We start from the raw sequence: 72,089 nt of genomic DNA on the forward strand, positions 1-72,089 counted from the left end.
ACCTAGGGGTACGAAAAAAATACTCAAACTATTTTTACAGATGGTAGAAAATTGAAGATTTTGACGTATCATAAATAAAAATCGGATGAATAGAACTGGAGTTATTGAAAAAAAAACGAAAAAACTAAGAAAAAAATCATATCTCCGAAATGGGTTGTTGAAAAAATCCGAAAAAAATTTAGAGACAATTTTTCTAGTACCCCCTCCCCGCCCCCCTCATTTACCGTGAATAGCTCACATGTTTCAGGTGAGAATATTTGATGGAGTGGAACAGCTTTACTTGAGGGAACTTAACCAACTCGATGGACGAAATTTAATATCTTTACAGAAATTAAATTGTTGTCGTGATCATCAGAAATTCACTTGACAAAAGCGGAGGTTCATATAATTCCCTGTAGAGCGAGTGTATTTACCGGAAAGACATATAAATGTCTATGCGAACAATTACGACTACGAAAATTATTATGTTTTGGTGGAAACTTTTTTGTTGTCTACAAGTAAATTGATTCAATATGATGAAATTCTCTTGAGGGAAACATATAATTTTTCGGCAGAACTAATTTTTTCTCTCAGTGTGGGTCCCTGAAAATCACTAACATCGCTGATGACTGCACACAATTCCAGTGGAAATTAGTGATAATTCCAGGAAATCAGTGACATATTCCTGAAAATCAAAACTTTCTTTCTCTGTAGAATTTCGAATGCTTTTACAAACTCCAGCTAATAATGACATTCTAAATAATTTTTGAGGTATCTGACTAATTAATTTATTCATGAAATTAGAAAAGTGTTGATATCATTAGACTTTTTAATTTTCAAACTCTCGAGAATGGACTAATGATCCCACCATTAACTGATTATGTGAATGACATTATCCATATCGATAAAGCTTCATTCAAATTCTCCAAATTCATTCAGAATATCTCCTAAACGATTATAAAACAAAATTTCGGAAAATCTCTTCCATTTGAAATCTCCCCAGGCACTTCGGCGCTTTCACTCTTCCGATAATAATTCAACAGAAAAAACAAACCTTTTCAATTAAGAATTCACATCAGGAGACCTTTTGTTTTAACAAGTGGACAATTGCATTTCTTTAATAAATGAGTCTAGTTATTGTTGTTAATAAATTAGCAATTTGCTTCCCAATTGGTTCTCTTGTTTAAATTCTTATTCCGCTATTTTCTTTCTCTATTTTTTCATGTTACGAGATCGAAGGTGCGCTCCGCGCGCCCATCACTATGATTGATTTTATATGATTCATCACGTTATTATTGTAAGTTGATTTGAACGGATATGTTATTTCACATATATAAATTTCTATAATAATACTAAGGAGAAATTCGTGGGAAATGATGAAAACTTATTTTGAAAATCCATGATTTTTTTTTTATTGAAAAGGGATGGAAATTTTGTATTGAGAATCAGTCGGAGATACGTCGAAATCCATGAAAACTTCAATTGAGGACCAACACATGTTCTATTGGAAATGGTGTTGGTATCGAAGATCAGAAAATAATTCAATGTTAATTATACGGGCGTTATCGATAGAAAACCATGAATATCTCAGATACTAAACACGATCAAGTCGGTTGTCTTTATGCAGACATATAAATATATGCACCATTTACTCAAAGATATAACTCTTTGGCGACATAATTTTTGACTTTGGCGTTCTTTCGGTGTTGTCTTATGAAAAATTTCAATGGATCTCATGATCGAACTCTCGAAAAAGCTACATATAATTTTCCGCGATTGAAAACATCTCTCTTTTTTTTTATCGTTAGTTTACATCGCTTCGACCCGGTTAGGGTATACTGCGATGATGATCAAGACTTTAAATGATTAGATCGCACCATTCTACCCGGCCGGGATTTGAACTCGGAACCTTTCGCATGTGAGGCAACGAACTTACCCACTTTTTTTTTTGTTTAACCATGTTTTTATTCAACAACACATCTATATTTACAGTATTTACAGTTATTTACATTAAAAAAACAGGTATATAAAAAAATTAACGTGATATATCTGAATTTTTAGATTAAACTATGGTCACTTAGTGACTCTCGAGTTTTTAACATTTTATGCTTTCTAATTAAGTAAAACGTTTTTCAAAAAAAAAGAAAAAAAAAAGTTTGTAATTTTAATTGTGAAAAAAAAGCGCTCATGTAATTACGTGAAAGAAAGGGGAAGAGGGAAATTTCTTCGCAATAGGGAGAAGAACTACCCCTCTCTCCTTTTTTTATATGTATAAACTCAGTCCATACGGTGAACATTATTTTGTATGAGGTATCAATAGTTGATCTTAATTAAATATGTATAAGTTGAATACTGGCTTGTGAATGCAACGAACTTACCCACTGCGCCAAGCCACCGGGCGTGAAAACATCTCTCTGTAGATCTACAACAACATTACCAACATCAATATCATCAACCAAATTAGTATCACCATCACCATGCATGCGATTTCTCATTCAGACATTCAGGAATAAACATGTGACATCTCCTATTTATATCAGATAGTACTATCATCAACTGAAATGTCATCAAAATTTAGCGTATTATTTCGTTCTGTCAAATAATTCTCGCAAGACTCGAATTCGTAATAAAGTAACACTTGTTTGAGAACTCAGCTGTTTTTCTCTCAGTGTACAGTCGAGCACTAAAGTTCGTGAACCGCCGGACCTTGCATTCTATGTATTCTGTTCACGAACTTTAGTGCTCGACTGTACATACGCCCATACGAACACTATTTAAAAATCGCATATTTAGACCGATATTTAGTTACCGTAACACAAAAAATTGTAAACTTAAGGATGTTTAGTCAGTGTCGGTAAATGTGTTTTTTTTCATGGTCAAGGAAAATTCTGTAATTTTTTCAGCAGACAGCAGAATATATAAAACAAACTTTTTTAACGCTAAAAAAATTAATCGCAATAGTCTCGGCAGAAATGAAAAAACTAATTTTTTTATATGCGGGCTCTTATGAAATTTATGTTCAAACTGATAATTAACCTACTAGAAAACTCTAAAAATAAAAATAAAAATAGAAGGTAATGTATTAAATCATACTGAATCCAATGGCCAGAGAAAAATCTGGGGTGCCCGGTCAAAAAGAGGAAATATTTGAATGATTCTATTCCATATAAGCGCATGTTAGCGCATGTATTTAGTGCATTTTGTCGATTTCATTTCTAAATAATGAACATGGATTGGTGGATTGAAATTTGTATCAAAGTGAAGGGAATATCTTCATCTCTCAGTTGAAGAAAAATCAATTTTTTTCAAGTACTTGCGATTTTGGATAAACATCCTGAAATTTGATCGATTCCAAAGTTTCCATTCGGAAGCAAAAAACATATTAAAATTCATAAAAATTGTGAATTCATTTTCCTGTCTCGCCAATGCATTTCGAAATCTCAGATAAATACCTCCCATCGGCATGGAAAATCTACCCACCATGAAACAGTTTTTCCTTTCATTTTTCACATCGCGAAAATACCTATTTCATACCGTGTGAATTTTTACAGTGCACCACCACCGCACAACGTTGTGTTACAACTGTGCAGAAGGTAAAATAAAAACAGTTCCCTCTCGTCCACATGGCGACCGGATCACGACAATGAGAAAAAGATATACCCGATTGTTGTTGTTATGTAATTCACTGTGCGGTTATTATCGTGTCCGCAGAGTATGAGTAACGCCATCTCACTTTATGACGCTGGAGAAAGAGAGGAGATGGAGGCCCGTGTGATATGCTGGATCACATCAGGTGAGAGTGCGCTCCCTCCTTCCTCTCTCCCCCCGCCGCCCGTGGAGCCCGCTATTTCCTTTTGAGGTGCAACGGTTTTATGACGTTTTTATGAGCAGAGAGAGGTGGGAGAGCGAGATCATGTTTGAATGGGAGAATTGTGTCTCAAATGGGGCATTAAAAAAGCGCAATATATATCGCGTGTCTGAGAGCAGAAGGCGGCATGTGCCAAAAATGATCTTCTAAGGCCAAAGGTCGTTACTGCTGGCATATACGACCTTTTGCTTTTAGGGACCCCATGAAATGGATCCTGAACAAGTGGACAATTGCATTTTTGCTTCCGAATGGAAACATTGTAATCGATCAAATTCAAATTTTGGGTTTTTTGTGTTATATCGACCCGTTGTGATCCAAAAACTCAGAAAATTCAATTTTTAGACCGTATCCGTACGTATGTGTGTGGTAAAGTTTTTCTTCCATTGTTCGCTAATGAATGGATGGAATCGAATCTGTTTTTTTTTCCAAATGTAGGTATTGTTGAGCCCTATCGATCGCCATTAATTAAAATTTAATTCATCGATTCGCTTTTAAAATTTTTGCATTATTTCGAAAATCGGATGTCCCATGATAACTAAAAAAATTTTCTGAATTGATTGAATGATGACTTGAAAAATTTGTTTGGATGTCCCTTTGACCGAGTTAAAAAATGAAGGCGATAGCAATAATCGTTATTTTGATTTATTGGAAAATTTGCAAAAATTTTGTATTTTTTAAAAATTAGAATTGCGGGGATATCTTTGAATATCATGCTTCAAATGAATTCAATCGTTGCTTAAAATGTTTGTTTTAATGCCATTAAGTCGAAATTAAAAGATGATTACGATAGCTATATTGGCTGATTTGATTTTTATGATAATTTTTGAAAATTTCGAATTTTTCATGGATTTCCCTGAAAGTGAGCTTTCCGATGATTTCTTCAAATGTGATGGTTCAAATTCATTCAAGTATGTGTAAATAAAATTTTTCTATTAACACTCCATCGAAGGGCTGAGGGGAGAGATAGAACTGTAAAAAAGACAATCGGTTGTATACAAGAAAAGGAATAATAAGAAATTATCATCATTATTTAGTATTCTCCTCCCAAGAAAATCATTCTTTGACAAATTTTTTTTTCTCCTTGTAGCGATCAAGATTTTCCTGGCATCGCTCATCGATGCAACGGGTTAACAATAGTAATATGAGTCATGCCGTCGTAAATCCTCTTTCCACTTTATTACTGAAATTATCGACTCCCCGATTTATTTTGGAACGTACTCCACCCATTTTCACGTTGTAAATTTTAATGATAGGGTCCAATACAATGGATAAATAATAATTTCCATCCTCTCGTTTTTATTATTCCTGTTTATATGAATATTCTTCTAATGAGAATTTAATTACCAGATTCTGCACGTGAGGTGAAGTTTCATAAAATGTTTTCCGTAATTAATGTGACGAATACGAAATGTCAAGTAATTTTTAATAATACGGAAGATTTCTAGAGTTGCATTACATGAAAAACTATCATCATTATTATTTACAAAACCTTGACCGTTCTTGTTCAAGATTTTTCCCACGCAGTCTAATTACAAAATTCGATGATTACACTGGGAGAAAAAATAGCTCTGCCGAAAAACTATGTGTTCCACGTGAGAATATTTGACGGAATTGAATAGAATTACTTAAGGGAAATTAGCCAACTTGATAGAAGGAAATTTAATGTCTTTTACAAAAATTAAATTTTTATCGTGATCATCAGAAATATCTCGAGCAGAATTCGAACTGTTGGCAGGAAAAAATATAATCTATTGTACGTCAATCATTTGATCTGACGGAACTCCATAGATTTATACCACGGAAAGAATAGATTGATGAGAAAAACATGCAGTAGAGGCTTCGTATAACATACCTCTCTATAAGATACCTGGCGCTCCGAGCGCCCGAGGTCTACCCTCATTCTCGGAACTTTTATCGCCTTCCGAATGTTTATGTTCCGTGGGCTTCTTATAAGATAACTATGTCCCCGATCATTTTTCAACGGAAAGAGAGTAGTTGTAAGGATCAAACGGTGTTAAGGGTCAAACGCGAGGGACGAACCAAGTGATCATCAGGGTCTAATGACTTTAAAGGGGGTCACACCACTTTTTTCAAGTAAAGGAAATAGGGGAGGGTGTGCCTGTACCGCCCACCTAAGGGGAAATGCCANGGGTAATACCGCTCGGCACGATTCCAATGCCGCTCATAGGGTTTTGCGTGTATCGCTCGCGCCGCAACCTAACCTGTACTCGAGTGCTGTCGAGCAACTACGTGGCCGATCCTATGAGCGGTATTACCGGCTCCGCTCGGCGTCAACAAAATTGTTGATAATTATTGACATGAGTGGAGTTTTGAGTTCGAATTGGTCTCAAATTACGCACGAAAGTACCACGAATCGAATAACCACAGTTTAATATGAGAATTCAGCGTTTGAAACTATCGAAAACCTTAATTAAAAGTCCGATAATTTTGCACTGTAAAGACCTCAAAACTTCGTTACGTGTTTTTTCATATTTAAAGTGGTAAATAAAGTGAAATTTTTCCGACAATCACATCCTATCATCAAATTCTTCATGATCAGGAACAGTAAGAAATTTTCAAGTTGATGGTTGTGGGGAAAATCGGGTGAGCGGTATTACCCGCTGAGCGGTACAGGCACACCCTCCCCTATACATCGATTTTTTTTCACTTTTTCTATCGAAAAATCGTAATTTTTCGTCTGTGATTATTCTCGAATCCATACCAACAATCCTCCAACATCAGCTGCCATTCTATTACGCGGGGTTATGTTTAGAGAGAAAAGGGAACGCGGGTGATACAAATTCAAAATGTTAAATACATATAAGTTGATTCGCTATCGATATTCATTTCGTAAAAATGAAAATTTCATTGAATTCTGGCGCAACGAGCGAGGTATCTTATTTGAAATCCGTTGTCCATATTTTTCTCCTCTCTATGGGCGCGTGTAGTGCGATAGTGTGAATATCTGTGTGTACGTTCGTATGTGCGTGAAAAAATTCTGCGATTTTTAAAATAAAATTTTCACAAAAAAAAACTAAAGTGATGGATAAAAATCTAAAATTTTGGCTCATAATTGGTATTCTTTGCACAATCGGTCCGGTAATTTTTGAGGTACAGCGATTCCGAAAAAATTTTCTTTTCTCAATATCTCGAAAACTGCTGCATCAATGATAAATGCTGCGAAAACTGCTGCATTTGTGATCAAGTTCATGTGAACACGATAACGCTTGAAAAAATTGAGATAGGAAGTTGAAATTTGGTAGGATTCTAGCCCTTACCATTTACAGGCGGAGATTTCAGATGGGCGAAATCGACTGAGTGGTTTTAAAGATATTATCTCAAAAACTATTCATCCAATTTCATTTTTTTTTTCAAACTAAGTGGATTCCCGGCATAATTCAGTTCGACTTGATTCAAGCCGATAATTCGGTTTGATTCAGGACAATTTTTTTTTGGCGAATCATAGAATTTTCCGGCAGAACTAATTTTTCGTCTTACGGTAGTAATCTCCAAATTTATCGTGTGATCACCGCAAAACTTGTAAAGCTATCACAATAAATCATCAGGTAATTGATAGCTGACGCTCTCACAATTACTAAAAAAATCAGAATAATGTCTTCTACACGTGACAGCTAAAATAAACTACCTCTCGTATCTCTGAACGATCTCCAGGAAAAGTTTGAAGTGTCAAGCCTGATAATTGATCGTGTAGAACTCCATCATCCCAGCACTTTCCTAAAACTTCCAATTTATTCGTCATAAATACTTCAAAAAAGAAGTAACCAATGATGTTTGAAAAGCGAAAGCTCTGGTAAGTGGGTATCTCTCGAGTTTCGCCCAAGCGAATAATTCATCCCGTGTGTTGAACGATAGTGCCTACTGACTCGACCCGATAAACGAGGGATGGCCGTAATATACTACAAGTTTATCAGAGCGTAAAAAGCCGTCAAACTGCGTTTCCCAGATACCTCTCATCCAACGAGTGCCTTCTCAGTGTATCGGATAAATGCACTTGTTACATTTCATGTAGACATTTTAGCTTTTGAAATTTATTCGTTATAATATTGACGTCATCCGAGATTTGGGTTGAAATTTTTCAGAGATTGGGGGTAATTTATTCATAGTTAATTAACATTATAATTAAGGAATCCTCCTGTTTCGTCGTAGAACAGTATATTAAACTAATTATCCTTAAAGTATTCAGGAAATGTTCCAAATTGTTAATTTACAACAAATATGATGGATCTGACATTCCAAAACTATCCGAAAAGAAAAAAATTGAAAATTCTATTGAAATTCTCTAGAAGTTCTACGGGGATTCTATTAAACTTCTAGGGAATTATCGTAAAAACTCCATTTGTTTTTTGCGCAGATTCTATTAAATATTTGATAGGAAAAAGTCAATAGATTTCGATTTTTTTGTTTGAATTTTTCTCTTGAGAGTTTTTTTATTAAAATTATTGGGCACGGATTTTCTAAGTTTTTTCCGCTATATTTAACATCCTCAAAAGTCTTCAAGTTCTTGCACCTAAAAAACATCCTTGATCCCTTTTTGCATGATTACCACCGGATGCAATGAAGCATGTGATGCATCCAACAAGTTGAATTGTCTCGTGAATCTTCATCTTCTTCCCCAAGAATCGTGACTAACTCTTGGATTCATTCCAAATAGCACTGCAGGATATTCACGAGCCGATGCATCAGTCCGATATCAACAACACACTGTACGATTTATTCTTCACCCAATGTCTTAACACTTTCATTGGCTAACTTGTGTCTCCGCTCCCTCTCCCTCCGCCTGATTCGATCCAGCCGATGCGAGTGTAAGTATTGAAAACCATTTGATCATATTCTTAACGCGTAGGAGAGAACGTTAAGTGCGTTTATACTTTTATATATGGCGCATTGAAAGTCAAACGCGTCGTAATGTGATATCATATCGAATTAAACTACCTGGGGCATACCAGCACGACTTGAAGTTATAGATTTTTATTTACCCAGTTAATTCTGCATGTCTATTGCCTCTTGATTTCTGTGGGGAATAGTTTTTTAAACGTTTTTATTGACGATCAATTTTTTTGATTCAGTGGAACGCTAATACATTTTTTAAAATAATTATTCTTCTCTTGATATTAATGATTATCACTGAGTGAAAAGAATATTTTATTTACTAATATTCATTTAGGAATATCCAAGTATCACTTTCATCACTTATGCATAAAGTGAAATTTTACGCACGCTCCGCGTGCGCAAAATCCCACTTTTCCCACATTGTGATGGAAAATAGGGTTCGACACTCATGGGAAAAGTGTTCTTTGACCCTTGGGAGGATGGCGAGTGCCAAAGTCTTTGTTTCGAAATTTTAGAAAAAATGTGTAGACAATAAAAAAATTATTCTCAAAATATTTAAAATATATTGGCGATTCTTTCCAAAATATTTTTCATTTTACATGAATGGTGCAGTTTTTTAAATGAAAAACAACGAAATTAGCTGTGTAGGAGTTGAATTTCAAAAAACTAATTCGGAATTACTATTATACACGTGTTTTCAAAAATTCTGCAAAAAACCTCTCTAGCTCAAAAAATGGAGACCTTGGACTGACTTTAACACTTCAAACGTCTGCGGAGCAAACGAGCAATAAACAATTAATTTTTTTGCACTAATTATTCGTTTTCAGACACATATTATCCATCATCAATTCATGCTAAACCTCACTCCAATAGCCCATGAATTTTAAAACTCATAGTAGTCTCCCCTTGAAAAAATGTGCGCCGCACACCTCCCACGGACGAAAAAACACTTTTACGCACTCGTATCGAAATATTCTTTTAAGGATATCCAAGTATATTTCATCACAGAATTATTATTTTTTTAAACATTCTTTGTTTATTACTATCTTCAATCCTCACACTCGTCAGGAATTTTTTTTCCGTACTGACCTTCACTTTTCCTCGTCCGGGGATTGGTATTGACCCTTCCCCAAACTCGTAAAAGTGAAAATCACTACGGAAAAATATCGTTCACGACTAGTGCCATGGGCTTTTTTTACTCGTATAGTTGGCCAGTCCTCGCCTTCGGCTCGGACGCCAACACCACGCGAGTAAAAAACTCCATGGCACTCGTCCTGAAATATATTATTTCGGCCTTGTGACGAAAATAGCTATTTCGTACGTGATTAATTCCATTACATTTCCTTCTACCTCTCCATTTCTTCAATCTTCCCTAAAGTTTTCGTTTGTGCCGTGCCCAAAAACTGATATTTTCGAGCAATTGTTCATAAAGTTATATCTCACTCAGGGCTGATTTCACATAAAACGTCCATTTTCATATAATCGAAATCAAAACGGCCGAATATTCATCGCCACATAAGATCTAGCCCCGGCAAAAATCCTACAAAAAAGTTATAACCGGTGAAAGGCGAGAAAAATTAAGGCAAATAGTGAACATACAGCACTGCATTGAGTAATTTTTTGTATATATCTCAAATGTGTTTTTTTGCTCCAGCATTTTTTTGCCCCCGAGGTGTCCTGCCACGAAAAATGGATCAGTTTTACCGGAAACAGCGTTTCACGTTTGTTCTTGGTAAACGGACAACACACACACATGAGTGTTGGCTACTTTAATTGGAGAAACGATTACCTCCGTTCTGCCTAACTGGTCTTTTCTCATGTTTGTGCCACAACCAATGTTTTTAACAACCCAGGTGAAGCATACAAACGGCGAGGGGCTATTTAAATCGTGGCCCGTGGCTTATTTACCGGGCTTTACGATACTTTATTCTCCACAAATTTCAATTGCTTAAAAAAAAATGTTCGACTCTTCGGGTGTTGGCTTTCGGGTGGGTAATTGCGTACTAAAGTTCACTTTAATTATGGGGGAAAGGTGGTTAGGATTGTGGATGAGAAGATACATAAATTATTGTAATTCAATAGGATGTATTGCTAACTTAATTTTCATTTCATTTTTTATTGAAATATTGCTACTTGCTGGCGGTATCTCAAACGATTTGATTATTTAAAATAAAAATTATGGAATTGATGTAAATTGATTTTGACATAATTCTGTTTTTTAAAAATCATCAATAGATTGTGCAATTTGAACGCATCTTTAATGTAAAATCAAAGGAATTGTCGCATAATCAAATTACAATGTTTAACGGAATCTAAACGACGAGACTGCGATATATGTATCGTGTGATACCCCCGTGGGATTTGAACTCACAACCTTCAGATTACTCAGCTGACGCTCGTCCAATGGAGCTACTGGGAGTTCCACATTTACCATTGAATTTATCATTTTTATGAATTTAGGTCCATCCTTTAAATAACATTTTAAAAAAACGTTTCTTGATTCATTCCGGAGCGTCTACTTGATCTACTCCTCTTAAGAGTGCCAAGTAAATTTGGCGATGACCTTGAAAATTGACATTCACCAACAAAGTTGTAATTTTTTTAATTAATAGTATTAGACAGATGGTGAACATCGGTGACAACTTTAAAATTTTAGAACTTATGGATATCGAGAAATTAAATAAACAAAATCAGTCTTATACACGGCCTCTTATGGAGTTTTGATTAAATTGAACGTTTCAACCCCCTAGGAACTCAAGAAAAATTTGAAAAAATTTGAAGATATGGGGAATGATGTGTTCAATGTGATGGCGACAAAAAACAATGGGGTACCGGGGTGAATAGAGAGATATTTCAACCCGCCGTACCCATTTGATCCCATGCTTTCTCGAGGTTCGTCACGCGAAATAGAGGATTTTCCGCATTCATTTTCTCGATGTCTAGTTCCGGTTGCGGGTTTGAAATTTCGTTGGATGGATGAATACATATTTCTCCAATGATGGAGGGGAAGAAAAAAATTTTTGTGAATCTTTTTTCAAATTCACTTGGCACCCTTAAGTCGATTGCATCTACTTTGATTGAGTGTATCTAAAAAATTTCACGTCGAGGTGGCGACTTGATTTAAGTAGAGCTTGACTTATTTCTAGTTGACCTCTATTTGACTCAAGTCGTCATTTAACTTGAGCGAAGTCGGCGCTTTACTTGAATCAACAAATTATTCTGATGAGTTCATTCAAATGGAAGGTGACTTGATTCAAGTCGACCCCTACTTGACTCAAGTCGATCCCTACTTGACTCAAGTCGACGCGAATTTCTACAAAATAATCTTCGTGAGTCAAGTAGAAATAATATTCGATTCAACTCTACTACTGATATCTACTTGAATGAAGAAATCATTTTAGCGACTTGATTCAAGTATAGGTTTCATTCGGTTACAGAATGAATGAGCAATTGAAAAAAAAATCAATTTTAGATTCTCTCAGAAATAATTATTGGAGAATAAAAATAATAAGGATGTTCTTGCACTAAAAATAATTTTCACTTTTCCCAACAAAAATAATAAAAAATAAGATATTCTCAGAGTGGATTCGCTTGAGACTCTCCACATAAAATTTCTATTTCTATAACTTACAGCGGACAAGATGAAATGAAAAAAATGCTAATGAGCTCGTTAGAGATTGAAAAGAGAACCATTGTGTATTTCCAATGTCGAAGGATCAAATAATGGATGGAAATAAGAATGATCTTGAACTACTGGTCGTCAAGGTACGGAAAGACGCGCAGATTAATTAAAATACAGGACAATTAGTGGGGTTAGTCATTGACCTAGAAAAAGAGCGTGTTTATAATTAGTGAAGAGTGAATAGGGGAGAATTGTCGTGCGACCGCAACTTTCTATTTCTTCGGGGATCCCAATGGAATATATGTGGGAAATCAAAGGGAGAAAATTTATTTTCTGGCTTTGAAATTTAATTGGTGTCACTGACCTGCGCCCATTCATCACCTCATTGACTTTCGTTATTAATTTCAATTTCATTGACAGCGGGGAATTAATGAGGTAGGAAATTGATGGAATAAACAATCAAAAACTATTTGATGTCAGTGACCCTTTCCGCCTATTCATTACCTCACTTATATAAATCCATTCCATTGGAATTGGGAAAATTAATGGGACGGAAATGATTGAGATTTTCCTGGCATTTTTCATTGATGAATACCATTGATAATTTTAAGAGCATTTTGTTATTGTAATTATCGAATCTTCCCAGACACGCCAAAAACCTAGCACTTTCATTAAAAAATTCTATTGGAATTCTATTGAAAATCAGTCCAAATCGACTTCTGGTGATAACAATTTGGTACTCGAAATTAAGAGTCCAAAATTAAGGGTCACAAGGGTCAAAGTAAGGGTCACGAGGGTCAGATTAAGGGTCATGAGGGTCAGAATAAGGGTCACAAGAGTCAGATTAAGGGTCATGAGCATCAGAATAAGAGTCTCGAGGGTCAGGTTGAGGTTCACACACGTGTGATTAAGGGTCATGAGGGTCGGTTTAAGGGTCACAAGGGTCAGATGAAGGGGCCAAATAAGGATAACAAGGATCTAAATAAGGTTCACAGGGATTAGATTAAGGATCACAAAGGTCAGAATAAGTATTGTCGGGGTCATATGGGGGTTGTCGAGCGGAGTGAGCTCCCTAGTTTTTAATAAAATTGGTATATCTTCATTTGTTAGTTTAGTATTATTTCTCTCTATTAATCGCTAGTGGTTATCGGTTGAATTGAATGTGAGACTCTCGTAAAACTGATGTTCTATGATAATTCAGGAGTGACATTCTAAAACGTATCAATTCGATTTTCCACATCTCAATGAAAACCCATTATCTTCACTGAAAAAAAAAAATTACTTTTGCCAAGGAATCATTTTCTTGGGAGAAGAATTAATTTTTTTGGGAGCGTATCTCTCCACGCCACTCATTCACAGGTGGATGAAGTTCATCTGCAAATATTACAATTATGTTGAATTATAAAATGATTATGCTACATATGACCTTCAATGACCACTCTTCATTATTTTTCAATTTCTTCAAATTTGAGATTTTTGTAGGTAAAATAATTTTGAATAATTCTAAATGTTAATGATTGTCAATGGAGTTTATTCGAGGTCATATGTATGTAATGAAAATAATTTCGTGGCAAAAGTAATTTATTGTCTCAGTGTTCATATGTTCATATCATGACATTTCAATTGATGATAGTACTGACATGAAAAAATAGAAGAAGAGAGCAGTGGTGTAAGAACCTATAAAAGAGAATCCATTCAGAAGCGAATTGCTAATTTATGAGCAACAATAACTATACTCATTTATTAAAAAATGCAATGATCCACATATTTTAAAACGAAACCGGATGATTTTTGTAGAATCCATAGATGGTCCCGGAGAGTAAAAATAATTAGGATATTGTTGTAAGGGATGAAGGATTGAAATCACCATTTTATAAACAAATTCATGTATTTGACAACTGTTGGGCCGCCAACAACATAGATAATACGATATAATTCTTTAAAATAAACATACTTAAATCATACGATATATATAAAATAGCATTGTCTCACTTTGATTCTTTGATAGAAAATTTGATACTCGCTGGTGAATTTATTATACAAAATTTTACGACCATGTGATGGCGGGTTGCATCAGTAGTAAGGCCTTCGTGGATTATTCTGCAGCAAAAACACAAAAACATTAAAAAAATTATTCTCTCTCTCTTTAAATAAAAAAATAAACCTCAGAAAACGCATGAACATTATTTTGTGAAGATTTAGAAAATGACTGGGATTTTAAGAATTTACCAAGAATTTACCAAAAATTTCCCTTAAACAATATTTTTAATTTCGAACATTTTCATTTTCAAATTCTTTTTTTCTGTTACATTCCACGAGTTTACGACTATTTTTGTAGATCACCAAATTTTCCATAAAAAATGTTTCACAGCAAAAGTTTCTCAAATTCCTTCTATTGCCAGATATTCATCGAATAATCTGTAAATTTTCAGTTCCTTAGAGTTTGACATTCAACTTTCATTGCAGGCTATAAAAATTGAATAAAAAAGGACGAACACTTCTGTTACGATAAATAATGAAAAATCAATGAGTTCTGACTGTCATAATGCAATTTTCTTGATTAAAAAAAAAGTATCGAATATTTTTCATCCAATTTTCATATTTTATCATTTTATTACATTTATCTTTATCGAAAAATTATATTTTTCATGCAGGAACCCAATTATCGTTGTTTACAACTACACTATCAAATGAAAAAAAGTAATTAATCACCAGAGGGTTCGGTCTAAATCGATATGCGAGCATCATTCTCTTCCTGTACGCGTCAAATTCGTCATCGTCACGTGATATGTTGTCCGGCCTCTCAGACCCTAGACCGGCGCTGTCCAGTCTGCTGGTTGCCCTAGAAAATTTCTCTTTAGTAGATCCCAGACCCTTCACTCATTGCATTGAGAAACAATAAAATTGAGAACGTACTTGTTTACTGGTTCCACACGTCCACTCCCCTCACTGCCCAATCCTTGACCTTCACTCCAGCCCAGTTTCTGTAACATCTGGAAACCTGGACAAAAAATGGGCCCAAAATAATTTCAAGTTGATCGACAAATAAATTCAGTAAAAAGTACAGGGAAACGAGGCTAACTGTCTTCAATGGTCAATGTCTAGAGATAGATAGAGTGAAATCCACTTTTTTTTGTTTATTTTCAATAAAAAATTTTCAAACTTCAAAATGAAAAGACATTCGTTAAGATCGTATCGTTTTATCGGAAAGTATTGGAGATTGAAAAATATGAAATGGTGAAACGTAATGAAAGAGCGAAAATATTTTGGTTTCATTAGAAATTGAATTCTCTCGAGAACGAGTGATTGAATGACAAAATTGCAATAGACGTTTCTTGTGGAAAATTTGATTGATAAAATCAATCCAATTATTCTTGTCTGTTTATTTCATGAGTTTATGACTGCATTGAAAGTATAGTTTCCATTTTCTCAACTCTTTCTAACAGTTATATAATTTACTAAAACCGAATATTATTCTTATCAAGTCATAATAAATCATCCTGAAGACAAAAAATCAATTATGACATAATTATGATCATCATAAACATTCGTCTGTAGAAAAAGAAAAGACACTGATTTTTTTTTAATTTCATGCTAAAAAAAATAAAGGCAATAAAAATAAAAAATTGGAATTATTATTCTTTTTTGTAGCTTTTCACGAGTGCACGACTGCATTAATTAAGTGAAGTAATTTCCATGTTCTAAAATATTTCTAACAGATACTATACACTCTCTTAACCCTATTAAGTCATAATAAATCTTCCTAAAGACAGAAAATCCATTATGACATAATCATTATGAACACGAACGTACGTTCAGAGAAGAAAAAGACATTTTTTCCACAAGAAATTTCATGCTCTACAAAAAATGTTTTTTTAACATTTTATCGTGAATTGCTCATCCCCGAAATAAACACAACTAAAATGAAAAATTGGAATTATTATTCTTCATCATCTTGCTAATGATATTGAAGCTGGGAAATTGCAATCAAATGTTGCACTTGATTATTTCACGATTGCATAAAAAGTGTAATTTCCACGTTCTAAACTCTTTCCAACGGTGATATAATTCATTAAAACCGAATATTAACCTTATTAAGTCATAATAAATCATCCTAAAGACAGAAAATCCATGATGACATAATTATTATCAACATGAACGTACGATTAGCGAAGAAAAAGGCATTTTTTCACGAGAAATTTTATGCTCTACAAAAAGTTATTTTGACATTTTCATGATCATCTTGCTAATGACATTAAAACTGGGAAATTTTAATCAAATGTTGCATTTTACGATCTCACAACTTCATCAAAAAAGGTCATTTCCAGGTTCTAAATTCTCAAGTCATAATAAATCATCCTAAAGACAGAAAATTCGTTATGAAATAGTTATTACCGATATGAACGTACGTTCAGGAAGAAAAACACATTTTTGTCCCACAAAAAATTTCATTCTCTACAAAAAAGTTATTTTGCCTTTTTTCCTAAAATCGCTCGTCCACGAAATGAGGACAACAAAAATGAAAAATTGGAATTATTATTCTTCATCATCTTGCTAATGATATTGAAACTGGGAAATTACAATCAAGTGTTGCAGAAAAAAAACCATTTCCGCGTTCTAAACTCTTTCCAACAGTGATATAATTCATTAAACCCGAATATTAAGCCATAATAAATCATCCTAAAGACAGAAAATCCATTATGACAGAAGTATTACCATCATAGCCATAAGTTTGCAAAGACACTTTAACTGAAAGACACTTTAACATCCCGAAATTATCCTAAACATTGCAAAAACACTCGAACTGAAGAGCCGACGAGAACATGCCCCTAGGATTAATCTAATGGTTTTATAATATCTCAAAATTATCTCCATCATTACCTATATTATCTTCCTTAAGTTTGTACTCCTTGTAATCACTGAGATCAGGCTCCTTTCCCTGCTTGAGGGCACTGTACTGTTCCATAAACTTCTTGAGCTCATCCGGTGGCAAGAAATCGCCAATATGATGTTTACCCTCTGCCTGAGCTGTCAACTCGTCAGCCCATATTTGCGTTGCCTCCATCTCCGCTGATCTTATTTTATGCTCCCATGTGCCACCTTCAGTCTCCTCGTCACTGTCGTATTCGTATTTATGCTTTCCCTGGGATTCTAAGCGTTTCACTTCTTCTCGTTTTTTCAATAAATTTTGGTAGAGGAGATTGATCTGGAAACACAACGACAAGTAATCAATGAAAAGAGGGTTGAAGAGCGTTGAGATTTTCAATCTCAGGATTTGTCTATTGGATTGGGTAAACATTTGGGGGAATTCATGAATGAAAAATACGATTTTTACATTTCGTTGTATAAATAAATATGTAGGGTGAAAGATTGATTTTTGATGAATTGTTAATGGAGAATTAATCTCCAAAATGTGCAATTTTCCTTTCACTTTATGCGCCTTCAATTAGTTTTTTTTTTTTGGTAAACATTCAATTATGTCGGAAATGAGCGAGTTTATGAGAAAATGTCAAAAGGCCTTTTTTGTAGAGAATTCAATTTTCAACAAAAATTTGTTACTGACATTTCCTCTCAAAATCACTAATTAACGAGATAATTTAATTTCTATGTCACGAAATATTTTGTATTCAAGTATTTTTCACTTGAATTGGGCGAGCAATGGGGGAAATGCAATGAATGAAGAATTCTATTTTGTTTGAATTAATATATATAAATATAAATTTCTTGTATGAATAAATATCTAGGGTGGAAGATTTTGTTTCGATGAATTGCTAATGGAGCATTAATCTTCGAAAATTGCAATTTTTCAAATATTTTATAAATCTTCCTGAAGAATTTCGAAATTTTTTCAATTCCGAACGGATGAATGGTCAATTTGTATTTTTTTTTTTCAAATGTAATCATTTAGAAGCGAGTGAATATTTTGATATTGTAAATATAATTTGAGCCTATAATTAGCCTCCTCTGTTGGGTCTAGAATAAATAAATAACAAATGTTCCGTTATCTTGGAAATGAGTGGTTTTAAAAGGAAATGTCAAAAGGCCTTTTTCCAGAGAATTAAATTTTCAACAAAAAATTTTTCCTGACATTTTCTCTCAAAATCACTAATTAACAAGATAATTCAATTTCTATATGTCATAAAATATTTTATATTCTCGTGAAGAGAGTGATCAACCAAAAATGTAGACAATTACCTTGTAATGATCCTCAGCTTTTTTCCACTGCTCCTCACTTAGATCCAACGTCCCAAAGGTCTGTCTGGCGTACTGTATCAACGCAGGATCGTTCCTACATATTTTCGTGAGCATGGGATTCTTTCCTTTGGTATTCTGGCCCTTCGGTGGCATAACCGGCAGTCCCTGGCCAGGGAGAGCCAGTCCTGGCGGACGAATGGGCATTGTCGGAGGTACACCAGGAATAACTGGTGAGACTATCACCCCGGGAATAGAAATCTTATTATCTGGCTCACTCCAACGACTCCGTCGCTTTCGTTTTCGTTCTTCTCTGCTTTCCTCCTTTGACATGTCTACAATCAAACAAAATATATTTTTTAATTAAAATAAAGGGTGTAGAGTCATAATTAATTTATGCATTCATATTTTTATTGATTTAGATAAATTTATTTAAATCAAATAACGGAGCTTTTATTAAAAATTAGATTTGATTTTTATTGGCGTTTTTATTCACATGAAATAAAGTTTAAAAAAAACACAAACGAATATTTCTTTGATACAAATAAAGACTTCATCAGTTACAAATGAATTAATTTTTCAGATACCGTGAGAAGGAATTTACTAGCATGTAATAACCCTTTATTTGGATCAAATAAATTAAGTATATTCGAATTCAATGAATAAATTTGGAATAAAATCGTCTAGTGTGATTGATGGACTCTTTGAAGGATAGTGGAGTGATAGAAATTAAAAATAAAACTAGAACAAGGAACAAAATAAATGAAATTTATTTAAATCAAATGACAGAGCTTTAATTCAAAATTAAATTTGATTTTCACTCACGTTTATTCACAGCAAACAAAGTTTGAAAAAAACACAAACGAATTTTTTTAAAATTTTAATAAAGACTTTACTAGTTAGAAATGAATTAACCCTGTAGAAGAGAACGAATTTATTGGTCTGTAATAATCCTTTATTTGAATCAAATAAATTAATTATATTTGGATTCAACAAATATTATTCAACAAATTGTCTTATGTGATTTATGAACTCTTTGAAGGATAGTGAAGTGACAGAAATTGAAAATAAAAATAGAATAAGGAACAAAATGAATAAAATTTCACAATAAAATAATGAAGGAATAATAAAAATTTAATTGCTCACCACTCTGTGATAAACTTTTAATAGTTGTTTTATCGACATCGTCATTGTCACTGAGTGCCTCTTCCGGGCAGTATGGTTCAGCCCCAGCGCCCTTCTTACTCCCATCTTTATCAGCCTTTTCAGCCCGAAATTTGGCCACCAATCCCCTGTACTGCAGATACGCTGCACTTTGCTTTTGGTGCAGAAACCTTGATTAAAACAATACTTAAAACTCTGTCGAGTGAAATTTACGCCTAATGAAGTATCCAAATTACTGATTTTATTCTTTGTCAATCATACGATTACGAGAAAATGCCAAAATTTCATTACTGTACCAGAGAATATTATAAAAATTTGTAAATACAAAACAATACGGAAATTAATGACATAAGGCCCGCGTGTATTATGGTTCGAACCTGATCTTAGTGGTTTTTTTTTTCATAATCTGAAATTTTTTCAGTTACCATTCAGTTTTACATAGCCCTAGAATTATGATTGTATAATTAAAAAAACTGGAACATTTTCAAAGAGCGTTTTTCAATAGTATTGGGAAATAAACCCAATAGGGAGGATATAGCAAATTCATTATTTACTGCATTTAATGATTGTTAGGTCGTCATTTGCCGCAGTAGGAAATGGTTGTCAGATCGTTGCCATGATAAATTATCCATTTACAATTTCCTCTCTGGCGGAATTCTTTCCCAATCTTTTGTAGTCGAACATCAGACCTTTCATTTGAGCCCCATTTGACCCTAAATTTCCGGACATTTTACAATGATTTTATTATTTAAAATTTGCAAGTCCGAATTTGAATCTCGATATTGAACCGTTGAACAACATTTTGGTACATTTTATAAATCTGAACAAAATTAGAAAGTTTAATTTTGGAGGAAGATTGATGAAATAATAAAAAAATGCAATTTCTGAAAATTACCCGCATTTTTTATAAATAATTTATAAACATCAACTTTCCACCATGAAAATCATTTGTTCGGAATTGTAACAAATTTATTCATATTCCGAATTTTACCAGAAATCGATTTCATGCCTAAAAGTTTAAATAATTTCAATTATTCATTTATAACAACAACAAATATATAAAAACAATAATAATTCTGTGCAAATATTATTTGAATGGCCCTAAATGTTGATGATTTTTTTCAAATTTTTCGCACACAATTTAATTGACAAATTTGATTATTGAAAATGGTTGAATCTATAGTATGGTGTGTACCAAACTGTAAAAGATACTTGGATATCCTTAAGGTATATCGCAAAACAATACCACCGAAAAGTTAGTCCCTATGGATTTCCGAAGAAAATTGTAAATGACGTAATTGATTACATTCTCATAAGTTATTGAGTTTTTCTATCCTCATATGTTGTTGATGAAGGCAACCATAACTGTTTAAATCACATAGGAAATGATTCACAAAATTTCCATTTTTTAAAGTTGAATATCACAGAAAGTGGGGACTATAAGATTTTACAAAAAAATCACCGTATTCAAAATTTACCAATCTACCATGGATTCATTTTTTAAGACCGTCGGAAGAACCGTTTTCTGATAAGATGAAAAAATTCGAGTTCGGGGGGACCCATAACCCCTGTTTGGCCTGTGCCTCGCGTGTTAGTTAGATTTTATTTCAATAGCTGGGGAATATTAAAAACATTGTCCATGAAAAACATGGAGACAATCATGACAAAAACCTGTTTTCTAGGAATATACCTTAAAAACGCTCTTTGAAAGTGTTCAGTTTTATTTCTACTTTTTTTATCGTTCACTCATAATTTTTAGGGACCTCTGCGTGATGCAAAATCCGATGGAAAATGTGATGTTTTAGATTATGAAGATGGAAACAATCGAGATAACGTTCGAAAGGTACTCCACCTGAGCCTTAAAAAAGGGATTGAATTATTTACTCGTGAATTAATTCTCGAGTCATTCTCTCAATTATTTACGTGAATGTACAAGATAATTAGAACAATTTCAGGGAAAAAATGGAGTGAATTCATAGAAAAAACGAAAATAATGAAAAAATCATCATTACAGAAATTTAAAAAAAATTTAATTTCTAGAAACTTATTCTGCTGCAATGCAAATGGGGATCTTCCAATGAAAATTGAATGAAATACTAATTCAGACTTGATTTTCTGAAACTGTGAAACCGCTGGAAAGCCCCCAATTACATAATTGTACTAAAATACCATCTAACAATAGCAAAAACGTTTGATTATCTCATTGAGGTCGCAAGAAAGCTTAACAAGTGAAGTAAGCGCAAAGCTTAGGAATAAATTCAGTGTGAAGTAGGTGGGTGGACAGACGTATCATCAGTGACATTAAAAGCGATGGACGAATGTGGAATAAAGAATAGTGAGGAATAAATCATCATCCTAATTAACCCATTAAAGAGGAATTTCAGGTTCAGAATAATATCGAATTGGAAGTCTTTACGATGGAATAAAATTTTAAAAATTACCTTTTTTTTCGTTTTTCAAATCATCAATGTTATTGATTTATTTTTAATGTTGTTTTTTGAGATAAGAAAATAAACAAACAAATTATTTCTTTGAACGTTTTTTTTCAAAATAGTTCTCATGAATTTCACATAAGTAAGAAGAATTTGTGAACAAACACTGAATATTCTTCATTAGTTTATTCAACAATTGACGATTAACTGTGATTTAATAAATTTCGAAGGAGTAAATTCAGACGTTAGTTGAATAAAAAAGCTTCTAAAAAGTAATTATTTGAGAACAAGTCGAACTGCAGGGAAAAAAAAATCTTGAAATGAGAATTAATGAGAAAAGATAATGTTCGAAGGGAATTAACAATAGGTCACTTGAGGAAGTGATAATTTACAAATAAACTGTGAATTGTGTGGATTAAACTTGTTAGTTGAATGTGAAGTATTCAGTGTGATAAGCACAAGTGGAAATGGGGAATTTTAATGCATGCTGAAGGAGTCAGTGAGGACAGTAGTTACCAGAGCTTGGGATCTTGGGCATTCTTCTCGCGTACTTCTTGCTCAATGGCATCCCCACAGTCAGCCACTATTCTCGCCAATTGTTCAGCTTCTACCGGGCAATTACGACCTGAAAACAATACCAAAATCAGTCAATAATTCAATAAAAATCTAGGCTTTAAAAAAAAATTGTCGAGATTAATAATTTACTTTCATTAATTAATTAAGATTATTGAAAATATCATCAAAATCCTCAGTTCCAGAGGAAAAACTGAACAATTGCATTTTTTTATGAATGAGTATGGTTATTGTTGCTAATAAATGAGTGATTTGCTCTCGAATGGATTCGCTTTTTTTATAATTCTTATTTCACTATTCTCCTTTTCTATTTTTTCATGTATAGTACTATTATCAATTGAAATTTCATTAAAATTTTGCGTATTATTTCGTTGTGTCAAATGTTTCTACATTCAAATCCTCTCAAGACTTTAATTCGTTTTCAGTCCGGGTTCAATCAAGGTTTAATCAGTATATAGCCGGGATTTAATCAGGGTTTACTCAGGATTTAGTCAGGCTTTAACTCAGGTTCTGTCAGACGTTGGTCGGGAACATGAATCAATATGAATAAGTATTCAACATACACTAAGAAAAAAAAAACTATTTTCGCGAAATATCCATTTACTCGAGAGAAGTATTTATTTTTGCAATACCGTATTTCTCCAGTCGAGTCATTCCCAGGCAATCCTCATTAGGTTTCAATTACGTCAATTATAATGCTCTAGAAGATGATCATCTAGTTATGGCCTTGAGTGAACGCCCTCAATAAGTATCAACATTAAAAAATTAGTGGGAATTCTTTCTTCTAAAAAATAAGAAATTTAGGAAAAATACATAATCATTAGAAGAGTTCATTCAATGTCATGTGCAACATAGTCATCCTCTAGATCAACATGATTGTTATAATTGAAACTCAGTCAGGCTCGTCCAGGAATGATTCGATTGAAGAAATACGATTTTTAAAAAATGAATACTTCTCTCAAGTAAATGAATATTTGGCAAAAATAATTTTTTTTCTCAGTGTAGAGATACATTTGATATAAAAATCTCATGACGGTATTGTATAACTTGATAAGCAATGAAGCTGTTCTCACCATTTTTCAACTTGATTAAGAAGGCATTGAAATATACTTTTTAAGTTCTGATTCAATTGATATTACTGGTATTTCTGGCATGGAAAAAAAAACGATTTTCTCTTTCAAATTGCATATACAATGTGCTGCAATTCAACAACGAGTTATGCGATGCCCATCATATTCAGACAGAATCAAGAGGATATTATTATCAATTTTTTGAGCTATGACTAATTCCATTTTGATAAAAAAATTTTGAATGATCGTTGAACAATCGATTTTTGGAAAAATATCAATTTCCTTGAATTTGTATGAGAAATTGAATTTTAATTGGTATCAATGAATAGAGTTTATTCATGAATAAATTCACAAAATTCAATTGATTCTTTAAACGAAAATTTCGAAAAAAAAAGAAACAAACGACCACATTTAGTTACCCTAACCCAAAAAATTGTAACCTAAATTGGAATTCCAAAGGTTTCCATTCGGAAGCAAAACCCCACCAATAATAATTTACCTGAAACCCCTCCAGCAATATTAGGCGCGGGTGCCCTCGCGGGTGGTGGAACCTGGACATTAGCCACGGGGAACCTGGTTCCCATAATACACCCAGCGCCTCCATTCCCCTGAATGATCCCAGGTGGCACACTGGGTGGTGGAACATTGAGATTGGGTGGTGGTACCGTTGGCACAGCATTGATTCCCCCGACCGCATGGACAGGTGGTGGTGCCGAGATGATGATCGGTGGCATAACCGGTGGAGGAACATTAGGAACACTGGGAACACTGGCCACCCCGATGTTGCCCGACGTCGTCACCAGGGGGTTCAGCCCCACCATGTTGGGTGGCATCTGTGTCATAGGAGGCAGAAGCCCTGGTGGAGGAACATTTGTGGGAATAGTCGGTGGGATTGTCCCTTGGAGCCCCAGATTACTCATTCCTCCACAGGTCTGAGGGACGAGATGTTGAGGGGTCGGTGGAACCTGCGTCAGGTTCTGCATGGGAATACTCGGTGGTGGAACCGTGGTATTGGGAACAGCTGGTGGGAGTCTAATGGGTGGAGGTGGCGGTCTGATCATGTGGGGAAGTGGCAGGGACATCCTGGGTGTCTCCACGGGGAAGGCCTCGGTCTTCATGGGGATCTGAACGATAGGAGCCCTAGGAGCACTGACAGGATTGATGTTCCTGAGGGTTGGAGGTGGAACTTTAGTCATCTGGATGATGGGGGGAGGCACCAGAGGGGCCACTGCAGGCGTCTGTGGACTCTGGTGGCACTGAGGGGGGAATTGGGGACGGGGACCGTTCACTTGGTGGTAAGGAGGCCTCCTAGAGTCCGGAGAGGGCGAGGATCTGTGCCTAGGGGGCGACGGACTGGAGGAGGAGCTTCTTCGACGCTCGGAACTCCTGCCCCAACGGCTCTCGTTCCTTCGTCTGTCTCTTCTCTCCCAGTCCCGGGTCTTTTCACCGTTCCATCGCCTCTCGCGGGAGTCGTAGGTCCTCTCTGTTCTCTCGTTTCTATCCGCTCGATCCGACCTATCTTCACGCTTTTCTTCCGGCTTTTGGGGGACTTCGGGCTTTGTCGATGGGGCTTTATGTGCTATTTTCTTGAATTGGTCTAGGAAACTACCGTCGTTGGCGAATAAATTGACGGTGGGCTGGGACGTTGGCTTCTCGTCCTCTTTCCTATAAATAAAACTTATCTCTAATCGCTGGTGACCTAGAGACTTTTCGAGGGAATCAGCTGAGTGATTGATGTTAGGGGGGTTGAGTGGGTGGATTGAGCTCACGATTGGAGGTGGATTATTTTTAGGGGGTAATGGGTTGTTCTCGTGACATTGAGGGGTCTGGAAGCGCCTGGTTTCGGTGGGATGAATATGATTTTATTGCATGGAGTATTGTAAATGCCAGTGGAGGAAGATGAGATTGACGGAATTATGATGATGCTGAAATTAGGGGTGTCTAAATATTTTGAAACTATGTGCAAACTCGTTCGCACTTGAAAAACAATTGTACAATTGATTTTTCGATCCTTATACTCTTAAGAATCCCCTGAATTGAATCATCTTAGTTTCAGCTTGATGAAAATAAGAGTTGATTTGTTTGTATTGTTGACATTTTAGAGATGTTAAGGGTTCTGTTTTTCAGCTGATGACATTTTTAAATAAATTTAAGTTGTATGTAAATTATCTGGTGATGTTTTCGACTGGAATCTATCAGTGGAATGATTGAATGTTGAAGAAGTGGAAAATTTAAGGGTTCGATTTTTTTTCCATTCTATATTTTCCAGTTGATAGCATGAATAATTCATGATGAACTACTTATTACAAAGATGAAATGACATTTAACAAGACGTTTAGTAGTATTTTAGTAGTTATTTAGTAGGAGTTTAGTAGTCTGGTGGTAATTTCCAGAAGAGCAACATTGGATTCGCTTCAGGGAGGAAAAAATCATGAAATTCCAGATTTCACTGAAAATTCTAAGGAATTCGAAATATTTTTCGTAGAAAGAAAGCAGAAGTTTATTGACTTACTTCAATTTTCAATAAAACAATGAATGTTCAGTACGACATTGAAATTTCAAGATTATATTTTTATTGGAGTTTTCCTGATCTTTATTAATTTTCGTCTAATAATAAATACACTCTTCATCTCACTATGAGTGAATAGTTTATTAGGAATGATTGATGATAAATTACTCATTAACAAGATAAAATAGAATTCAACAAGACGTTTAGTAGTAGTTAAGTAGAAATTTACAGACAAGCAACACAGAATTAGATTCAGGAAAAAAAATCGTGGAATTCCAAATTTCACTGAAATTTTAACGGAATTCAAAATGTTCTAGTAGAAAGAAGACAAGAGTTCCTCAACTCACTTGAATTTTCAATAAAAAAATTAATATTCAATACCAAATTGAAAATTCAAGAATGTATTTTCATTAAAAATTTTCAAACTTCTATGAATTTTCATGCAATAATTGAACTACCATTTTCAGTTTCTACTTTTTTCGATTTCCAAGAATAGTCAGAAATTTTGGCAAATAAATTTTTTTAAGTGACAGATACCCTCAATCCTCCATTAAATATCATCATCTTTCAATTCAAAAAGTAAAACAAAATATCTAAGAATATCATAACCCAAAAATAAATGAAAATACTTCAAGAATTCCTCCCACCATCTCCATCAACACACCAAAATCCCATTAAAAACCTTTAAAAAAAAACCTTTAAAATATTTTTCCCTGTAGTATTCCCACTATCTTCAAAATTCCTCATCACTAAGATAATTTCTCATGTATTGAGCCTCGTTATTTTTACATTTTTGAATTTTACCAAAAAATCTCAAAAGGCCTTTTATGTAGTTTTCAAAATTCCCAACAAAAAATGTCTTTTAAAATTCCTTCCCAATACCATTCATTACCGAGATGATTTCACATGAAAAAAATTAACTTCTTTAAATTGTGAAACTAGACCATTTTGTTAATCATAAATTTCATAAACAGCTAATTTAATTTAAAATAAAATGAAAAAAATTTTTTTTCCATGATAACTATACTTTTTCCCCTTTAAAATGAGCCTAGACTGATCTCAATTAATGAATTTGTTTCTGAGTTATGAGTATCACAAAAAAAGTCAAAAGGGGCCGTTTCACACCACTCTCCCTTACGAATTTCATAAATTATTAATTAAAAACTCAAACTAGTCCAATATTCGCCACACAGAAAACTGACCTACGACCTCCAGTCATTCATCAATACAAATATTATCCCCTTCAACCCAAAATGTGAAATAAAATTCAATGTTCCCACAAAACTTCAAACCGCATAACCCAAAAATTAATTAATGAGATGAATGAATTAAAACCCTCCAAGAATTCCCAATCATCTCCATCGACCCACCAAACCCCATCAGAAACGTTAAAACGTCACTCCAATGAAAAAAAATCTACTTACTTGACAGCAGAATTATTTTTCCCCGCAGTACTTGCACTATTCGCCGACGATTTTTTAACATTCTCAGAGGCCTGTTTGCTCTTCATCTCCTGCATTTTCGCCTGAATTTCCATTTTCTTCTGCTGTATAATTTGCTCCTGCTTGGACATTTGTGCAAAACGCTCATTCCTCGAGGTTTTTGACACAAATGGATCGGAGCCCTTCACCCCACGATACGCCATGTTTCGTATTTCTTTCACCAAATTCTATTTTTCCACCAAATGTTTTGGATGTTTTTTGTCTATCAGGAGACGATTGTGGAGACCATTGATGGCATTGATGTGAATTCGGTCACTGCAATTACGTCTAGTACCTCACGAAGGTGCACTCGCTAATTTCGTCATTGTGCAGTTGTTCTCAGATTATTTTTTACGAGTGAATAAAAATGTTGAAAAATGAGTTTTATTTTTGTTTTAATGCCCCTGATGGCAGGTTACGTACTGCAATGGGTCACTGATAGCCCATGATAGCCACTGTAATGCTAGGATTCGGCCCTGGATGAAGACGCGCATGCTCCCAGGGGCAGCGCTTGTCACGTGACCAGCGGCGCAGGCGCGATTGACCGGCGCGCTGAAAACTTTGACGAGGTTCTGGTGAATTCGTCGGGAGGGCTATTTTATTTTACATTTTTGGGGGCTAGGGCAGGGAGTTTTGTTCCGGAAAATGAGGTGAGGAGGAATTAATTGGGCGAGAGTGCAGAAAGAATTAGGGTGGAGCCGTATTTTTAGGATGGGGGGTTTGGGGGCGACGGAAGGGTTTTCGTGGTTCTTTTTTTATTTTTGGGGTGAGTTAGAAGGGAAATGGGAATATTGATTTTTTGCTTTGAGAGAATTTTCAGTACGAGGAAAATTGGAGTGTTTGTGAGATTGATTCAGTTTAATTCAATTCTAAGATTATTTCATTCAGTACAACTATTTGTGGAATTTCCCCAGTGGAAATTGCTTCAGGCGAGCCTGAGACTTGATCTTGTCTTGATATGTCGGTGGTCAGATTTGATTGATCAGCTGGTGCTTGATGAGGAACTGATCAATTCTTGATTTAGTCAATCTGATACGAAATACAGTAGAGACTTCGTATAAGATATCTCTCTATAAGATACCTCGCGCTCGAGGGTTACCCCCACTCTCGGCACTTTTATCGCCTCCCGAATATTTATGTTCCATGGGCTTCTTATAAGATACCTATGGCCCCGGTCATTTTTCAACGGGAAGAGAGTAGTTATAAGGATCAAACGGTGTTAAGGGTCAAACGGCAGGGCACGAACGAAGTGATCATGAGGGTCTAATGACCTTAAGGCGGGGTCACACCACTTTTTTCAAGTAATGGAAATGTATTGTTACAGAATGAAATAAATTACCATTTCCCCCGTGTGAATGAGAATGTAATGGAACTGAATAGGCATTAGTATGATTGTAGTTTGTTTTCCCTTCTGTACGAATGTCAGACTGATTGGGGTGTTCGTCTGTTTAACTTCTGTCATTCATAATAAACCGCCCCATTTATTTTGAATTACGTCTCCAATTCATTTTAAAGACATCAAGATTATTACACGATATCAATTTTTCTTTCACTTTTCCCATTGAAAAATCCTAATTTTTCGTCTGTGATTATCTCGAGTCCACCAACAATCCTCCAACATCAGCTGTCATTCTATCACGCGGGGTTATGTTTAGAGAGAACAGGGAACGCGGACGATACAAATTCAAAAAATTAAACACATAAATTGATTAGTTATCGATATTCATCTAGTAAAAATGAAAATTTCATTGAATTCGGGCGCAACGAACGAGGTATCTTATTTGAAACCCACTGATCCCTATTTTTCTCCTCTCTATAGGTGAAATTTGCTAATTTATTAGCAAAAATAACTATACTTTATGCAATACAAGAGCAAATTCTCATTTGTTTTTTTATTGAGTTTAGGGAATTAAATATATGTTTGGGGAAAATCAGAATTTTTGAAATACAGGAAAAATGCGATGATTATTAAGGGAGAATGAGGCAAAATGAAAAGGCCTTTTTCGACATAGTACGCAAATATGGTTGAGATATAATTTCGAATTTCCTTCACAAGATACATGAAAATGAGATTTTCTTAAAATAATAAAACTCCTTAATTGAAATAAATAAGTTGTTTTATTGAATGCAATAAAAATTTCATTTGCAGTTAATAAATTGTTTATTTAATATAATTGAATCCTATCTTTTGCAACAAGTAAGAAATTACAAATAAAGATTTTTATTCCATTCAAATGAACCACTGTTCTGGACGTAATTTTATCTCTGAAATTTTCTCGTACGTGCTTCTTCTCCAAATTCTAGGATAATGAATTCCTACTGTGAAATAGATCATGACTACTTGAAGTCGCCGTACTACGTCACACCCACATCAAAGAAATTACACTCATGTCAGATAAACCCGACATGGCCACTTGTTTGATCATTATTGTTACCACAGAAACCACTGGTTGGAATCCTGCAGGATGAAATGTAATTACCTCCAGTATTGAATGTGCACCGACCACATGAACATCAAGTTCATGGAAACCTCAATTACGAGCAAATAGATACCTGAGTGATGTTTCAATTATTCATAAACAATATTTAAACTCAATGAACTGCCTGTGAACAATTGGATCTGAAAACCATCACACGTATGAACAAAACCATGGCCAAGCCACGGATTTTTATGGTCATTTCATGGTTTTTGGTGGTCATTTGGTGGTCATTTGGGACGTGTCCGTAGCCAGGGGGGGAGTGATAATATCGGGCCCCCGACTTGATCCCTGCGAATTGGCCCCCATTTTGCCCCTCAATAATAATTGGCCCTCAGTTTGACCCTTATATTTTGACCCCTATTCTGACCCTCATATTTTAATTCTTATATTTTAACCCTTGTATTTTGACCTTCACATTTTGACCCGCAGAGGATCAAAATGGGAAGGCCCGAAGACCTTAGATAATAGCAGTCCTATAGAAACCCTATAGAATTCCAATAGAATTTTCCAGCGAATTCTCTGGGTTTTCAATTGAATTTTGTCATACGTGTTGCGTCGTTAGATCGTTCATAAATTATGCTAGCGTATAAATTATGCTAGCGTATATTAAAGATATTACGATAATGCTGTATCACATTATATTCTATACTGTACTATATTATGTAGGGGAGAGTGGGCCAAAATGAAACATTCAAAAAATCGACTGTTTGACGCAATTAAATATTGTTTTTGTCAACTTTTTTTAATTCTTGGGAGTACTGATGAGAATAATAATTTTTCATTCAATAGAAAAAAATATTATTCCCATCAGTACTAGCAAGAATTAAAAAAAAGTTGATAAAAAAAAATATATGATAACAAATTTTTTTTTTGCTTGAATTGCGTGAAACAGTCGTCTTTATTTCATTTTGCCCCACTTTCCCATATACTATGTATAATGTAAAATATATACGAGAGTACTATATGTATTATATATAATACATTATACAATTATAAAATTATCATATATAATACTATATTATAATATAGTATAGTGTAGACATAGAATATAATATAATAAAGTATTATCGCAGTATCTTTAATGTATGCTATCATCATTTATAAGAAAATCTAGTGACACAATACGCCGAATAGATTGGCTTCAAAAAAAGTTACACTGTTAAATCTCATTTATTATAATTGTAAAAAAAAAGTAAAAAAGTGACTATCTGGTTTTCTATTCTTATCTAATCATCTACACTAGAAATAAAATATGGAGCGCGACATATCGCTATGCAGAATGCGAACAATTATTGCGAAATTGACATCCCGAGTCGGTGAATCACTCGACGCATTCGGTCATGAATACACCAGAGAGGATCAGACAGTTTTATCGAATTTAATCAAAACTCTGAGACACCTGGGTCGTATCATTGAGACCAGAATGAGAACATCACCCAGAGAGGAACGTGAGCGAGCATCCAATTTAGCAACTGCCCTCGTGAATGGGAAGAAAGCTCTCCAGGAAGTTGAGAGTGAGTGCATGCCCGTATGGATCGATTTTTCAGAAGGCACATAGTTACACGTACAACAAAATTGCATGGAAAAACCTAGCGAATTAGTTGGAAAATTCTATTCGAAAGATTCCACAGTTTATCTGCGCATTTTCTTTCTGAGAGAAATGTTGAATAGAAAATATTCCACGGAAAAAACAATAGAATTCAATTTTTCTATACGATCTACGCCGTTGAGATATTTTCTGTTGAAATTTCTCGGCTCAAATTTTCAAATTTTTTTGGTTGATTTTTATAAAGAAAAGAAAAGAAAAATAAAGTAGAAAAAAACTGAAAAATTCTTTTTGAATGATTCTATAGAAAATCTCCCAATAGAAAAAGTTGTATAGGAAGATGGAACTAATCGGATTTTCTCTATAAAATAGTTTCTATTGGACACTTGCTATTTAAAAAAAACGCGCAGTAAAGATGCGGAATTTTTCAATAGAAGCAGTCAAAAACTAATAGAATTTTTAATAGAAGTTCAATACAAATCGGATAGAATTGACTCTCGAATTCGCTGGGTTTTTGTATGGAAGTTTTTCTGCAGCTTTTTGCGTTGTTTTTATTATGAAATATCTAACAGGAACTTTTTTTATAGAAAAAATCAGTAGAATTAGATCTTTCTATACAACTTTTTCCATTAAGACGTTTTCTATATGATTTCCTCGACATAAATTTTCTATATTTGGTGGCTCCTCATCAAAAAGATTTAATAAAAAGAGAACTAGAGCCGAGGAGTTTCTATAGAAAATATGTAAATATAGAAAGTAGTATTGATCAAGTTCAGTGAAAAAAATGTGGAGAAAATCTGTAGAATTTTTTAATAGAATCGACGAAGAACTATTCGATTTTTTAATAGAAGCTCCATCGAAATTCTATAGATTATTTTTCTCACTCGGATTTCAGCCAATCAGAGCGCAGTATTTGAGGCTGTCAAATAGTTTTATTTCGGAAATTTCTAAAAAATTTCCGACGGAAATTCACTAGTAGCTTTTCAATGTTTCTCATCTTTCAAATCATTTCACGTTTAATATTCTGTGTGACAGATAAACAAAAAAGTGGGTTGTAAATGTATGGCTGTGTAAATGTATGCGGATGCTGTTCACTGCACTCGGCTTGGCCGAAATCCGAGTGGAAAAATAATCCGTCAAATACCACTCGTGCTTCAAAATTAATCGTATATTTTCCTCAAGCTTCCCTGCCTAGGAACGAAGCTATCGGAAAATATCCGATAATTTTGAAGCACTAGTGGTATTACAACTGAATATTTCAGCGAATTAATTACGTTTCTCTATAAAATTGTTTCGGGCGTGTTTTCTTCAAGTTTTGAAGAGCACCCTGGAGGACACGCGGCTGGAGCATAGAAACTCGGTGGACCGAGTTAGGGAAGAAATTAATAGGGAAAGGGAATTGTTGGAGGGAATTGAGTTGCAGCAGACACTGAAAATTAAGAGGAGAAGGTTAATTTTATAATGTTTTAATTGAAACATAACTCAAGAAATTAAGTAGAATTTCATTTGGAGTAGAAATTTATTTTGAGTAGAAATTCATTTCACTTCAAGAATTATGAAACAACTCGCAAATGTTTTAGTGAAATTTATGTTTATTTTAATTTTTTCTATCAATTTTTACAAACGGTTGAGTAAAATTTAATATTTTTGCTTTCTATAATTATTTTCTTATTGGAGAAATCCATGATGAACAATTTATCGGGAATTTACTCAAATTCAATTTTATAAAGTTAATCTTTAATTTAATTTATAGAATTTAATTCAATTAAATTCCCTATAAATTCAACTGCAAAATTGTCATTTGAATATTATTGATTGAATTCCTCATTGGAAAAAAAATGGAATTATAAATTCCACTGCTGTCATTTTTTATTCATTCTCGTGTTGTTTTTCAATTGAAGATGCTCTTTGGATTCTCTTCATTTGTCGATTTTATACGGTAAATTTCTGTGTTCGTAATTCTGGATTCAATGGTTTTATTTTATTTACATCAGAGAGGAATTGGAGGCACAGATGAGGGCGGTAATGGATGAGACACTGATTGAGAAGCGACAGAAAGCGACTGAGATTGAATTGAGAGAGATTGAATATCGGAGTATTTGTGCGGAAAATTTGAAAAGGGAGAAGGAGGTCTACGCTACGAGGTGAGATCCATCATTCAAGTGTCTTATCCCTCGTTTTTTCTTTTTCATTGAGGTAGGAGTGGTCCCTTGGGTAACTCAACCTGAAAGAAATGTTATTTCTCCCAAATGGATTCATCTGGGACGGGTGTGCATTCCATTTAGCTCTGCACAAAATCTTGATTTGATTCGCAAAGTTCTGACGAGAGAATTCCACCTGATGACACGAGTGGACAATGGAATTTTTTTATAATTGCGTACAGTAATTCAGTAGTGAAGTGGTCAATCGGTTCAAGGATAAAAGGGCGAGGAGGAAATGTAGGAGGTGAGGCGGAGGGGTTTCTCTTGTTTTCCTGCAGAAAACCGATCGTTGAACAAAAAAATTGTTCGCTTTTGGATTCAAAATTCAGGCAATATTAGGGAGTATCTCCGGTTAAAAATTATTTTTGGAGCTAATCAATTTATTTGTATCTGTTCCACGCATTAAATGGTTTTCAGATTGTTTTTTTTTCAACAAATGAAAAAATATTAATCCATGCGAAAAAGTGGCAACATCGTCGATAGTTCTTTTTTCACCAGGAGCTGGTACCACTGGCTCGAGGGAGCTCCAATCACAACGCTTCATTGCTCTCAAGAGACGTTTAAATTGACCGCGCTACCCCTACCCGATCGGTACTGCGCACAAATTTCATTTTTCAGTACTTTTTTCGCTATTATTAATAAACAATGCTTCTAGGCGACAATATTTTTCACTCACAAAATCATTCATCACATGTTCTAAATGTGTCTAAAGTTTCATGACTTTGGCCGCATTTTTTCCTTGGGTTTTGCTTTTTTTTTGTGATTTCCATAAGATTACGGTTAAATGACCACTTTTTTAAAAATTCATATTAAATTAACCACGCTTCTCAGCAGTCTGAAACTTTGCACACGCCTTTTCCATCATTTAAAGAATACGTAAAAAAAAAAAGAAAAAATGGCTGCTTTTTTTCTAACCCTTGGGGCTCGTCCGATCATCCTTAAGGGGAGACTACTGTGAGTTTTAAAAGTCGTGGGTGATTGGAGTGAGACTTTTCATACGTTGAAGATCGATTATATAGATCTGAAAACGAGTAATTAGTGCAAAAAAATTTCTTTTTATTGTTCGTTTGCCCGAAAACGCTTAAAATGCTAAAAACAGTACAGGGCCTCCAATTTTTGAGATACAAAAGTTTTTTTTTTCAAAATTTTCGGAAAAATGTGTGGAACAACAATTACGAGTCAGTTTTTTGGAATTCGACTGCTACACAGCTGATTTCGTTTTTTTTCACATAAAAAAATTCACTATTTGTATAAAAAAATGCAAAAAAAGCAAATTTAGCCATGTAAGCGGTGAATTAAAAAAAACTAGCTCGTAATTGTTATTCTACATATTTTTTCGAAAATTTTGAAAAACAAAATCATTCGTAGCTCAAAAATTGGAGGCCCTGGACTGTTTTTGGCATTTTAAGCGTTTTCGGGAAAACGAACAATAAAAAAAATTTTTTTTGCACTAATTATTCGTTTTCAGATCTATATAATCGATCTTCAACGTATGAGAAGTCTTACTCCAATAACCCACGACTTTTAAAACTCACAGAAGTCTCCCCTTAAGTCGACTCAGCTACCAGTTGCGTTTTTGTTGAATAACTCGGAATTCAAGAAAGATTTGTAGTTTTGTTGATTTCATGATTTCATGAGATTTTACCGATTGCAAGTGATTTCAGTTAAAATCACATGAAATCGATGAAATCCCAGGGTTTCACTGATTTAACTTGATTTCAACTGATTTCGCATTTTAATCCTGAGTGACACACTGATTTCAACAAATGAATGGCCCCTTGCATATTGATTCATGGTCCCGATTGATTAAACATTGATTGAACCTTAATTAAAACCGGACTGAAAACGAATTCGAGTCTTGAGAGGGTCTGAATGTAAAATTATTTGACAGAACGAAATAATACACAAATTTTTTTATGACATTTCAATTGATGATAGTACTACGACATGAAAAAATAGAAGAAGAGAATAGTGAAATAAGAATTTTAAGAAAGAAAACTTATTTGGAAGCAAATCGCTAATTTATTAGCAACAATTACTACACTTATTTATTAAAAAAATGCCATTGTCCGTAATAAGATTTACAATCTTTTTAAAAAAGATTTTACTGTATCTTTATATGTAATTAATAAACTACTTATTAAAAAAATGCCATTGTCCGGTTTGCTTTATTCTTGGCTTCTGTGCGTCGTAGAGTAAGTCAATTATAACTTTTGTTTTTTGGGGATTTCTCAAAAACTAAAGCAGCAGGCATTTTTGAATTGAATAGCATTCCATTACTGCCGGAATTTGTGGTCTTCTCAGCCCCTTAGGTATCTCCAGATATTTTTCAATACTATATGATGAAAAAATATCTATAGGACCACAATTATCATCATACGGCCCTCATGATTTCCATCCTCGAGACCCTTATCAAGCTTCTGACCCTCATTACCGATAAATATATGCGATTCAACGATAAACAAATTCAATCCCCAATAGAATTTGAATGTCTCCCTATATACATAATCTCATTTCCTTTCAATAAATGAAGATTAAATTTCGCTCCCAAAGCTCTAGTATTATATCTTCTCTTCCACTCCCTCCAATTGATTCTTTATACTCTGATCCCAGAAAAGAAGCGGAGCGACGGTACCTCGGAATATTATCGAAATACGACATAGAAGTAGGTGGATTGCATCGAACAATGGAGACTCTCATAGCGGAATCGGATTTGTTGGCAAACAAACTCAAGACTCTCGAGGTACTCCTTGGTGATCTCTCCGATTCGACTCAAAACAATAATATTCTTTTTCGCAACAGGAAACTCTCCGACTTCAGGAGATAGAGTACGTGGAACTGAAGAATGAACGAGAGACAGCACTGCGCAGAGCTTTCATGGAGGGTCTGAACGGTTTTATGAGACATCGTGCAGCAAAGAGGATTCAGAGAACGTGGAGAGCTTATTGGGAGCGTCAGCAATTACGAAAGAAGAAAAAATCGAAGAAGAAGAAACAATAAATTCTCATAAAATTCATCAACACTCTTGACTATAAACCAATTTTTAGTGAATATCTGAGAATCTACGGGAGATAGTGTATCCTCAGTCTAATCAAATATATCGTACTCGGCAGACGTGCCTTACACGTGCAAACTGTCTTCTATATGCTATCCTGTGCTATGGTTCCACTAATCTCAACAGATAGCAAGATCTTTGTTCAGACCTTTTTCGTAGATCGAATTGAGACCTACAAAAAAGTTTTTTTTACAAAAATTTCGATACTTCCCTTGGACTCGAAGATATTCCTCAAAAACTCGACTTAAAACTTCTTAGCGCTTCGCTACGAACTTAATTTTTTATGGAAAAAAATCAAGAAAAAAGTAAAGTGACAAATATTCAAGAACTCTAACATTTTTTTCATTAAAATCCTTCTTTGACCATCAGAACTTTCATTTGAGGACTATTTGAAAATTTTTAAACGTAATTTTTCGTTTTTAATCGTCAGAAAAAAAGTAAGAAATTCGTAAACAAAATGGGATTTTTTTATCTTGAGGAAAATTCTAAAAATAATTAATAAGTTTTCATTATAGAAAATTGAGACTCGTTTTCAAAATTAATTTATGAACAATAAATGCAAAATCCTAGAAATCATTTTTTCGGATTCATAAATAATTCATTAATTTATTCGCATCCAAAATGTTCCATTAGTTAGTTCGCGATAATAGCCAATAATTTTCATTCTTTACTCAGTAGATGAACCCATGACATTAGTGGACGTGACAACGGTCATTGATCGATCCAACAACGTGCAGAGGGCGGATTAATGCACCTACCCCTCAATGTCCACTGTACTGTGATTCTTCCTCCCATCCGTAGAAATCGATCCGAAAATAACAGGATTGTCGCGTGTTTTATTCAGGTCTCGACGAGTGAGCATTCCCATGGATAAAGTGTGAGGTATTTGGTGCTGTTCAGTGACACGAGAAACGCAAACAGACAGATGCAAGGGTCCTACAAATTTTTTATTGAAAACTGTGTTATTGGCAAAACTCAATAATTTCGAAGGGACAATTTAAAAAAAAAGTATTCTTTCCTGGTCAATGTATTCTTTCTATGGTATGAGAGAACCTATGGAGTTCTCTCAGATCAAATGATTGGAGTACAATAGATTATATTTTATCCTGCCAACAGTTCCTGTCAATGAATTCTTCTAGGGATATTTCTGATGATTACGACTAAAGTTTAATTTTTGTGAAAGATATGAAATTTCTTTCTATCAAGTTGCTTAATTTCCCTCAAGTAAATCAGTTCCACACCAGCAAATATTTCCGCGTAAAACATTTAGTTTTCTGGCAGAGCAAATTTTTTCTCCCAGTGTGTTGTTGAAAAATTTTATTTTGAAACCAATATTCAGGTAAAGGTGAAAAATTTTAACGTCGAGGCAATGTTGGCTGCCAACGTTGGGATTGGGTTTAAATTTTTTCTGTTATTTCTTAGATAAACAGTCTATTACTTTTTTCTGTGAAAAATTGTCATTAAACATTTTTATTTTTATTTTGAACATCAAACATTTATATTAAAAAAATCCCGCAGAATAGCTACGGAATTTTTCAATAAAATCGGTAATAAGGGGATAGAAATTTAAAAGAATAAGCGTTGTCGTCCATCTATTATTTTTTGCCATGACGGCCGTAGGCAGAGCCTACGGCCTCCGGACTCCGCCCACGGACTCCGCTCCGCTCCGCGTCCGTGAAGGGCTGCCTCACGGCCGGAATGACAAAAAAAATAGTATATTTCGTCACTAGGCCGAAGGAAACTTTTCTGGCGAATATGAGTTTGCAGCCCGAGCCGAAGGCGAGGGCTGCAATCATATGAGCTAGAAAAGTTTTTTTTGGCCGTATGACGAACAGTATTTTTTGTTATGACGGCCGTAGGCAGAGATTCACGGACGCGGAGCGGAGCGTCCGTGAAGCGCTGCCTCACAAACAAACAAAAACAAACTTTTTGTCATTCCGGCCGTAAGGCAGATATTCACGGACGCGGAGCGAAGCGGAGTCATGACAAAAAATATTGTTCGTCATACGGCCAAAAAAAACTTTTCTGACGAATATGATTGCAGTCCTCGCCGTCGGCTCGTGCTGCAAATCTCATATTGGCCAGAAAAGTTTTTTTCGGCCTAATGACGAAATATATTAATTTCCGACGGCAAACAAGAACAATCGCGCACTTGAGCGCGCGTGTTAAAGACAAATCGTGACACGAAAACCGAAAGCCGACCGAAGTCGAACACGTGCGGGCGAATCCGAATGTTTGACCAATGAAATTCGAGGAAAGAGCTTTACGCTACAGCTTACGGCGTATGTTCTTTTTAGAATAGGAAAAATCCAGTATAACGTTTTTTGAAGCCAATCTATTTGGCGTATTGTGTCATTAGGTTTTTTATCAATGATGATAACATACATTAAAGATATTATGATAATACTATGTTATATTATATTCTATACTATACTATATTATAATATATTAGGCATATATAATGGTATATGTAATATAACACAATATCGTATTCTCAATGTATGTTATTATCGTTATCAGTTTATTATTTAATTTTTTTTACTATCCACATTATATTTTATAATAGATATAGTACTCTATTCTATATTGTATATTACACATAGTTTATATTATATAATATAGTATACAATATAATATAACATAGCGTTGTCGTAATATCTTTAATGTATGCTATCATCATTTATAAAAAATCGAATGACAATACGCCGAATTGATTGGCTTCAAAAAACGTAACACTGGATGTATTAAATATAAAAAAATGCAATATATTCCTGAAACTTTTTCTTCGGAAAACTTGATATTAACATCAGAAATCTAATATATAGCACCATTTACTACAATTGACATACATTGAACCCCATGGAGTAGGACAGACGCGCGCGGACTAATCTAGGGAAGGGTGTGCCTGTACCGCCCACCTAAGGGGAATGCCAGTTTTATATTTTATATTTTAACTTGAGTATAAAAAACGTATTTGTGAGACTTCTTTAACTATTGAACTCGTTATTCTCGAAGTGTAGACGCCTAATTCTCCTTAGAATCCACAAAATTGATTGAAAATAAAAGAGAGAGCCTATTGAGCGGTACTACCCGCCGTCGGGTAATACCGCTCGGCACGATTCCAATGCCGCTCATAGGGTTTTGCGTGTATCGCTCGCGCCGCAACCTAACCTGTACTCGAGTGCTGTCGAGCAACTACGTGGCCGATCCTATGAGCGGTATTACCGGCTCTGCTCGGCGTCAACAAAATTGTTGATAATTATTGACATGAGTGGAGTTTTGAGTTCGAAATGGTCTCAAATTACGCGTGAAAGTACCACGAATCGAATAACCATAGTTTAATATGAGAACTCAGCGTTTGAAACTATCAAAAACCTTAATTACAAGTCCACCAATTTTGCACTGTAAAGACCTCAAAACATCGTTACGTGTTTTTTCATATTTAAAGTGGTAAATAAAGTGGAATTTTTCCGACAATCACATCCTATCATCAAATTCTTCATGATCAGGAACAGAAAGAAATTTTCAAGTTGATGGTTGTGGAGAAAATCGAGTGAGCGTTATTACCCTCTGAGCGGTACAGGCACACCCTCCCCTAGTATTAAAAAAATGGAGAAAGATGAAATTTCAAATTTCACTTTAAATGCAATGAAGTTCCAAGTTTTTGAACAACAGGAAGGTGAAAATTCTTCAGTTCACTTGAATTGTCAATCGAAAAGTGAATATTCACGGCCAAATTACGCTGATTTTTTATTAAAATCAAAATTATATTAACAAACAAGCAGGGGTTCGAGCAGCTGGACCGATCGGGCTGAAACAGCGCGCCAAAGTTGAGCTCAATAACAGCTACAGTGAGCCAAATTTAAGATTTTTATCTACAAATTTCACCGTATTTATGCTAAATTTTCCATAAATTAATCACCAAAAACCCAAATTGTCGCAGACATACACATAAACATGACCTTAAAAACATCATCTCTTTACGTTTTATAATATTCTAGATCATTTGTAATTAAAATTAGAATATCGGAAAATCGCTCAAAAACAAGGCTTCCAAAAAATGAAAAGCTACTGCGAGACATTTGAAAGCTAGGAGGAATATTCGAAATAGAACTGTCGGGAAGCCTCAAATACTGCGCTCTGATTGGTCGAAATCCGATTGGGAAAAATAATCACCAAAAACCAAAATTGTCACATACATACACACAGACATGACCCTAAAAACATCATTTCTTCACGTTTCATAACATTCTAGACCATTTCCAATTAAAATTAGTAAATCTCCAAATCGGTCAAATACGAGGCTTCGATTCGCAAGCAAAAATAGAAATTGAGCTGATTTCATCTACATTCAATAATCCCGGTCAAATCCTCATCCCCAATCAATAGAACAACCCCTCTCTCAGAAAAAATAAACGAACCACTTCGCCTCACCCCGAAAAATTGACTTCCTCAATCCCATAAAAAAAGCCAACTCCTGATGCAGCTGAGCAGCAACAAGCTGTCTGCAGCCTCCCGTACCTATTCCACTCACCATCACGTCTCACTCCCCCCACATGCTCAGCCCCCGCCGAACCAGACAAAAGATCGCAGAAGAATATAAAAAAAATGAAGAAACTGTGAGCGAAAAAAAAATAAAAATAAACTACTCGATTCTTCGACGCATCGGCATCGTGAGTGCGCATGCTCGGTAAATATATCTGCGGGTGAGTGAGAGGGGGGTGAGATATTCAGTCGGGCAATGCCAGGCTCGAGGCGGCCGATCATTACAAGGTATCCGGGTCGCCGGGAGTTTCGCTCCAAACAAAACGAAATTTCGCGATTTTTTGACTGAAAAAAAAAATTATTCGATTTTTGTTTTTAATTGGGAAAGACATTTGCGGGTGGAATTCAGTGGAGAGGTGCGTATTGTTGACTTTTGGAGATCGAGATGTTGTCTTAGGAGTGAGATGAAGTGGGTAATCTTTGTTTGACATGTGAGCCGGTCTGTCAGGTGTTAATACATGTGTTCTATTGCGGCTTTTTTCATTCTAATTCCGTTGTTTCCGACGGGCAAATGAATGTGTGCCACCTGTGGCTGAGTTTCTCGGGCTGTTTCTACTGTTGGCATGAGACCAGATCGGGGGAAGGGAGAGAGGATAATGGTTCAGGAGTGAATTTCGGGAATCGGGATTCGGTGACTTTTGGAAGATAATTGATATATCGTACAGAGTTTAGGAGTCATTTTCGGGAGAGACAGGGGAACAAGTGGACAATTGCATTTTTTTTTATAAATGAGTATACTGTTTGCTAATAAATTAGCAATTTGCTTCGGAATGAGTTGTCTTTTTTTTTCTTATTTCACTATTCTCTTCTTCTATTTTTTCATGTCATAGCACTGACGTCAATTGAAATGTCATCAAAATTTTGCGTATTCGCTGTGTCAAATGATTTTATATTCAGACTCTCTCAAGACTCGAATTCATTTTCAGCCCGGGTTTAATCAAGGTTTAATCAGTGGATAGACGGGATTTAATCAGGGTTTATTCAGGATTTAGCCAGAGTTTAACCCAGACTCTATCAGAAGTTAGTCGGAACCATGAATCAATATGAATATGTATTCAAAATAATAGACTAGTACTTGAGTGTAATAGAGATAGAAATTTTGATGAGAAAAAAGGCCACATACATGCATACATACAGACACCATCTAAACAAGTGGACAATTGCATTTTTTTTATAAATGAGTATACTGTTGCTAATAAATTAACAATTTGCTTCGGAATGGGTTCTCTTTTTTTATTCTTATTTCACTATTCTTTTCTATTTTTTCATGTCATAGTACTGACGTCAATTGAAATGTCATCAAAATTTTGCGTATTATTTCGCTCGGGCAAATGATTCTACGTTCAGACTCTCTCAAGACTCAAATTCATTTTCAGCCCGGGTTTAATCAAGGTTCAATCAGTGGATGGGCGGCATTTAATTAGGGTTTATTCAGGATTTAGCCAGCGTTTAACCCAGACTATATCAGAAGTTAGTCGGAACCATGAATCAATATAAGTATTCAAAATAATAGATCAGTACTTGAGTGTAATAGAGAGAGAGAGAGAGATTTTGATGAGAAAAAAGGCCACATACATGCATACATACAGACACCATCTAAACAAGTGGACAATGGCATTTTTTTATAAATAGTATAAAAAGATAGTATAGTCACTATCGCTAATAAATTAGCAATTTACTTCCCAATGGATTCCCTTTTTTTAATTCATATTTCACTATTCTCTTCTATTTTTTCATGTTATACACGGAGAGAAATTTTTGATAAAAATTATCCTACCGTTCTATAAAAGTGTATCATGAGTCATCGTTTCCTCATTTCTATTCCGAAATTTAGTAAAAATTAATATATGATGTTCAAATTTTATTCCACGTTAGGAAAATTTTATCCTGCTGCATATTAAATTTTACCCTTCCAGTCCAATAATTTTTATGTAGGTAACATACCCGGGATCGGCTTCCTCGCATTTCAAGATATTTCGAAGAAACTAAACTTCAAGTAGAATAGACTCATCTCGTTTTACCACTTCACCATTGCGGTGATTCACTGCGTTTTACCACTTCACTGCTGAATTCTATTTGTTGGTGACCAATAACGCATGGTTTAGTGCTCTCGTAATGGTTCTCTGGATCGTCGCTCATTCCTTCTGTTCACAAAGAAATGAAAAATTTGTGAATAAAACACAAAAAACAAGAAATTTACACATTAAACAAGAAGGAAATTGCCCTTGTATTGTATATAGTATATTTTGTTTTGCTAATAAATTAGCAATATGCTTCCGAATGGTTATTTTGCACATCATTTCCTCCTATCATCTATAATTCGTTGTTTATTTCATTTTATTTAATTGAATAACATTTCCTTTTACCTAAATTGGTCAGATTTTCAACTCAGTTGAATGTTATCAGCATCATTATTCTTATTATCCCGTTTCGTCTATACAACCGATGGTCTTTTTTACAGTATCTCTCCCCTTAGCCCTTTGATAAAATGTTAATAAAAAAATTTTATTTACACATACTTGAATGAATTTGAAACATCATATTTGAAGAAACCATCAGGAAACTCATTTTCAGGGAAATTCATTAAAAATTCAAACTTTTCAACAATCATTATAAAAATTAAATCAACCAATATATTATAGCTATCGTAATCATCTTTTAACTTCGACTTAATGGCACTAAGACAAACATTTTAAGGTAGGGGAGGATGGGGCAAAACGGTCCCCTTTCAATCGTCAATATTTTCCGATTCAATAATCCGATTGGGATGAGTTAGAGCTCGTTTTGAAGAATGAAAAATTATCTTCAAAATGAAGTTGAAACTGGGAATTTTCACAATGTCATTCACAAGTTATTGACAATTGAAGGGGGGCCGTTTTGCCCCACCCTCCCCTATTATTGAATCTATTTGAAGCATAATATTCAAAGGTATCCCTGCAATTCTGATTTTCAGAAAATACAAAATTTTTGAAAGTTTGAAATAAATTAAACTAACGATTAGGCGATTGCTATCGCCTTCATCTTCGAACTTGGTCAAAGGGACGTCTGAACACATTTTTCAAGCCATCATTCAATCAATTCAGAAAATTTTTTTTCGTTATCGTTGGCCCACTGTTTTTCTAAAAAATTCAAAAATTGAAAAAACTATTCGATAAATTAAATTTTAATTAATGGAGATCGGTAGGGCTCAACAATACCTACATTTGGAGGAAAAAAAATTCAATTCCATCCATTGCATTTTCGAACTTTTTGGATCATAATGGCTCGATGATAACACAAAAAATCCTAAACTTAAATTTGAACGATTGTAATACTTCCATTAAGAAGCAATAGGAAATTTACAAATAAAAAAATCGAAAACTATAATAATATTAAATAATCTTCTATTCCCAAAGAAATGAAAAATTTTCCAATAAAACACAACAAAAGGAAATTTTCAAATTAAAAAATTAATCACTTGAAACAATTATTCAACTACTGGTGGAAAAACTTTTTCTGTGATAAATTGTTGATGAAGCTATTTTTTTCATGAATTAGTGCGAATGAAGAATCAAAAAAGGCGAAAATTTTGCAGGAAATATTTTCTCATCCAATATTTCAGGAATGAAAGATCATTAGATTTCTTTTTTTGCTTCGCAAGAATAGAAACAACAATTTATTCCACTGCTTAATTCACTGATAAAGTGGTAAAGCGAAGTAAGCCTAAAACTCACATGAATATCATTTTGCAAATATCTCCGGAGTTGAGGTCTCCGAGACGATTCCTCTAGAGACCATTTTTATCGCGAATTTCAAGGCCCACGAATAAAAGTATCTAGGGAAATTCTCGCAGGCCTGTTCATGCTCAAGATAATCACAGAATAGTACGCGCATGAATTTTCCTCCCCAAGCAAGACAGAAAATCAAATGCTCCAATTTTTATTGTTTGAAAATTTGGCTACCCCGGAGAATGTGACGATTGTCATGAGAAAAAGGTCGAAATTTATTCTCAAACAAAATTAAAGATATGTTTTTCTTTTACCTGGGAGTTTTATTCGTATCAACTTCCATTTGAAATTTATTTAAAATTTTCATCCTTAACGTTTACCGTATCCCGCACTCACAAAAACAAAGTTTTTTGAGAAGTAAGTCTTTACTTATATCAAGAAACTCGTGGCTTGAACATTTTCAAGAGCAAAATATCTTGCACTAAGAGAAAAAGACTTTCGCCAAGAAATTTTGTACTTGTCCCAACGACGAGGACAATTTCTTGACGACAAGAAAGCGATTTCTCTTGTCAAAGACAATTGAATTAATTCATTTAATAGTTTTTTAGTGCCAACTCGCGTGTAGTTGGCGTCCGAGCCGAAGGCGAGGACTGGCCAACCACGCGAGTAAAAAACCCCATGGCACTAGCCGTGAACGATATTTTTCTGTAGTGATTTTCACTTTTACGGGTTTGGGGAAGGGCCAATACCAATCCCCGGACGAGGAAAAGTGAAGATTAGTACGGAAAAAATATTTTAATGTAAAAACTACTTGAATTGATTTGAGAACTCGTTTTCTTCGTATGAACCAATTGCCCTCATCCTTCGGACAAATCTAAAAATTTTTGGTGTAAGATTTTTTTTTTCTTAGTGTCAGATATTCTGCGCTTAGTAATCTTCGAGCTATGAATTTCTTGGCACAAGTAAAGTCGTAATTCTCAAAAAACTTTTATCTTCTCACTGCGCGGTCTACCAGATCGCTACTGCGTCTGAATCGCATTTCCCGTTTGTTTGAGTGAATGAATCAATATTTTTTTTCAACTGAAGGTTCAAATGAGGGGTAAAACGGGGAAAGTTGAAACAAGGAAAGGTTAAACGAGGGAAGGGTCCAACGGGGATGCGTTGAACAGACGAGGCAAAACGTATGTTTATATTTAATTTTTTTTTTCTTCGCACATAAATATTTGTTATGAACATTTTTTCATATCAATGTCACCTGTTACACTGAGAGAAAAATTTTCTGGTATGTAGACCATATTTACTTGAGAGAAGTAAATTATTTTCAATGGTTTAAATCTCAGAATGCTTGCGGTTCACGGAACTCGAATGAATTTATCACTATCATTGCGCATTATATCATGAATGTATTACATATCGAAATATTGCAACTGCAAAACAAAAAAATTATGAAAACAATAAATACTTGAAAATTGACTGTTCTTATACACGATTTGAGTGAGTTCATTTACAACAAAATCATACTTGAGCACAATAAGAATATGTTAAAGTATGAGACCATCCTCGGGCCACGTGAGTTGAGATGCCTGGGAGAATTAAACAGTTGAAGAAAAATTACTTGTCTCAAGAAAATATGTTTCAGATATTAGAATTTTTTTTTCAGTGTAATCCTCGATTATCCAACTAGCAAAGATATGCCAGTCAGTATGAATAATTGTGCTAATTATAACTTTTTATTAATTCCCTCAGGGAATAAATTAGGGGAAACATTGGTGATTTCATGGATTTATCGGGCTGAAAAAAATTAAAAGCGTTTTCTATCGATTGAAACCGATGAAATGGGAAGCTACTGGAAGTTTGAAATTTTTTTCTTGCATTTATAAATAGTTATACACAGAAAGAAAAAGTGGATTAACTTTAGAAAAGTTTCTGAATTTTAGAAACCGTGGTTTCTAATCTTCAGATTTTTAAAATCTAGAAACTGTTTTCTAAATTTTAGAAAAAAATCGACTTAAATATACTTAATTTCAGAAAAAATATTTTCCAAAATCTAGAAAATTTTTCTAATTTTTGAGGGGGAATTTTGCAAAGTGGGGAAGGGACGGGAGAGAATTCACAACCAAAAGAATTGAGTTGGTGAGTTTTTCAAAAATATTTCCGAGACTAAGGGAGATAGCGAATTTTTACGAAAATTGGGGGGGGGGGGTTGTTTTGATAGCGGCCCCACAGGCCGGGAGTTCGGTGCAAAGGGTAAAAATCAAGGTGTGTTCATTCTACTTCAAACATTATGAAGTAAGAATGAGCGAATATTTCCAATTGAACTAACTGATCCCGACTTCTAAATAAATATCCATGTGAATTCCCATTCTGTCGATTCCAATCTACGCAATAACTCCAACTTCGGCATCCCTCAATTTCCATTTAATTTACTCTCCCACACATTTCCAATCTAATGAATTATTAATCACTCATGTATACATCTAGTCACTCCAAACTATTTCGATGGATAATTCCATTCCAGGTTTTTACTAGAATAAACATTGTAAAACTGAAAGATGGAAAGCTAAGGATTTGAAAGCCCCCGTATCGAGAAGACGGCAGAGATGAGCAGAAAAATGACACTGTCATTTCATTCACCGGTGATGGAGGAGCACGAAAGTAAACTGATGACCGGCAATCTCGAGGAGAGGAAGCTGGCTTTTAAGAGTGATGAAGAACTCATGAGAGAAACGACAAAGTTTGTTACAGAAGTGATAGAGACGGCAGCAGTTGAAGCGAATAGGAGAAAACTTCAGGGCCAGGTTTGTTTGCCAAACATAGCTTTTTTCAATTTAACGTCTGTTATAAAATAAGAAGATTCATAACGTTTTCCTCCTCTCCCGTGAAGACGAAAAAACGTTGGATATTTTTTCTAGCGGCCGCTAGATGCATAAAAAAAATTATTCTGACGCCGGGACTAACATGTGTCCTGCGTCGGATTGACTACTCATATTTAGAAATAATATGAAATAGTATGAAGTGGCCCCGCTAGACTAGTTAGATAGCGCTAGACTCAATCTAGCGGAATAGTGATAATAATGATTATGGTCGTGAATTTGTAATCCGACGTAAGTAAATTAGAAATCTAAGATGGGAGTATGAATTTGTTCCATTAGGATAGTTGAATAGCGGTAGGATTAATCTAGCGGAATCTAGCGAAATACTGATAATAATAGTATCATGTGTCTCTTTACGCGTTTGAAATGTGGCGCGGTTGAATAGGCAGTCTATTATATGAGTATGAACTCATTTCGCTAGATAGACGGATAGCTCTAGATTCAATCTAGCAGAATTTTGATTGAGAAAAAAGCAGTTTTTCCATAATCTTCTGTTGAAAAATTAGAAAGTTGGATGATGTTATCTGGATGTGCGCTAGATTCGGTTTAGCGCATCCAATTTAGAATTTCCACTAAACTTTGTTGTGTTTTCCTCTCATCCTCCAGTTGAAAATCAAATGAGTTGTTTTGTTATGCTAGATGAGAATTATGTTTAATCTAGCGCAACCTAGCGGAGCCTAATGAAATTTTTATTCAAATTTGTATATTTCTTTATAATCTTTCCGTAAAAAGATCGAATAATTTGGTGATTTATTTTTTTTGAATGAGCGCTGGATTTTATTTAGCGGAATCTGGAGAACCCTAGCGTCATCTAGCGCAATCCAGCGGGATTTTGCAGGATTTGAGCTGAACTTTTTAGTAGTTTTCTCTCATCCTCCACGTGAAAATCAAAGGATAGAGTTTGATTTTGTCATGCTAGAGGAGAGATAGGTTTAATCTAGCGGATCCTAGCGGAGTCTAATGAAATTTGTATTTAAATTTAGATATTTTTTTTAACTTGCCGTAACAAGATCGAATAATTGGGTGATTTAGTTTTGTTGGGTGAGCGCTGGATTTTATCTAGCGGAATCTAGCGAACCCTAGAGTAATCTTGCGCAATAGTTCTTAAAACTCCAAAAAAAATTTGTATTTGTACCATAAAGAGATGAAAAATTTGGGTGATTACATTTGGCTGAATATCTACTAGGTTGATTCTAGCGAAATCTAGCGCATTTTCCCCCATAATTTCATCTAAAGTGTATTCCTTCAATATTGAGATAACTAATTAAGATAAATTAGCCGTCCGACATCTCCCGGAAACAGGAATTTCCCCGGCTGTCGAATGGGAGCATTTTCAATACCCCCACCCTTCCCCCTCCGCCCTTCCCTCGACGAATCTTCTTATTTTATGAACCTCCAGACGTAGAAATTTATAAAAAAAAATCAGCGAGCATTGATGAGTGAAAAAGTAATGAGAAATTTTTTTAAGACTATATCGTCGACATCTTTTTTTATAATATTGTGTGTTTGCTTCGTATCAGGAACACCTCCAGTAATTCAGCCCACGTTAATGATCACTCGTTGATGCTCACTGATTCGACCCATTAGTGCCATCAGAATGACTCAATGTTTTTACCCTAGTTTGAAAAAAAATCCACGCTTCATTGATCGCTTTGTTCAGGCACTAATGAGTCATCCCTGTGAATCGCTGCTGTAGGATTTATTATTCCCAACGCTTGGCCCTACTAGGCTCATCCCCGTAACAATTTTCCTATTCCTATGTGTTTCAGGATGGCGCTAATAGTGAAGGTAATTTAGAGCAGCTTCGTATAGGTAGGCTGTACGGATTCTGTTGTCTTCGAGTTTTTCTTTTTCAATGTTTTATCCTGTTGCTTAATGAGTAGATCAATTTGTAGATTTTCAACGGCGGGCAGGTTTCTATTCATGAAAAATTATTCTTGAGGAGTTTTTTTGCATTTATGCCATTTTTTATTTGTAATTTTTTTTCACTTTCGTTTTTCATTCTTTCTGTTTAAATCGAATTGTTATTCGTTTTTCGTTTCAGTTTTTTTGCGTGCAGAATTAGACCCAAAAAATCATCCTGAATCAAACCGAAAAATCAGTTTGAATCAAGTCGGACTGAATTATGTGGGAAATCGATTTATTTCATGTCGGATCGTCGGCATGAATCAAGTCTGACTTGGAGAGAATGCAAACCAATACATTGGCCTCACTCAAGTTGATTTTTCGACTTGAATCCGCTCGACTTGGGTTTGATTCAAGTTGATTTTTCGATTTAATTCAAGTCGATTTTTCGGTTTAACTCAAGCCGATTTTTCAATTTGATTCAAGTAGATTTTTCAATTTGATTCAAGTCGACTTTCGACTTGAATCAAGTAGACTGTTCGGTTTAATTCAAGCCGATTTTTCGGTTTGATTCAAGTACATTCTTCAATTTGATTTAAGTCGATTTTTCGGCTTGATTCAAGTCGACTTTTCGGTTTGATTCAAGTCGATTTTTTGGTTTAATTCAAGTCGATTTTTCGATTTGATTCAAGTCGATTTTAGCTTGACACGTTTCTTCTTGAAATAATCTACTTTTCTGCTTGTATCAGGACCGAAATTCGGATTGGTGGCGTCCGAGTCACTCGACTTGAATCAAGCTGAAAATCGACTAGATTCAAGCCGACGTCGACTTGAATCAATGTTTTTCTGGGTGTATATCAAAAAATTGTAGGAGAATTCTTGAACTTTTTGTGCAAAATTTGAAAATTAACAATTCGCATTTTTTTAAACAGTAAAATTTAAATTTTGCATTCTTGAAAACATAGTAATTGTTATGACATTCAATTGTTGCAGTTTTACATGCATATTTTCTACATAACAAAAAGTAGAGTTCAATTTTCTCACGTTCTTTGGGCACAAAAAATGACGATTTTTGTGAGAAAAAATGGAAAATTTACCATTTTTATTTTTTATAAAAATAAAAGTGAAATTTTGCAATAAAAAAATTAAATTTCACATAAAAAATAGATCTCTATATTTGCATTATTTATGAAAAATAATCTAAATAACAATGACATTATAATTTTGATCATCAAATGACAACAAAAAATTTCTAATTAAATCGTGGAGTTATTGTAGTCAAGGTAATGTACGCCCGTAAATTAACAAAATGCGAATGCATGTTACTGCAGGCAGTAGATTGAAAGGTGGAGATATCATCACTGGCTGGAACAACCGTGCCCGTGGCTTCTGCAACCGGATACTGAACGCTCTCTGTCCGTGCTTCACCAATACTGGTAAATCGTAGAGACTGATTGTGAGAATTTTCACCCTTGGTTTTGCTACACTGTTTTATTATTATTTAACATTTTATTTGATACTGATGTTGATCGTTATGACAGTTAGCGTTCGAATAGTTGACGCGCAAACTAGTGTATAATGCTACTGCCAAAACGAGACTGCTGGCCGTCTCGCAATCCGCCCGTAGTCTTTCATTATCCAACCATCATCATCATCATCATCTTCGGCATTCCATCATCGTCACATATCACTCCCCGTCACGTTGAGGAGATTATTATCACATTTTAATCAGGGATAACCATATCCATAAAATACAATTACCGTTAAATTATTATGTAGTCCATTAGTTAATATCACTTAAAATTAAAATTTTAATGATTCAAGTGAATATCAATTTAAATAGTAAAATTTCTAATTATATATTAATCAGTAATTGAGTTAGGAAGATTGACGATTATTTGGATAGTCGGAAATTGGTTATAAAAAATTTAGTATTATCTACCTGATAGAAAATTTATAGTTCCATATTTTTAATTGAAAATTCAGACTATCCATTATTTTAATATTTTGAAATTTCGATTGGTATATTTAAACCTTGATCAATGTAAGTCGGAAATTCTTTTAATATTGAAGAGTCGGAAGATTGATGGCCATCCCTGATTTTAGTTCTTATTCAAACACTCAATTTGGGCACTTATTCTCACGTTGTATATTTTTTAGAGGTAATATTCATGGATTTTTGTAAAGAGAGAAGATTCAGTCGTGGGGAATAAATCTGTCTGATATAAATTGTTTAGTTTTTTAAATAGTTTAGGTTTTATAATTGGATGTGAGGAAACATTCCGTGCAGAGAATGCGATTCTGTATAAAAAAGTCCTCGAAAAATGTTGATAAATTACAAATAATTCGAATTTTATTTCGAAGGGTAATGAAATTTCAAAGCATCGATAAATGTCAAAGCATCTTTCTTTACAGAGAATTAAATTCTCTGCAAAAAAGGTTTTTGATGAATTTCGCAGGAAATTTGCAAAAAAACTAAATACCAAATAAAATAAAACTAAGTAATTTTAAATAAGTAAAACTAAATAATTTTTAAAAAATACAGTTGTTGGATAATTTTGTAAAGATTTTCCGGAAATGTTTCCTATACTAATCGATTTAGAAGAAAACTTCAAGTCACATTTTTTGTGGAGAATTTAATTCTCTAGACGAAGATTTTTTGGATAAATTGAGCTAGATGACTTTATTAAGGAGATTTGCAAAATACTTCAATATCGTGAATTGGTAAATCAGGAGAAGTGAACTCCAAGATCAGTTTTGGAAATAATTCTGTATTTAAAGAGGATGAAGTTCGTCCGAACGTTAAAAAAATCCTGATTAAAATTTTGCTATCACTCTTGGATATTTTTCGATTTATTTTGCTTATTTTTCGAAAACTCATACGAAGTGGAATTAAGGTATATCCCTAGAAAGCAAGTTTTTGTAACAATAATAGTTTTCATAGATAATGTTTATAATATTCTTCAGCTGTTGAAAAAAATCTAACTAGCTGTACTAGACAGTTGAGCTGATAATAAATAATGGAATGCGGGCTTCTAGCACGCGAGACATGGGCCTAACGGGGGTTATGGATCCCCCCGAACTCGATTTTTTCATCTTATGAGAAAATGATTCTTACGATGTTCTTAAAAATGAATCCGTGGTAGATTGATAAATTCCGAATGCGGCGAATTTTGTGTCAAATTTTCTAGCACATAGTAAATACTAACAGTTTGTAATCGTCCATATTTTTTTGTTATGAAAGTCCAATTAGGTGTGATTACAACGTGAAATACCAAAAAATAACGATTTTTATGATTTGCTAAGAAGAGAAAAAAAAATCAACAACTCAGAAAATCATTTTCTCATGATCTAATACATGTAAAGTAAAACGGATACTTGGATTTGTTCGTTGGAGTATAACAAACATTTTTTTAAAGTTGTAATCGGATGAAAACTGTGATGCAAGGACCATTTTTAAGCTAAAAACGCGAAAAATAACGTTTTTGGTGGATGTACGGGGCAAAACGTGTCGGGTCCAAAATTTTTCTTACTTTTTAATGTATCCCTTTATTTACCAAAAGTCGTCTAATGGCTCTTAAAGTAGTTCTACCCTTCGGCCGGGCTACGCTGTACTTTTCGATATTTTCAGTTTTTTAATTTTTCATCTAAATTGCATGGAAAAAATGTGAAAAAATTCATACCCAGTCAGTATTATCTAAATTAAATTTCGCAAAATATTGATATTTTTTCAAACATTTCCCTCCTATAAATAAATAATAAAACTTGTTTGCAAAACGGTGGATCATTTTTTATGAGGTGTCAAAATAATTCTTGATTTTTTCATACCCAATGGAAAAAAAATTCAGATTTTAATCTTTGATTACAATGGAAATGTTGATTTTCATGTAAGACACTGGGTTAAATCCTGATTTTTAAACATTTCTTCCTTGAAAAACCGAAACGATAATTAAATTGAGGAAAAAATTAGAATTCCGAATCTAATCAAGTTTTCTACAATTTTTTTGCAGTTTTCAATAATCTTTGAATTTACCGTACGGATAGAGCGATTTTAAGGCCGAGCGAAGACTTAAATTTCACCGCGGGGTTTCCTTAAGGGGAAACGGAACACCTGTGTCTCTTCTAGAACTTCTAGAATAGTGTTCTCCTGCAATTATTATTTTTTATTTATGAAACTACTTCATTGACTCAATAATACAACGATAATAATATTAATTAATAATTGTAGGAGAAATCACAATTCTACAAGTTCATACAGACACATGAGTTCCGTTTCCCCTTAAATAATATTTTGCATGTTTTCTAGAATCCATAGGGACTAACTTTTGGGCCGCATTGTCTTGGGATATACCTTATAACTATTACCGCGATCTATGGTAATTCTTGACCATCAACAATACCGTTAGAATATGAAATTGATACGTCGATAATGGCATTTTATTTTCACGTAACACTATGAACCCGTTGATTTATTAAATGTCCAGACGTATCAGTATCACAATTCCTGTATTCACCACATCATGTAACAGAGGTCACGTACATAGAAAATACGACTATTGTCAACTTTCACATCCTCTGTCTAGTATTCCGCGGCATGATCCACTATTATACAACAGTAAAACTGGATTATGCAACGACAACACAATTTTACGGGGCATAACTTTTTGATGTATAGTTGAAAAGAAAGAATGGAAAAATGTTGAGGGAAAATCGTCATTTTGCATGTTTCCATTCGTACGAATGATTCTATTGGATCACGTGGAAAATATTGTATTTATTCGGAGCAGCTGTTCCAGGGATTGATCATCTACCCGCGGATGACCATTCGCAATACAAAATTGAATTTTCGATTTAATTTATTTTTTTCAATTTGAAAGAAAGTAAATTTTTAGTTTTGACGTTCCAAATTCTAATAAAATTCCGTTGAAAATCAGATCGTTCCTTAAATTTTGTATTCATCTTGGAATTTCAACGAAATGCAGTGAGAGAAAAAATTGGCTCTGCCGAAAAACTATATGTTCCGCGTGAGAATATTTGGTGGACTGAAACAGATTTACTTGAGGGAAATTAACGAAGTTGATGGAAGGAAAATAAATATCTTCCACAAAAATTAAATTTTTGTTGTGATCATCAGAAATATCCCTACGCTGTTAGAAAAAACATGAAATTTCATGGACAGTTGACTAGTAGTTTTCAGGATAGTGACATTAAGGGCGATTTAGGGGGAAAAAAAAATTCAGGTTTCACTGAAAATGCAGTAAAATTTTGGAATTTTGAACAGCATAAAAACAAGAATTTCTTAATTTATTTGAATTTCCAATCTAATATGAATATTCAGTACCAAATTACATTGAATTTTCAGTAAACTCTGATATTTCATGATTTTTCCCCCTAAATCGCATTCAGTGTGACTATCCTGAAAATTCAAGAATATATTTATCGGAATTTTCTGGGTTTCTATTCAATTTCCGCGAAAAATGGAACTGAAATTTAAAAATCCTATTTAACGTCACTCTGCTGGAAACGACTAATCAACTGTACTCAGAATTTCTTAATTTATTTGAATTTCCAATCTAATATGAATATTCAGTGCCAGGTTATTCAGAATTTCATTTTTTCCACACTGTTAAAAAAATAATAAAATTTCACCGACAATTGATTACTAATTTGCAGGACATTGACACTGAATGCGATTTAGGGAAAAAAATAAAATTTCAGGTTTCACTGAAAATTCACTGAAATTCCGGAAGTTTAAGCAGCATAAAGACGAGAATTTATTAACTTATTTGAATTTCCAATCTAATATGAATATTCAGTGAAATCTGAAATTTCATTCTTTTTCCCCCTAAATGGCATTCAGTGTCACTGTTCTGAAAATTCAAGAATATATTTACCGGAATTTTCTGGTTTTCTATTTATTTTCAGAGAAAAATGGAACTGAAATTCACAGTTCTCTTTGATTTTTCCACGAAATTCGAAATTTTTGATGACGAAATTCCTTGAAATTTCATTGGTAATTAAATTCGATAAGAATTTCCAAACAGTTTACTGGAAATTTCAGACAAAAATTTTTAACGGTGAACTGAATAACATTCACTTGATAAAACCGGAGCCTAATATAATTCTCTGTAGAACGAGTGTATTTACCCATCTCTCACAAGAACAATTACTACTACGAAAATTATCATGTTTTGGTGGAAACTTTCTTTCTTGCCCACAAGTAAATTGATTCAAGACGACAAAATATATCTTCAGGGGAACATATTTTATAACAGTGTAGAGGAAATGTTTTTCTGCAGAAATCAATTTTTCCTGCAGAATCAATTTTTTCTCTCAGTGTTGATCTTCATATTGAACGCTCATTGATTTATAAATGACAGCTTGAATTCTTGAATTCATTGGGAAGGTAAAACTTCACATTCAATTGAGATTTCACTCATTTTCATTGTCATGTGGGCCTGAAATTGCAATTTCATTGAATATTCCATGAATATACCAATAGTACATGTGGGAATTTCACTCAAATTACTTAGCCCGGTGGCTTGGCGCAGTGGATAAGTTCGCCTCACATGCGAAAGGTTCTGAGTTCAAATCCCGGCCGGGTAGAATGGTGCGATCTAACCATTTAAAGTCTTGATCATCATCGCAGTATACCCTAACCGGGTCGAAGCGATGTAAAATAACGATAAAAAAAAATACAAATTACTTGTTCCTAAAAAAGATTCTTCAGTTAACATTTCAGAGGTATTCGTTTCGAGATATATATGGAGTAAAAACCAAAGTCTGAAATTGTAAAATCGACTCATCTAGTCCACCATTTCACTCCATACTCAATTGTCACTCCCAATACCGTCGTCCACTGGTGCAAGCAGACACCCCATGATACATATACCCATTAACCCTAGATTAGTCACCGTGCGAGGGAATTGCCGCAACGTGTCATTTTTTTCGTCTTGTCACCGGCTGGTAGACCGGGAAAATCCGAAAAAATTTGAATTCGTCAATTAAAGTATCTGGAAAATTTTAGTATTGTTTTTTTAATATCCCAAATTCTGGAAGAAAAAGAATCATTTCCAACAGTTGAACCATTTTTTCCCATGTTAAATGAAATTGCCCGTTGCGCGAGGTTGCTGGAAACTCGTTAAACGCGCCCGGGCAGTGTAGAGTGAATTCGGCAACGCTGGAGCCTAAATAACAAGGCGGCAAATCCCCGCGGAGGTGACCAGAGTCGCAAGTTCCCGTCAGGTGACCAAACTAGGGTTAAAAAATGGTGAATCATATTGATGTGTAATAGTATATTATGTCATCAGGCGATAAAAGTATTATCTGGCCAATGTGGCTTTATAATCCGAGCCGTAGGCGAGGATTATAATCACATTCGCCAGATAATACTTTTATGTCATTAGTCTTTATGTCATTATGTCTTTTATGCGATTCTAGATCGCGGTTTTCGGGCCCAACGACATAAAATATCGCCTTATGACATAAGATACTATTATCGCCGTGTGACATACGATATTTTATGTCATTGGGCCCGGAAACCGCGATCTAACCGAGCGAAGCGAGGTTAGAATCACGATTTATCAGGCCTCATGACATAAACATCTTGGCTCTCGTTATCAAAATTTTGTGGTAAAGTAATCCCTGAAAAATCTCATGTCACAAAAAACCCAACGGAAGTTGCGCAGTCGACCACTGCGCTTGAAGGGAATACGATGTCCACAGTCGTGTGTACATGTACAGTCGGGTACTAAAGTTCATGAACAAAACACATAGGATGCAAGTGCAGGCTGTTCACGAACTTAAGTCCGCGACTGTACTACGGATATACTCTCGAGTAAAGGTGCTCTCGCTGTCGCTACAATGCCCCACTGTCGATTTAAATACCTCGAAAACCATTGAGAAGTTATCGACACATCCAGTGTGACGAATGTAGGAAATTTCATAACAAATAAAATGGTTTTTAACTCACATCTCTGCGAATCGTGGCTATCAGGATGTGGATGTTTGTAGACAGGAGTACCCCACGGTGCACGCGCTCTCTCAGAAACTAAAGCTCTTGAGTTACTCAATTAAACAAATGATAACAGCTCGAGAATTGAGTCGTAGAGTCATGAGTAAAACCCCATTTTATTCCTCATAAAAATCCATCAAATCTTCACCCAACACGTCTCAATGACTTCCCAACGGTCATCGAGATATTTCAAGGGAGAGAGGCGCACTTCGTTGGACATAAAATACACGATTGGACTAGTATGGATCATTTTTTCGAATGCAAGTCACTGCAAAAGACGATGAAACAGTCGAAAAAAATTGTAGTAAAAACAGAATTGCAGCAGCTTCACTTCGCTTCTCCTCAATATTATTTGGCGACAGCTTACAGTATAGATTACACCCTAGGATCATCCGTCTGCCAACACAAATTTCCGAAACAAAAAAAATTGCGTGGCTTCCAACAGATTACTCTAGAAAGTTTTTGCATGTAGATTAGTCACCAGTAGTGTTTGGATTGAATCGATGAAATTCGGTTGGTAGTTACAACCGTTTATGTATTTATTTCCATAGAGTTATTCGCCTGGACGCCGTACCGGTATCGCTTCACGAGACCTTAGCCCGATGAGTAGTCGTCGCGATAACTTGTAAAAAAAAATCTGCGATGCGCATAACATCAAACACAATAAAATATTGAGATTAAAATTATCCATCTTTCATACAAAAAATTAAATGGAATAACAATAAGAGGCTTCCTTCGTGTGGCAAATACGCAGAGGATAAATCATACCAACGAGTCATAAGAAATCCAATTAGTAACTTGAATTGCGTAAGAAGAAACAGAAGTTCGTTGTACGAATGAAAAAGAAACTCAACAATCTTAACAAATACTTAATAAATATTTCCATTTTTTGTTACTATTTTTTGTTATGAATAGTTCTAAAAATCAAGAGAATATCTAAAATAATATATTAAATGAGTAATGAATGTCACTCCAAAGTAATTGTTAGGAGAGTGAATGTAGTTTGGTGGTTGTTACTGATTCATTAGTGAAGTGGTAAAATGCAACGGAATACGGAGAGAAATATTCAGTAAAAATTACGGAACAATTCACGTAATCCACAATGGGGAATCGTTTTCCGGAAATTTTTATAGGAATGGAAGAGAAGAAATCTGAAATGTTCAGTGAATTTTCAGGTTCATCACCGAACAAAGTACGAAATTGTCCCGTAATTTTCCCCGAAGAAGTAAAATCTTACAGAAATTTCCCGACTCGTTATGCCTCCAAAATAAAAAATTCTTGAACGTTCAACAATTTTTATGAAGCTGGTGAGTTATTTCTACGTTTCGTTCCGTAAAATTTCTCAATCGTTGGGGAAAAATTACGGAACGACTTGTCCCCACAGCGGTAAGTCGTTAGACGGGTGGTTAATTTTTATGGAACAAATCATAGAATTTACGTGGCGATTCGTACAATTTCAGTTTTGACTCACACTTTTTATTGTATTTTCTTTCGCTCACAGATTACGTTTCGAAACGTAATTTTTACGTTTTTTTCTGGTAATTTTTATTGAATTTTTCTCTCCGTGAACCCAAATAAATAGATCAATGACTAGTTCATTCAAGGGGCAATGTCGAAGACTTGGAAACTCTCTCAGCTTTAAATAAAGATTGTGTGAGTGTCCCTGTTGGACCTGGTCATTCCCTCAATAAATGGACATTTGAAGTAGCTCTACCCCTACGGCTCCAGTCATTGCGTGTTATCACAAGAAAAAAATTCCAAAAATTATTGTCTTCATTAACCTCTAATCCACGTTTCATTCGAAAAACATTTCCTCTACATTGTTAGAAATTTCTTGAAATTTCAGTCACAATTTCATCTGAATTTTCAATGTTGTGAGTTTGAATTCAATTTCAAATGAAATCGTTCACTATAAATTTCTCGTTCATCTTGAAAATTCAAGAAAATTGAGTTTTTCGTGTTAAAGAATTATTGATTTTTCAATGAAAGCTTGAATTTCCAAACTCATCGTGAAAATTGAACATCATAGACAATTCAATTTTCAATAGACTGAAAATTTAGAGAAGTTATTGCTTGAATTTTCAAGATTTTTTAGTGCCGTATGGACCTGAAAATCGAGAATTACGTGAGAAATTAACTGATTCGTCAATGAAGAATTCTATAGAAATTTCATGTATCTTTGTCGTTTTTAAAAATTTTAAGCTTTTTCGTTTGAAATTTCAAGAGTAATTTTCTAACAGTGTACCCTAATCACCAAAATTCCAAAATTTTCAAATTCACTCCTTACCGTTGTACCACTTCGCGACTGGATCAACCCTAGATTGGTCACCATATGAGGGACACGCCGCAGCACGTCGTTTCCGTTAATTACCATCGACTGGATAGCCGGAAAAATTCCACAAAATTTGCCTTTCTCAATTGAATTGTATAACACATTGTAGCGATTTTAGAACAACATAATTCTCAAAATTGCAAAAGAAAATGAATTATTTTCGACAGAAGGATTTTCATTTCCCATGTTAAGGGTAGATTACTATGAATTTTAAAAGTCGCGGGAGTGAGACTTCATATTTTGAAGATCGATTGTGTATGTATAAAAACGAACAATTAGTGCAAAAAAATTAATATTTAAAATGTTAAAAATAGTCTAGGGCCTTTAATTTTTTAGATGCAGAGGTTTTTTTTAGTTTTTTGAAATTAGACTCCTACACAGCTAATTTAGTTTTTTTAATATGAAAAATTGTACCATTCATGCAAAATCGCTAGACAAATGTTTCTGAAATGAACGAGAATATACTTTAAATTTTTTGAGGATCATTTTTTTGGCGATTTTACATGAATGGTGTAATTATTTTTATTTAAAAAAACAAAATTGGCTGTATAGAAGTCGAATTTCAAAAATATAACTCGTAATTGCTATTGTACACTTTTTTCAAAAATTTTGAAAAAAAAACCTTTGTGCCTCAAAAATTGGAGACTGCGGGGCAAACGAACAATAAACAATCAATTTTGTTGCAGTAATTATTCGTTGCATGATAAATCTCACTCCAATAGCTCGGGAATATTAAAATTCATAGTAGTTTCTCTTAGTGCATCTGTAAGGATATCCAAGTTCTTTGGCTACTTTTTCTCCAGTGAAATGTTTTTCTACTTTTGTAATCGAACATCAGAGCTTTCATTTGAGCCCCATTTGACCCTAAGTTTCCGGACATTTCACAATGATTTTATTATTTAAACTTGGCAGATCTGAATCTGAATCTCGATATTGAACCGTTAGAAACCATTTTAAAAATTTGAAAAAAAAATTGGAAACTTCAATTTAGAAGAAACATTGATGAAATAATTTAAAAAATACAATTTTTAAAAATTACGAGCATTTTCTGGAAATAATTGATAAATAATCAATTTTCCACCATAAAAATCATTAGCTCTTAATCGTAACAAATTTATTCAAATTTATGTTCAGAATTTTTGTAGACATCAATTTAAATCATTTACTTATAACCATCGAATGTTAAAAACAATAATAATTTTGTGCAAAATGGAATTTGAATGACCTGGAATATTCATGATTTTTTTCCAATTTTTATCAGTCAGTTTAATTGACAAATTTGATGATTGAAAATGGTTGAATCTATAGTCTGATGTGTATTAAACTGTGAAAAATACTTGGATATCCTCAGATGAAACGCCCGTCACGCAACGTTGCCGAAATCTCACTAAACGCGTCCGGGCAGTGTAGAGTAAATTCTGCCACACGGTGATAGTCATGCCGCGAGAGACTTTACGAGACAATCCTTTGGAGAGATGGTCTAGGCCTCAATGAACATGGAAATCGACTCCTCGCGTGATGACTTCAAGTCAATTTAACTCGTCTCGGTCTCAAGTTTTTTTGTGTTTTTTAATGTGTAATCTCGGTTTGTCTTTTCTTGCTTGTCTACATACAAAAAACGCGAAAAACTGAAAACCAAGGTGAGATAAATTGAATCAGAATCATCACGAGAGGAGTCGATACTGCGTATTTCGAGACTGAGACGAGACAAAAAATTTCTATGTGCCCTGAGACCGAGACAATTTCTCCAAAGTATTGTCTCGTGATGTTTCATGAAGTCTCCCGCGGGATCACTAATTCGGCAACGTTAAAGCCTAAATAACACGACGGCACATTCCCGCGGAGGTGACTAAAGTCCATGGATCGCGTTGGGTGACCAGACTAGGGTTAAGGTATCTCTTCTAACCGCTTCGCTACTGAACTCACGATAAATAAAGACTTCCGCGATTTTGAAATTTCCGTGAGGTCTTCCCTTAAAAATAGGGGTGCGCACGAGACTCGAACGAGACTTCACTCTCGAGGGATGGTCTTACTACAAAACGAATATGGAAATTTTCGGTACTGCCTCAGTCTCGAAATGCATAGTATTGCCTCTCCCCTTCACGACTCCAGGAAAATTTATCTCGTCTCATTCTCTCCTTTTTCCTATCTTCAATGTCTACGAGACCGAAACTGAAAGCGAGACCAAACATAAACAACCGGAAAAAGTGAAGACTGTGACGAGACAAATCATCTCCAAGTCATGACCACAGGAGACGATAGTATGCCTTTTGAGACTGAGACAGTCTCAAAAATTTCCCTGTTTTTTTAGAGCGAGACAATCTCTTCAAAGTGAAGTCTCGTCCGGGTCTCGTGCGCACGCAACTTAAAAATGAAATTAAAAAATCGTTGAAAAATTGTTGCGAATGCGAATTGTTGTGAAAATTAAAGACCATGGAATAATGAAAAACAATGCTCCACTCTACATGTAAGAGAATGCGAGAACAGGTGAAGCACCGAGTTAGGAACGGTGACCGAGAAAATCGATAATTCGGTATTTCAAGCTATTCACCGGTGGTCACTGAAGCTGACGCCTCGGCTATTGTCCTACATATTCTCACAATGGTATAAATATTTACCTCCATTGGTATTTACTTCCAAAAACACCTAATTAAAAAAATTATTGAATAATAATCCGATGAATGAGAGTTGAAATTAAACGAGCAAATGAAGAAAACTGAACAATCGGGAAAATAAATAACTGTTATTTTTTTCCTTTTTTCTCGACATTCTGTAAGTGTAACTGAGATGATGGTATGTGTGTAAATATGTATTTACCCGATTGCTGTAATATTTGTCATATAGTTTATACATAAAGCGTTATATACCTAGATCATGTGGAGAGAGAATAAATCGATAAATTGATCACGAAAAAATTGGAGAATTTTTAATTATATGTGTCGATTTAAATCGAGGGATCAAGGATTGTTATATCATTACTGTAAACGTGACAATCAATTCTATTGGAGAGAATTATCAAATCCCTTCACAATTATTGACACTGGATTTCATTGGAATGGGGGGGNATGGGGGGGGGGGGGAGAATTTAAGCAATTGGAGAGAAGAGTTTGATGGAAGTTGTGTGAACATTTTCGTGTATAAATCGATGTACAATATACAAATTTATTAATATAAACATTTGAATGTAATTGATGAATTCTCATTTATTATCCTGAACCCACAATTATTTTTGTTATTGAGTCAAATAATTAACTTTTATTATTTGTGTTATTGAATTTGATTTTTAATTTTTATTTTTTTTATTCCTCAATCATAATGCCATTTTTCCGCTCTAATTAATCGGAAACTCTCCATTTTTTAAGGTGTTTCAGTAATTAAGGTGTTTCACCGGTATTTTTTCGAGCGGTCAAACGCAAGGGGAATTTCATTGTTCTCGAGCCCTAATTCAATCCCTGAACACGAAAATTTTCATTTTTCAATTAACTATTTCAGAGTGCATTTCAACATTTCTTGAATATTAATTTTTTTGTAGGATTGATTGATTTTTTCCCATCACTTGCGAGTGTCAAATTGTTTTTATTGGATGATTTTCTAATTATTGAAGCGATATTAAAATGCATGAGAGACATGGCAATGTCGCAAGGATCATTCTTATGGATCTCAGTTCTATGATCTAACTTATACCCCTCCCATTCGCATTGCGCGCCAACTATGGTGGAGGCGTAGTTCCCACCCGTGAGCCTCAATGAATAGAATTCCCCCCGAAATAATCTCTGTCGAAACTCGAAATAATTTCCCGTATCACTTTTACAAATAACTTTCTTACGAAATCTAGAAACATGGAACTTATACGTACTTTCAAGCAAGATTTGATTTATCACTCACTAGTTTTTTTTCAATAGTTAATTTTTTTTTTTGGAGAAATATGAAAGTTTTCCTGATTGGAATTGGTGCAACCTCGGGATTTATAGCTGTAGAGGTTAAAAAACATCCAAATTTAATTATTTTTCTTTATTGCGGGCGAGGTCTAGCAAAAATACGAAAAAATTACTAATGATGCGGCATACTCAGATATTTTTCCCATGAATTTTTCAATTTCTTTTTATTATTTTGACTTTTCCTATGAAATACCTTGAGGTATTTCGTCTGTATTTTTCTGGGGGACGGAAGGATTCAATAGCACTGATTCAATCAATCAGGCGAACACGAAAATTTTCATTTTTCAAGTAACTATTTCCGTGTGTATTTCAACATTTCTTGAATATTAATTTTTTTGTAGGATTGGTTCATTTTTTCCCCATTACTTACGAGTGTCAAATTATTTTTATTTGAGGTTTTTCTAATTATTGAAACTATTGAAATGCTTCAGACACATGGCAATGTCGCACAGATCATCCCTATGGTCATTTCGTATGGTTATATTGGCATTTCAATTGCGCGCCACTCACGTTGAAGGCCTAGTTGCCACACACTATTTTTTTTTCAATAATCCATTTTTTTTTGTAGATATGAAAATTTTTCTGATGGATTAGGAAAGTAAGCTCGGTCCTATAGCCGGAGAAATTACAAAAACATCCAAATTGAATTATTTTTTCTCTTGAGGCCGAGATCCAGGCGAAATAGGAAAAGAATTACCAATAATACAGCACTCAGATATTTCTCTCCTGAATTTTTTAATTGTTTGTTATTACTTTGTAATGAATTGAATTTATTCGACTATCCCGCACGAATCGATCCCGAAAATATTGGAATAATTTAATAAATTGACGAAATGTGTCGCTTGTGATCCGACGAGTTACTTCTCATCTCATGCGAGACACCTCGGTCTCTTGCCTCTCGAGTCGAAGATTTGGTTCTGATTGGATATACACATGTCTTTCAAGATCCCTCCAGACCTAGATTGACCTGGTAAGTCCTAATCAGTTCTGCGACGTACTTTGCCGGAGACCTTTCGAATCCTCAGTGCTTTTCGGCCCTGCGAAGTTCCCCTCTATGCTACCGAGACCTCAGGATTTCACGAGGGGGGGGGGAGGGGAAGGCATGTATGCGGAGGGTTGAAATTTGTAGCCAACGAGGAGAGAGGGTTGCAGAATATATTTAAGCCACCCTCATCTCTCCGTTTGCAGGCGGTGTTTAAATAAAAAATAGTGGACGTTGATTCTGTATTTATTGACCCCCTGATACCAATGAAACCCTCGGAGGTGATAGAAAAGACGAGAAAAAAATTTTCATTTTCACATGGGTCAAGGGTCAGGGTGAAAGTCGATTTTCGCCAAAATTGAATTTTTTCGCCCAGTGAAGATTGATGCTGTATTTTCTAACAATTCTGATGCCAATGAAACCCCCGGAGGCGCGACAAATGTCGAAATGAAAGATTTTTTTTCATCCGGAGCCAAAGGGTCAGATTTTCAGTTTTTCCAGGGGGAAAGTCGACTTTCGTCAAAATCGAATTGTTTAGCCGGGTGAACGTTGATTCCAATGATTTAAGCCACGGGCTATTCAGAACTCTCAAAAGTATGTGGAAAAAGTGAAAACTGAAAATTTTTTCTTTCACCCGGCACCAAAGGGTCAGATTTTCGGTTTTTCCAAAGGGAAAGTCGACTTTTGACAAACTCGAATTTTTTAGCCGGGTGAACGTTGATTCCAATGATTTAAGCGACGGGCTATTCAGAACTCTCAAAAGTATGTGGAAAAAGTAAAAACTGAAAAAAAAATTTTTTCACCCGGAGCCAAAGGGGCAAATTTTCGGTTTCGGAAGCACTTGGGAAGACGCTTCCCAAGACCTATCTAGTTCTGAACGGAGAGACCTAAGTAGAACTTGTCAGGTCCAATTATTCTACTCGGGTTTTTAACGTCTGACATGACCGGTCAGTCAATTATTTCTCTTATCATTTTGTCATGTGAAGCTTTGAGTAATTATATTAATTATCAATTTGAATAATGTTTTGTTCTGTATAAGATTGCTATAAAGATTCAATTATATATTGTAACTTAAAAATAATATTTATATATTAAAAGCGCGCAATTTCGTGTAAAGGAAAATCGACACAAAAAATTATCCCCATTGATAATGAAAAATAAATTAAATTGCAAGGTAACGCATTTATAATCATCACATTTTTCATTTTCTTTATTTGAATAATAATCTCATCTAAACACGTAAACTATTACAACTTTGACTTCTCGCACAACACGCTTAAGGATATGCAAGTATCTTTTACAATTTGGTACAGACCACACTATAGATTCAACCATTTTCAATCATCAAATTTGTCAATTAAATTGCGTGAGAAACATTTGAAAAAAGTCATGAATTCAATATCGAGATTCAAATTCAGATCTGCAAAGTTTAAATAATAAAATCATTGTAAAATGGTCGGAAACTTAGGGTTAAATGTGGCTCAAATGAAATCTCTGATGTTCAACTATAAAAGTAGAAAAGCATTTGACTGGAGAAAAAATAGCCAAAGTACTTGGACATTTTTGGATACTAAACTACATATCAACGCTGTTGACAAAGTTAATATTGAACGAGTCCTGCCTAAATTCACCAGCTAATTAATACCGTGAATAATTGAATGCTCATCGATCGATGCCAACACCCAAACAGCGGTTAATACGAGAGTAACCAAAGCATATTCAATTCAAACACATTCGTACCCCTGGCAACCGGTGCACAATGCCACTATGGAAACCAACTCGGTAAGATCAAACTCCAAGACCCTTCGCCGAGTAATTTTCATTCAACTCCTCGTCAGACGTCGGCACAATCATAAATTTTAAATAAAGTTAAATGTTGAATTACCCAATTGTTTAATGTTACTCAACAATTTTTTAATTATTAAATTAATCATCAATTAAATATTCAAATTGCGAGTTATTTTATCAATCAATAATTGAGTTCGGAAGATCGACGAAATTTATAATTAGTTACTCAATAGTCAATTGACAATTCAACATTGTCAATTATTTTGTTACTTTTCAAATCTCAATCAAGATAAGTAAACCTTAATTATTTTAAGGTGCAACCTTCCTGAATATTAATAATTTAATGATTGATGCCGATCCCTGTTTCTCATTCGCTTCAAGCGCCATACGTAAGCCTCAGTGAATAGAATTTGCCCCGACACTCATAATATCCGGCATCATTTTTTCAAATAACTTTCTTACGAAATCTAGAAAAATTCTGGAACTTATGATTATTCACCCGCTAGTTTTTTTTTCTTCAATAATTCATAATTTTTTTGATAGATATGAAAATTTTTCTGATGAATTAGGAAATGAACCTCGACCCTATAGCCGGAGGAGTTAAGAAAAATAGGTAAAAAATTCCCAATGAGGCACCATACTCAGATATTTTTCCCCTGGATTTTTCAAGTTTTCTTCATTATTTTGACTTTTCACGCCGATACATATTAAGCGTAGTCTTTACAATTTAGTACAGACCACACTATATAGATTCAACAATTTCCAATCATCAAATTTGTCAATTAAATTGCATGAGAAAAATTTGAAAAAAGTCATGAATCAATATCGTCATTCAAATGTAGACCTGCAAAGTTTAAATAATAAAATCATTTTAAAATGTCCGGAACCTTCGGGTCTAATGTGGCTTAAATGAAATCTCTGATGTTCGACTATAAAAGTAGAAAAGCATTTGACTGGAGAAAAGATAGCCAAAGTCCTTGGATATTTTTGGATACTAAACTATATATCAAAGCTGTTGACAAACGAAAGTTAATATTGAACGAGTTCTGCTTAAATTCACCAGTTAATTAATACCGTGAATAATTGAATGCCCATCGATCGATATCTATACTCAAGCAGCGGTTAATACTAGAGTTACCAAAGCCCATTCAATTCAAACACATTCACACCCCTGGCAACCGGTGCACAATGCCACTATGGAAACCAACTCGGTAAGATCAAACTCCAAGACCCTTTCGCCGAGTAATTTTCACTCAACTCCTCGTTCACTCCGAGTTGACACACGCAGTTGTCAACTCTGAAGTTGCCTCTCTGATTAATTATCTCAGGAAACTCAAATTTAATTTTCATTGGCAAGATTAAAGCAGATGACTTGGAGCGTTTCAGTGCCTCTCGGAAGGTGGATCCCCTGGGCGGGTAAATATTGAGTTATGAGTGGGGGCTTCAGGGGTAAGAAGCTGACGGTTAGGTACGATGACAGCTTGAATCATGGCAAACGGGGGATGGAGAAGGGGGATAAGAGCAGGGAGATTGTGCAAAGTAAAAGGAGCAAAATTACTCGCCGGGGAGGTGGACTTTATGGAGATGGAGAGAGTGTTCTGGCTCCCCCGGCATCAATATTGGATGATCCTAGAAAGGAAAGGTAATTTTAGCGGTGTTTATGGCTCTTGAATTTTTAGTTTTGAGACTTTTAAAGGGGTTTTCTCCTATTTTTTAATTTATTTAGCAAGTGAAAATTTTTCATTTCTTTTAGATTTTAAATTTTTTTGCAAAATCTCAATTTTTTTAAACTGAAAAAAAAAATCAAAATATCTTTTGTTTTTTTCAATTTTAAAATTCCTGAAATTATGGATTTTTTTTTAAACACACATTTTTCTGTTTTTTTTCAAATATGGGATTTTTTTGGTGTTTTCATTTGTATGGATTCTAGCATTTTTCATTTTTTTTAAATCTGTAATTTCTAAAAAATTTATAAAATTTTCATATTTTTTCATTATTTTTACCTTCGTAAAAAAATTCCACTAATTAAACTAATCAGAACTAATCTGAGACGTATTTCTGGCTTTTGAGCTTTAACCTTTGAGATTTTTAAAGGGGTTTTCTCCTATTTTTCATTCAATTTGGCAATTGTAAATTTTCATTGTTGCAAAATCTCCATTTCCTTAAAACTGAGAGAAAAATCAAGATATTTTCATGGATGTATTACACCCTTTTCGCCAAAATTCATGTTTTTTTAATTTTTCCGGTAAATTATTGATCGGATTGACGTGAACAAATACCCCGCTTTTGCGTTTTATCATTACTTAAGAAATTTCATGATGGTGCAATCATTTTCCTGCCTTTTCTCTAAAACTTCGGAAATTCAGAAAACTTTGGAAAAAATGCAGGAAAATTATTGCACTATCATGAAACTTCGTGAGTCAGTCAATAATGATAGAACGCAAAAACGGTATATTATTTCGCGTCAATTTGATCCATAATTTGCCAGAAAAATGAAAAAAAAAAACGTGAATTTTGGCCGAAAGGATGTAGTACATCCTTAATTTTCTTTCAATTAAAAAAATTTTTTTTTTGTTGAAAATCCAGAGTTTCTCAAGAATTTATAGAATTTGAATTTGAATTTTAATTCAGTCCAATATTCATTATTTTGACCTTCGCAAAAAAATTGAAAAAATCAAATATTCCAAATCTTTTCTATAAAAAAATTGTTGATAAATATACAGAAAGCGAAAGCCTTCGCCCACGAAATTACGTCGGGAGAAGGAGGAGGCGTTCAAATTAAACTGTTACACAACCCTTCGGAAAAGCCGAGAGCAATTCCGCCGGAATCTGGTGAGAATGATCCTCGAACAAGAATTGGAGGAAGATCCCGGCTCGGATATCGATGAGTACAGAATAACTCACGCCGAGGACACAGAGGACCTCCTGAAATACTATTATTACATTATGCTGGGGATTGATGACGTCCATGTAGCACCTATAGATTCGGATTTGCTCGAGAAGATTCTTAATCTCGTGCCTGTGAGGTGGAAGTCTCGCTTCAAAAATACCCTGTCTGGGGTTATTGATGATGCGAGGGAGGATTATGCTATGAGCTTGAAGAAATCTATTGTGGATTTTGTGCTGCAGGATCCGTTGGAAGATGGGATGAAGTATCAAGATAAACAGGTATTACAGTCCGAATAATTATTAATAATTGACCGATGTCATCAGATGACAAGATCATTTGGGATAATGTAAAAAAATTATTTTTGAAGATGTATAAATTCTCTAGTGTGTCTCAGAGTCTTCCCTCCGTTTCGAGATATTCTCCAAAAACTAAAATCTAAAATTGTAAAATCAGTAGCGAAGTGGTCAAAGGGTTTAAGTCAATTTAGTCTTTAGTTGAATTTTCCAGAAATATTTCCGAATTTAAGGGAGATAGTGAAATTTTCATACTAACCTTTTTTATAGAGCGAATTGAACGCTACTAAAAAGGTTATGAGAAAAATTTTGCTATGTCCCTTAGATTTCTAGATATTCATTGAAAACTGGCCAATAGCCAAAATCGACTTAAACTGTTTGACCACATCGCTACTAAAATTACCTCATCTAGTCCATCATTTTACCCCCTGCAAGCAGTCATCCAAAACCAAAAAAAAACTTAATTGAGTATAAAATGTGCTTGAATCTAGTATATTTGATTTTTGATTCGAGTATAAAATATACTGGATTCATGTATATTATTCTTAATTCGAGTGTAAAATAGCCTTGATTTGAGTATATTTTATACTCAATTGGGAGATGGGTATTTCAATTCGAAGATGATTATTTTGTATTACGCCGGGTTGTGGCAAACCCTTTCAAGTGTAATATAAAGATCAGGCACAAAGTGTCAAAATATAAGGGTCAAAAAGTGGAGGTTAAAAAATGAGGGTCAAAACATTAGGGTGACAATATTAAAGTAAAAAAAGTGGGTGTCAAACAATGAGGGTCTAAATATAAGTCATATATTATGATCACCGCTTTTAGCCCTTATATGACTCTTATTGCTTGGCTGTGACATCCACTTTTTTTACTTCTATATTCTGACCATCATTCCTTCACCTTTACATTCAGGCCCTCAGTTTTTTATTCTAATAATATTCCGACACTCATTTTTTAACCTATCCTTTTTTACCTTTATATTCTCACACTTAGTGCCTGACCCATATATTAGACTTGAAAGCTTGGATCAACCCGGTCTAATACGAAATAATCATCTTCGAATTGAAACATCCATTCCCCATTCGAGTATAAAATATACTTGAATCAAATATATTTTATTCTTGAATCAGGTTTGTGCATATACCTGATCCTGGTATAAAATATACTCAACTCAAGTATATTTTTTTTCTCCGTGAATGATACATATACCCATTAAAAAACGATAAATCATATTGATGTGTAAACATCTTGCCTCTCGTTGTCGAAATTTTGTGGTAGAGTAATCCCTGAAAAATCTCATGTCACAAAAAACCCAACGGAAGTTGCGCAGTCGACCACTGCGCTTGGAGGGAATACGATGCCCACAGTCATGTGTCATGTGCTACGGATATACTATCGAGTAAAGGTGCTCTCGCTGTCGCTACAATGCCCCACTGTCAATTTAAATATCTCGAAAACTATTGAGAAGTTATCGACACAGCCAGTGTGACGAATGTAGGGAATTTCACAACAAATAAAATGGTTTTCAATTCACATCTCTGCGAATCGTGGCTCTCAGAATGTGGACATTTGTGGATAGGAGCACCCCACGGTCCGTGCGCTCCCTGATGATACCTCAAATGATAATACCCCGAGAATCGTGAGTCGTAAAGACATGAGTAAAAAGCCACTTTATTCATCATAAAAATTCAACGATGATTTTTAGTAATCCTCACGAATATATTATCGATCGCATTTTTTCTGCATAAAATTACTATAATTAAAATTCATAAAAAATACACCGTCACTCTAATCGAAAAAAAAACGATTTTCTCCAGGAAATGACAAAAGAAAGGTACGAAATCAAGAATTTCCCC

The 72,089-nt window shown here is 34.6% G+C and overlaps 4 protein-coding genes and 1 long non-coding RNA gene across 8 annotated transcripts in view; 3 read left to right on the forward strand and 2 right to left on the reverse strand.

Annotated features, from left to right (window-relative positions):
- LOC107041497 overlaps nt 1-3,597 on the reverse strand; it is a 10,721-nt gene extending 7,124 nt beyond the window's left edge. Inside the window, exons 1-2 of one of the 2 annotated variants that reach the window (XR_001461068.1) lie at nt 3,514-3,597; nt 2,358-2,401 (exon numbers count right to left, since the gene is read on the reverse strand). This is a non-coding gene — a long non-coding RNA (uncharacterized LOC107041497). Of the gene's footprint in view, nt 1-2,357; nt 2,402-3,459 lie in introns of both variants that reach the window. The other variant, XR_001461069.1, reaches the window with a different exon arrangement.
- Nucleotides 3,598-14,228: 10,631 nt separating this feature from the next.
- Nucleotides 14,229-28,189, reverse strand: LOC107041531. Its single transcript, XM_015262127.1, has 9 exons — nt 27,685-28,189; nt 24,251-25,416; nt 22,625-22,733; nt 19,659-19,846; nt 18,516-18,847; nt 17,202-17,526; nt 15,237-15,321; nt 15,033-15,162; nt 14,229-14,420 (listed from the first exon to the last, which is right to left on the reverse strand). The coding sequence occupies exons 1-9, from the start codon at nt 27,903-27,905 to the stop codon at nt 14,394-14,396; spliced, it is 2,583 nt and encodes an 860-aa protein (XP_015117613.1). The 5' UTR covers nt 27,906-28,189; the 3' UTR covers nt 14,229-14,393.
- Nucleotides 28,190-30,319: 2,130 nt separating this feature from the next.
- Nucleotides 30,320-37,042, forward strand: LOC107041499. The gene is made up of 6 exons (XM_015262077.1): nt 30,320-30,377; nt 31,465-31,735; nt 33,081-33,216; nt 33,762-33,911; nt 36,582-36,711; nt 36,771-37,042. Exons 2-6 carry the CDS (start codon nt 31,474-31,476, stop codon nt 36,966-36,968), a joined length of 876 nt encoding a protein of 291 aa, XP_015117563.1. The 5' UTR covers nt 30,320-30,377; nt 31,465-31,473; the 3' UTR covers nt 36,969-37,042.
- Nucleotides 37,043-41,773: 4,731 nt separating this feature from the next.
- LOC107041479 lies at nt 41,774-59,103 on the forward strand. Of its 3 annotated transcripts, none has more exons than XM_015262064.1 (5): nt 41,774-41,924; nt 47,794-48,073; nt 49,918-49,936; nt 51,325-51,429; nt 58,559-59,103. In XM_015262064.1, exons 2-5 carry the CDS (start codon nt 47,876-47,878, stop codon nt 58,603-58,605), a joined length of 369 nt encoding a protein of 122 aa, XP_015117550.1. In that variant the 5' UTR covers nt 41,774-41,924; nt 47,794-47,875; the 3' UTR covers nt 58,606-59,103. The 3 variants fall into 3 exon arrangements, with proteins under 3 accessions (XP_015117550.1, XP_015117551.1, XP_015117552.1); XM_015262065.1 differs by lacking the exon at nt 41,774-41,924 and adding an exon at nt 46,389-46,456; XM_015262066.1 differs by lacking the exon at nt 41,774-41,924 and adding an exon at nt 47,398-47,408.
- Nucleotides 59,104-68,477: 9,374 nt separating this feature from the next.
- The window catches only part of LOC107041465 (dynein heavy chain 7, axonemal), a 43,534-nt gene continuing 39,922 nt past the window's right edge, over nt 68,478-72,089 (forward strand). The window contains exons 1-3 of the mRNA XM_029126334.1: nt 68,478-68,689; nt 69,771-70,215; nt 72,051-72,089. The exon at nt 72,051-72,089 is cut by the window's right edge and continues 110 nt beyond it. Coding sequence (XP_028982167.1) covers nt 68,478-68,689; nt 69,771-70,215; nt 72,051-72,089 — 696 coding nt within the window. The remainder of the gene's footprint in view (nt 68,690-69,770; nt 70,216-72,050) is intronic.

This window comes from Diachasma alloeum, unplaced genomic scaffold (assembly GCF_001412515.2).
Source record: "Diachasma alloeum isolate Michigan unplaced genomic scaffold, Dall2.0 Dall_scaffold_00366, whole genome shotgun sequence".
In the NCBI taxonomy this organism is placed as follows: domain Eukaryota; kingdom Metazoa; phylum Arthropoda; class Insecta; order Hymenoptera; family Braconidae; genus Diachasma; species Diachasma alloeum.

What these genes read in the sequence shown, in the direction of transcription:
- LOC107041531 (XM_015262127.1), bottom strand. Translation starts at nt 27,905, where the DNA reads ATGGCGTATCGTGGGGTGAAGGGCTCCGATCCATTTGTGTCAAAAACC. An exon ending in AAAAATAATTCTGCTGTCAA is followed by an intron (nt 25,417 to 27,684) that starts GTAAGTAGATTT and finishes TTTTATTTATAG; the next exon opens with GAAAGAGGACGAGAAGCCAA. An exon ending in TAAAAGTTTATCACAGAGTG is followed by an intron (nt 18,848 to 19,658) that starts GTGAGCAATTAA and finishes GTTTGATTGTAG; the next exon opens with ACATGTCAAAGGAGGAAAGC.
- LOC107041499 (XM_015262077.1), top strand. Translation starts at nt 31,474, where the DNA reads ATGGAGCGCGACATATCGCTATGCAGAATGCGAACAATTATTGCGAAA. An exon ending in CTGAAAATTAAGAGGAGAAG is followed by an intron (nt 33,217 to 33,761) that starts GTTAATTTTATA and finishes TATTTACATCAG; the next exon opens with AGAGGAATTGGAGGCACAGA. An exon ending in AAGGAGGTCTACGCTACGAG is followed by an intron (nt 33,912 to 36,581) that starts GTGAGATCCATC and finishes CTCTGATCCCAG; the next exon opens with AAAAGAAGCGGAGCGACGGT.
- LOC107041479 (XM_015262064.1), top strand. Translation starts at nt 47,876, where the DNA reads ATGAGCAGAAAAATGACACTGTCATTTCATTCACCGGTGATGGAGGAG. An exon ending in TCCGTGCTTCACCAATACTG is followed by an intron (nt 51,430 to 58,558) that starts GTAAATCGTAGA and finishes TTATTTCCATAG; the next exon opens with AGTTATTCGCCTGGACGCCG.